At 48.6% G+C, this 52,871-nt stretch overlaps 1 protein-coding gene across 2 annotated transcripts; it reads right to left on the bottom strand.

The window, feature by feature from the left end:
• Positions 1 to 479: 479 nt before the first annotated feature.
• CRIP3 (cysteine rich protein 3) lies at positions 480 to 46,923 on the bottom strand. Of its 2 annotated transcripts, none has more exons than XM_068232588.1 (9): positions 46,816 to 46,923; positions 41,910 to 42,004; positions 15,682 to 15,739; positions 9,495 to 9,617; positions 8,876 to 8,947; positions 8,708 to 8,802; positions 8,527 to 8,584; positions 3,104 to 3,198; positions 480 to 737 (listed from the first exon to the last, which is right to left on the bottom strand). In XM_068232588.1, exons 1-8 carry the CDS (start codon positions 46,856 to 46,858, stop codon positions 3,125 to 3,127), a joined length of 618 nt encoding a protein of 205 aa, XP_068088689.1. In that variant the 5' UTR covers positions 46,859 to 46,923; the 3' UTR covers positions 480 to 737; positions 3,104 to 3,124. The 2 variants fall into 2 exon arrangements, with proteins under 2 accessions (XP_068088689.1, XP_068088690.1); XM_068232589.1 differs by having other exon boundaries at positions 8,708 to 8,799.
• Positions 46,924 to 52,871: the final 5,948 nt, after the last annotated feature.

The raw sequence follows: 52,871 nt of genomic DNA, 5'->3' as shown, positions 1-52,871 counted from the left end.
TACCTCATTGGACTTTCTGGTCTGAGCTTTTACCAGAAAAAACACTGCTTACATGAACGCTTATATTCTTGTAGTGAAATAACCAATGGAATGGCGAATGCTGCCACCAAGTGATCACTACAGGAAGCACAGCATAGAATGGCAAGTACATACTGAGCTCTCCTCCACGGTTCACTGACGCAATGATACATACTGCCCCCAACTAGTGATGCAATGATACATACTGCCCACTCTTCCCAGGCTCACTGACTGAATGATACATACTGCCCCTGACGCACATATATATCCACCCCCCCCGATGATGATTCATACTGTGCCCTTCCCTACTGGCGTAACGATACATACTGCCCCCTTACCACTGAAGCAATGATACATACTGCCCCCTTCCCCCTAGACCCACTAACACAGTAATACATACTGTCCCACCCCCCAGTGGTCACATCTTACAGTACAGCATAAATCACACTAAGCAACAGAGGTGTCACAAAAGTGAATTTATTATAACAAGTTTCTATGATGTGGACACACTTCCTGTGGTGCTATACAGAGACCACAATATAAGTCACAAGACTTTCAAGGCGCATAGTCTAACATGAGGGATGTGTTAAGGGCTGCATGACTCCTACAGTGATGGGAGTTAGGGAGAAGGTAAGCCATTCTCCCATAGTGCATTGCAGTCACACAGTGAAGGGTTAAACTAAGCAAAACAAACACTTCCAGGTCCTCCTCCTGGTCACCTGCAAAGGGCAAGAAGAGAAATATTATACCACGTAAAAACATGCCCCCCCTCCCCCATCACATCTCTTTTTTGGGGCCAGTAAGACTAATACATTCTCAAAGATTTCCAATCAATTCCTTGTTAACACTGGCCTGGAAACCACGATCTTTACAAACTAGACTAGCAGTGGTAATATTCGTAAGAAAATCTTGTGCTAATAAAGTGTGATTAATACCATAATTTTTTGTTCATACATCTCCGCATAAATCTTCCAGATAGCCATTGAAACCAGAAACACACACACACAAACAGAAAACAAACAGTAACGTTTATAAGTTACATTATTATCATTTGCAAAAAACTTTGCACTAAAGCAGGGGTCTCAAACTCCATTTACCCAGGGGCCGCAGGAGGCAAAGTCAGGATGAGGCTGGGGCATAAGGGAGTTCACGTGTCCACACAGCAAAAACGAGGGCTGCAGAGCCCCCAAATCGTCCCGGGGGGCAATCCGCCGGCATTTCCTGGAAGGGGCAGAGCTTTCAGCTTCAGCTCTGCCCCTCCTGACGTCAATCGCGGCGGATCGCCGCCTCTGCCCGCCCCTCTCACTCTTCCTTCACAGAGAGGGGCGGGGGAGAGGCGGCGATTCATTCGGCGATTGACGTCAGGAGGGGCAGAGCTACAGCTGGAAGCTCTGCCCCTCAGCGCAGTCGTGGATCTTTGCGCGGGGGATTTGGGGGTCTGCAGCCCTTGTTTAGCGGCGGGGATGCGGCGGATTACTTGGGAGCACTGAACCGAACTATAAGGTAAAATGGGCAAATATAGTTTGCTTCCGTGTCTCTTTTGCTTTTGCCGGCAGGCAGGGCCGGTTTAAGCAACAATGGGGCCCCAGAGCAATATAAACCCAGAGCTGTCAGAGTATTGCAATGCCTCATGGGACTTGTAGTTCCACCACAGCTGGAGTGCCAAGGTTAGCCATCACTGCTTAGTCTAATACTTACCAGGGTTGTGGATTTGGTACAAAAATCTGATTCAGACTCCTCAGTTTATGAAACCACTGACTCAGACTCAAACTCTGACTCCAGGTACCCACAATTACTCCAACTCCAAAGCCCTGACAAGAGTTTTATACTGGAGTGTTGCACAGAGAAGAATATTTCCTTCAACATGGTCTCTTGGTTAAGGAAAATTATCGCCGCAAGTGTGATAGTGTGAACACTGCTGCCTAGGAATCACACTATACTTGGTAGCGCACGCTGTAATATAGTAGAATAGTAAGAATCACCCTAGAGTAACATTGAAAACCTTCCAGCATGATTATCAGTACTGTCCAATGTGAAGACATTCTAGGAAGCTCCTCCCATAGTGAAGATAGACTGCCCATCCTCTACCTATATGAGGTCACCATGAGATGTGGACATGGTTGTACGTAACGAGTAAGCTAGAGAATACTACGCCTATATCCACCTACAATGTTGCATCTCCCAGCAGGGATCCTCAATACTGAGATCGGTTCCCACTTGAGCAGATGCAAAACAGGCACAGTCTGTCCATTTTGCATTCGCTCTGCACCGTCCAAACTTAGCGACCACAACTTCCAACAGTCGATCACCGCCGCTCAGCCCTGTACTCAGCCTATGGAGAGACATAGGCTGCATTACACAAATTCTCCCTAGCAACAGGGAGAATTTTCAATGGTCCACTATGAACCAATGAGAATTCTCACTGTTGCTGGGGATTCCTAGAGGGCTGTGGAGTCGATTAGTCGGAACAATTTTGGGTACCTGGAGCCTGAGTTGGTGGTTTCATAAACTGAGGAGTTGGAAGATTTTTTTTGTACCGACTCCACAGCCCTGGATTCCCATTAGTCTTTTGCAGCCCAATGGAGACCCCCATGTTTCTGCAGGCCGCCAGGCTTTGTACAGGGACCAAGCAGCAGCGGGACACTTAGATGCGTTACCTCTATAGGCTATAAGGGGAACGCATTTGCCTTTCTGGGATTATCGCGGACTGCACAGAAGTGCGGTCCGCTTACTTAATGGATCCTGCGGATCTGTTGCAGAGTGACAAGTATAAACGGCTCAAAAGGTTGGTTCACACATACATAGGTGTCCAATTCCGTCCGATTTTGAAAGTTGGCATCAGTTTTGCAGGTGTTTCTATGGATGTGTTCACACATAAATCTGTACATTTCCGTTCCACTCCATTTCTGTCAGTTTTCTATGGGTGTGTTCACGCATAAAAGGTGTACATTTCTGGTTCAGTAAGGTAAAACGGATATAAAAAAAAAAAAAAAAAAAAGGATGCTAAACTGACAGGACAGGACCAAAACTGCACAGATTTTGTGAAACAGCCCTAAATCTAGTATCCAACAGTTGCTGGTTATACCTGCTGAAGATAAGATCCTCTTCACATCTGGCCCAGTGTCTCCACGTCATCGATAGGATCGTACACGTAACATCCCACATCTCCAATATTCACCCCTGAGGGAAGAAGACGACAAGACTTACACTACAGGCTACATATTTAACCCCCATGTAAAGCTAAAATTGCAGTTATTGACAGGTAGGGCACACCCTGTGTGGCAAACAGGAACTACAGATGGTGGTAGGTAAGGTGTTATGTAGCTCTGAAACTACAACTGGTATAACAGCTGTACCAGATGGGCAGTCACACAAGTGTGTCCTTCCCGTATAACAGCACTGTAGTAGAGGGACAGTCCCAGATAAGGGTCACATGAAGGGTCTATAAATAGCCTGATATTTGCAGTAATCAGAGAGCAGATGGTTGGGTGACAGAGAACAGACCCCTGGAGGAGATAATGAAAAGAAGGTCATACTTCCTGGCTGGCCAAAGCAATCTAACCTGGAAATGAAGTCAACAGAGCTCTGTGGCCAAATCGCCTCCTGATCAGATTCCAGGGAACAAGGTGGAGGTCAGATTTGCCGACACAACCAAATCATCTATACGATATCAGCTAGCTTTTAAAGGGTTGTGTTTTAAGGTTGAAACAAATTTACCAGAATTCAATTTACGTCTCAACGCTTGCACCTGTACACTTTATGAATGTACACATTTCCTGATCATCTTCACGAGTTCCTCCTCACAGGTGTGTGATGATGTATCCCTAGCCATGAATCTGGCAACCAATCATTAAACTGCATCTGTCTGTATGTATGTAATGATCTATTCCATCTGATCTACACACAAATCTGCGACTTCTCTCTTAAAGGGGGACTTCAGCCTAAACAAACATATTGTCATTAAGTTACATTAGTTATGTTAATTCAAATAGATGGGTATTATAATCTCTTACCCACTCTGTTTTCAAGAGCAGGAAAATGTAAAAAATCATCATCAGGGGAAAATGCCCGGGCAGTTTTCTTCTGTGCAGCTAAAAATGAGGCTTGGGTAAGAAAAACAAAGTTCTGATGCTGTGAAACTTAAAACACCAAGCCTTTTCAGTGCTGCTGAGTAGATTTTTAGTCTGGAGGTTCACTTTAAGCTGCGTCCGCCTGCACATGTGATCTATTCCATCTATTCTAGGTGATCCACTTCTGCTGTCTTGATCTGCCTTTATGAATATCAGGGTAGAATAAACAGCTCTCCATTACTAAATTGCTATTTAAAGTGGAATGAAACCCAGCATTTCTTCTTTGCAGCAGATTATAAAATTTCATTCTGTGATTTTTCAGCTGTGGCGGAATACATTGTAAATGATAATGTGCACGACATGCGGAAAACAGCAGAATTGCAGGAAAACCACGAACGCCAGTGTGCGGTTTGCCAATTGTGGCAAAGCGCGCACGAGTCAAGCACGGGTGTTTCCTGCCTAAGCCTATGTCCCCCCACAAAATTGTTTCACACGTGTCAACACCCAGCCTCTTCCCCCCCCCCCCCACTACCCAGCCCCCCCCCCTCCCCCCCGCATCCCCACATATTTGGACGTTTGGGTGTTTGTTACTCGATCACGCAAAAATGGCTGAACGGATTTGAATGAAATTTGGCACAAACATAGTACATTACCTGGAATAACACACGGGATACTTTTTATTCCCTTTATAGTGGACGGAGACAAATACCAATTTCACTTGGAAAATGTAAACTGCAGCAATTCTTACACTGTTAATAGTAAGATTATTAAACTTTGCACAGTTGGTCACAGGATGACTGAGACGGAAATTTAGAAAAGTGGGTGGAGCCTACAAAAGCCAAACAAAATTCACCTATTGATTTTCAAGGGGAATATTTTATTGCTGCCATTCTTGCACTTTTAATGGTACAAGCCTTAATCCTGGTACAGTTGGTCATTGGGTGACTGAGGTTCAAATTCCAAAAAGGGAGTGGAGCCACAGCCAAATCAGATTTGTTTCATTTTAATGCAAATTATTAATGCCAAAGACTGCAAAGCTAACAAACTTGGTCATTGAGTAATTGTGTGTTAGGGTTAGAAAAAGTGGGTGCAGCCAACACCAAACAAATACATACCTGGGCAATGCTGGGGCCTCAGTGAGCGGAGACAAATACAAATTTTACTAGGAAAATGTAAACTGCAGCCATTTGTACACTGTTAATGGTAGGGTTCTCAAACTTTGCACAGTTGGTAACTGGGTGACTGGGATTAATATTCAGAAAAGTGGGTGGAGCCCACAAAAGCCAATCAATAAATGCACCTATTGATTTTCAAGGAGAATATTTCATTGCTGCCATTCTTGCATTGTTGATGGCAGAAGCCTCAAACCTGGTACAATTGGTCATTGAGTGACTGAGGTTCAAATTCAGAAAAGGGGGTGGACCAACAGCCAATCAGATTCGATTCATTTCAATGCAAAATATTGAGCTTACAAACTAGGTCATTGAGTAATTTTGTGTTAGAGTTAGAAAAAGCCAAATACATATCCGGGCAACGCCAGGCCATCAGCTAGTGAATAATAAAAAAAATATTACTATGGTTATATCCAATTGTGGCAGTGGTTTATTTGTTAAGGGCTAACTAGACTGTTGATATGTTCTGGAAAAGTTGGGAATAAAAGTATTTAATTTATCCATCACTGTTGTCTGTCACACAACAATATGACATTTTGGTGAGCAGAGGTGCGATAGGGGACACTGGTATAGCGACAGAATGGAGGCCCTACTTGAACTGCCACTGGGAATGCTTAGAAAATAATGCAGTAATTCATGACTGAACCACAAGGTAGAAAGAGAAGGAATTGGTAACACTTATTGGATTTGGTGCAGAACAATGATACTACAGATGTGATGGCTCTTCTGGCTTGGATCGAATACACAGGTGAACAGCAAGCAAGAATCCCTAATCCCTAAAGCTGGTCACTAACGGTCCAATTTCTACTGAAAAATCGTTCGAGCGATCAGAAATTCTGATCGGACGAAAAATCGTTCACTACACCATCAACTAACCAATCATTGCTTCCTATCTATCACGACCACCAAGAAAATCCAAATTTTCGTTCCACGAAAATTCATTTGGGCGACATTTTTTTCACTCGTTCATAATCGATTGTGTCCACCAATGGAGATTATTTACAACCAATCCGATCAGAATTTCTGATCGCTCTAACGATTTTTCGCTAGAAATTGGACCGTTAGTGGCCAGCTTAAGTCCCGATAGAGGGATCAAGTGATTACCTCTCATTGTTATGCCAAATATGTGCCAGATACTGCTGAGACTGATTTGTGTCATAGCATTAGGTCAGTCGAGTACAGCTAATCCATCAGAGTCTGCATTTAATGTGTTACATTATTATCCTAGGTTCCCCATTTGTGATGAAACTAAGGACATAGGGCCATATGCAATTCACTTTTTCACCTGACTTTTCCCCTAGGAGATAATTTTTCATCTTCAATTTAAAATAACTTTTCATCACCTTTCAACTAAAAAAGTACCAAAAAGTAGGCGAAAAGATACTATCAAAATTATTTTGAGTATTTTCTTGTTTTCTGGTGGCTTAAAAGGCATTTCATTGACAAGTTTAAAAATATCACCTAGGAGAAAACTCAGGTGAAAAAGTTAATTGCATATGGCCCATAGAGTCTTACCTCCAGACATTGGAATCATTCTGTGAGACCCATGCAGTGCCCTCTTTGGAATGGCACCGCATATTACTTGGAAAACTAACTGGCCGGGCTAGTGAAACATTCTGTGCACTGCCTTTATCCCAGAGGATTAACTATCCAGAGGTAAAACATGGCCTTCTCACTCGCCCTGCAGGACTTAACAAAAAATCCTTCCTCACTTTAAGGGTCAGGATTCCAATATAGAATTTGGTGTGACGGTTTCCCATGTCTTTAATCAGTGGATACAGGATAGCAAAGTGCAGTCCTTAAAGAGACTAACAAAAATTGCATCCTGTTTTTTATCATCCTACAAGTTCCAAAAGCTATTCTAATGTGTTCTGGCTTACTGCAGCACTTTGTACTATCACAGTCTCTGTAATAAATCAACTTATCTCTCTCTTGTCAGACTTGTCAGCCTGTGTCTGGAAGGCTGCCAAGTTCTTCAGTGTTGTGGTTCTGCTATGAACTCCCCCTTCCAGGCCCCTCTATGCACACTGCCTGTGTATTATTTAGATTAGAGCAGCTTCTCTTTTCTCTCTTATCTTTTACAAGCTGGATAAATCGTCCTCTGAGCTGGCTGGGCTTTCACATAGTGAGGAATTACAGACAAGGGCAAAGCTGTTTGCAGGAAGAAACGAGCAGCCTGAAACTTCAGTGCATGAGAGATGCAGGGGGAAAGAAACACACAAATGATCTCTTGAGATTCAAAAGGAAGGCTGTATACAGCCTGCTTGTGTATGGATGTATTTTCTATGTGTGGACATACTGTACATCAACCTACTTCCTGTTTTGGTGGCCATTTTGTTTGTTTATAAACAAACTTTTTAAAACTGTTTTTAACCACTTTTCATGCGGCGGGGAGCGGCGAAATTGTGACAGAGGGTAATAGGAGATGTCCCCTAACGCACTGGTATGTTTACTTTTGCGTGATTTTAACAATACAGATTCTCTTTAAGAACTGAAGGAATGGTGTCTAAAGGAAGTAATGGGTCTGTATGGTGTGTACCTAGCATTAGAACATAACCCTCAATCTATGGCCTAGTGCACACCAGAGCGTTTCGGCTGCGGTTTGCGATCCGCTTGCGGATCCGCTAGGGTAATGTATTTCAATGGGATGGTGCACACCAGAGCGGGAGGCGTTTTGCAGAAACGCATACTCCCAGGCTGCTGCAGATTTTGGATTGCGGATGCGTTTCTGCCTCAATGTTAAGTATAGGAAAAACGCAAACCGCTCTGAAAAACGGCACTTCAGAGCGGTTTGCCAGGCGGTTTTTGTTACAGTAGCTGTTCAGTAACAGTTTTACTGTAACAATACATGAAATCTACTACACCAAAAACGCTTCACAAAACCGCAAAATGCTAGCTGAAACGCTACAGAAAAAGAAGAAAAAGCGTTTCAAAATCTGCTAGCATTTTGCGGATCTGCTAGCGTTTTTTGGTATGCACCAGGCCTATGAGAGGACCAACTCAGCTGGCAGATGACCTGGTTTAAATCCAATCTCAAATCTGCCCATCTGTTTGAACTCCTGCGATACTTCAAGCCCACATGAGGACCAAACCAAGCTCTACAAACCCTAAGAGAAACCATATAAGTACTACACCTAGCATGAAGTCACGAGTAATGCGTTGTTACTTCTGTGGTTGCCTTGCACACCATATATCTGCATGTCCTCAAGGGGGGTCAAGGGGAATGGGCAGACTAGCCAGCACGGAGGAGGGACCATGCCACTAACCTTTTGGTCCAAAAAGATGTCCATAACAAGGAACGTGGCAGTACGGCAGGCCATCATGCTAGGAGTAGAGGAGAGAAGAACGGGATATATGTTACATAGATGAACATATTCTGCCATACCACTAAGTTATCACCGTCACCAGACTACAGCTAGCAGAGAGGTGTGGTCAGATTCCTCTTACCTCAGCATGCCCTCCGGCCGTCAAAGTCTTGTGGCATCGCTGGCAGCGGAGACATGGGCGGTGCCAGTTTCTACCCAGTGACATCACTTTCTCTGCTACATGAAGGAAAGCTCAGTTTAGTGATTTTCACCAGCGGTTGGAGTCAAGACTTAGCCAATAAACACTCACCAAAGTAGACCGCCTTCCCACAGCCAGGGCACAGTGCCGACTCCCCCGCAAAGGTCCGAGTAGGGGCAACAACTACGGAGAGGAACACAGAGAGACTGACATCATGGCCAAATGTCACATGCCACCCACCCTGTACTGGGAGCACACCCAAAGCACTGAAACTACACCAACCGCATTTACCATGCACTGCAACCACACCTATCTTTCTTACCCTTCACTGGAACCACATGCATCCTTCACTGGAACCACAATCGCCTACACCCACCCTGTACTGGAACTAAACCTAATAATAAATCCGAACATTTGTATAGCGCTTTTCTCCTGTTGGCCTCAAATCGCTCAAGAGCTAAAGCCACTGGGACGCTTCACTGGAAACCCCCACACCTCTCACTCATCCTACACTGGGCCTGTTATCTGTCCCCAACTTACACCGAATCAAACATTACACAACAGCTCTAAAGCTGCCTCTTACACAGCATGCACTGACACTGCACCACATTCACTCACCCACCCTGCACCTAGGCCACACCGCTAACCCGGCTGTGGCACACTCACCCCTCACCCACCCTGTACTGGGCCCATACAACCTTCAGTCACCCTGTAGTGAGTAGATACACACCTCGAGAGACTGGCTTGGGTGTGCTGGTATTTATTTGGGTCGTTGCTGCCGCCTGCACTTTGTTCTCAGTGGGACGAGGTGCCGTATCATAGATATAGGACCCCACTCCACCAATGTTCACACCTGGAAAAGAGGAGGAAGATTATTCAAAAGGGTGCCCATTACAGGAGTGTGAAAAGCAGAGAGCGATCGAGATCAGAGGAAGGTCCAGTTATCTGCAGCCCAGACATGAGAAGGGTCCAGCTAGGTGCTGTCCAGATCAGGGAGGCCCACCTACAGTGCTGCCCATAATTATTCATACCCATGGCAAATTTTGACTTAAAGTGAAAGTTACTTTCAAACAGCAAGTATTTTTTTTGACGGGGAATGACATAGGTGTCTCCCAAAAGATAATAAGACTATGTACAAGAGGCATTGTGGGGAAAAAATAAACCTAAAAAAAAAAATTCTCAGCTTTCATTTGAGGACAAAGTGTCCAGTCTAACATTATTCATACCCTTCACAAACTGTCACAACTGTGGGAAAATCCAAAGTTCTATACCATTCCAAATAGTCCAAGCTGTTCTAAGCATCCCAATTACCCTGATTAATTGGGAACAGCTGTTTTCATCAACTCAACAGGTGAAAAACAGCAGCTCTCTGCATTTGGTTTGTGGACAGTCATGGCTAAGACAAAGGATCTCTGCGAGGATCTGCGGCTGCACATTGTTGCTGTTCACAAGCCAGAAAAGGGCTACAAGGCCCTTAGGTTAAGAGAAGTAGTAGCAATAGGGTATTGTACCATGTTAGCCATCAGTAACAGCAAGAAGTTTTAAATCCAGATGATACCATTTATTGGCTAACTTAAAAACCAATAAATGGCATCATCCTGATTCAAAACGTCTTGCTTTTAGGTTAAAATAAGTTACTGAGTTAATGTACCCCATCAAATTACAGGTGAACTGTTGGAAACGTTAAATGCTTCTTCCGCTATGAAAACAAACCCAGAGTTGACAACCCATGGGAATTTATTAGCATGTGACAGAATGTGACAGGGGGTCTGGGCTTTGTGCATTGGAATTGCCGAGGGGCTCTGGGCTCCCAAACTTCACAATATCCAGAGCTGAGAGACTTTCTCAGCCATCAAGTGGTTAAATTTGTAGTTGGGATATATATCCCAAAACAGGTTATGTTTATTGTTTGAATATGCAGTCGGGAGATACCCATTTACAGTATATCTTTATGATTAGGCTTTTCGGGTATACCTATGACTCACCACTAGAGGGAGATGTAGCACAACTCTTACAGACAAAACCACAAGTTTGGGCATCTTCCAGCTTATAAAGGACAATGCAGAAAAAAGGTGAAGGTTTTGCATCTTTTAACGTGATGGGTTTTAATAGTCCTCAGAAGAGATCTTAGATTTTGTTTCACTTACAGTACATAAAATAAAAACGAAGCTAATTATGTTGCAAGAGACACACTTCAGAACAGACTCTGAAACCATGCGGTGTAAAAGTACAAAGCACAAATACTGATGCAAAATCTAAGGGAACAGCTTTTGGTATCCATAGGACTTGTCCGATGTCAGAAATTGAAACTTTACCGGACCCACTTGGACAATTAGTGTTCTTAAGAACAGGGCTGTGGAGTTAGTACAAAAATCATCCGACTCAGTTTATGAAACCATCAACTCCAACTCCAGGTACACGAAAAATCGCTCAGATTCTTCGACTCCACAGCCCTACTTAAGAGGTAAACTATGTGGCAATCTTATACGTTTGCATCAGTAAACGCACTTAACCAAAATCAGGGACAATGGCTGCTGTGCTGCCTGGACAAGTTAAAGAGGAGCTGTCATTAATACTAAACGAGGAGAAAAAAAACCCAAAAAAAACACACACATAAGTAGATAAACAAACGTTTGCTTTCCTAAAACAGAAAGAATTTGCGATAATTCAGGTTAGAGTGAGCTCGAGATGTCTCCCAGAGCATCACTGCTGAATATATGCAAATTAACCATTGTACCCTTAGAAGCTAAACACACCTCCAGAACCGCTGGAATGCAATGATGTGTCAGCTTGTTAATGTGTACAGAGCCATAATAATCCAACATGCATACAGACTGTTTCGGATTGTTTGATCCTCATCAGTGCATGGCATGGATTAATTTGGCTCTATGGAGTAGGGCTTGTAAATCCGAGAGGCACAGACTAACCAGCAAGCTCATGGTGACCCATAACTCATTGGGGTGTGTAAGGGACTACAATGGTCCTAAAAGCCCCCTTACTAAGATGTTAAGAAAAACAAAAGTTTGCTTTCCTAAAACAGAAAGAATTTGCACTTGCTCTACTTACATAACATATGTATTGCACTGTCCACGTTCTGATTTTAGTAATTCTTCCATAGTAAAGTAAAAAAACAAAGCAAAAAAATAAAATAAATAAATAAATCCTTAGGATTCTCCATCTTAACTGTGTCTATTTTGAAGCCAATCATGATGTAATATCAAGACAAGACAAATAACATTTATATTGCGCTTTTCTCCTTGCGGACTCAAAGCGCCAGAGCAGAGCAGCAGCCACTAGGGCGCGCTCTATTGGCAGTAGCAGTGTAAGGGAGACTTGCCAAAGGTCTCCTACTGAAGTAGTATAATGGAGTATCCTCCCTTACTCTCCTCTGCCTGATTGTGTAAGCATTGCACGCCTTGGTCCCAGTCTTCAGGCACTCCCACCCAGCTCTGCAGTCAAAGTGCATTGTCTCAGCATGAGAAATATTGGCCAATCAGAGAGGACCAGAGGTGTGGGAGGGGAAAACAGGAGGGAAAGTGGCTTCAGCCAATCAGGCTGCATTAGTCAAGTCTGAGGGGAAAGTTAAAAAACAAACAAAGAAAGAAAAAAAAACACATGCCCTGCAACTTCCTTTGTGTGCCAGATGTACCAAATAAGAGCCACGGAAACTGGGGAAGGTTGTTTTATGGATATGAAATGGAGTGATTTTTTTGCATTGCCTGGTTAGCATCCTTATTACTTGTTTACCAGATAAAAATAAAGAATTGATTTTTGATCTTATGCCCAACAGTTATACCGTACTTTCAACTTTTTTTAAGGGCTGCATTATCTGTGAGGGAGATCTCAATTTACATCTAGAACTGGAAAAAGACACCACCTTATGCTTGGTACACACGATACGTTTTTCCGCTCGATGTTCCACTACATCATTTTTTTTTCCACTCGATTCTGCGCTCCATTCCCTTATCTTCCGCTTGTTTTTCTTATCTTTTTTCCATTCACTTCTATGAGAAATCGAGAGCAGACTCGATCGGAAGGAATAACGAACATGACGGTAATTATCTATCGAATCCATCTATTGAGCAGAAAAACGTATTGTGTGTACAAGTTATCCACTGTAAGAAGGAAAGGGGGCGGGAGGGGGGTCTTGGAAGGTTAGGTGGGTGTTATGCTAGGTACACACGATACAATTTTCTATTAGATTTACCTGCCAGATCGATTTTTTTTCAACATGTCCGATCTTAATTTTGATCAATTTTAATAGAAGAGAACGGAAATCAATTGGGAAGTCGATCAAAATTAATATTGGACATGTTGGGGAGAAAATAAATAAATAAAAAACCTGGCAGGTAAATCTAACAAAATTGTATCATGTGTACCTAGCATAATAAGGAATAATGAGTGTAATGGCCCATACTCACGGGCAACTTTTTGTGCCTGTCGCCAGCACACGTGAGCATGTGGGAGACAGGCCGGCGACAGCTCCTCGCCAGGTTCCTCCGCGTACACACGCGGAAGAGGGACCAGCGGCGCGACGGAAGCTGTTGCCGACGTTCCTCCTCCCCCCGCTGGAAGCTCCGTATACCTCAATGGAGGTTGCTGTCGCTAGTCCGCGTACTCACGCGGACTAGCGACAGTTGCGGCGGCGACTGTCGCCAGGCAATTGACCGCGCCAATCGCCTGGCGACATCAGCGACGGGCGACAGTTCGGGGTGCGCGTCCGTGCGACGGCGCATACTCACGGGCGACAATTGTAGCCCGTGAGTATGGGCCATTAAGGTTATCACTTTATTATCAACTATTTCATAGTAAGTTTTGTGTGCAGTTGTTATATACTATTGAAAATTTGAATCATAGCATCTGCTGTCACACTACCCAACTTTATGATGGAGGCTTGTAAACATACGTAAGTAAATTTAAAAGGATCATCTCCAAGACGGAAGCACTAAATTTAAGGTCTTCCTTCCTTCCTTCCCAAGTTGTGAAGCTCAAAAGGCTCGTTTCCCTTCAAATGGCAGTCAGACAAGTTCAAAAATCCAGGAATAAAGATCCCCATATGTTTTGGTAGGCTGCGTGAGGTAAAATATCCCTATAATAACAAAATTAATAAGATAGATGCAGACCTGACTAAATGGAATGTTCGTAAAAACCTCCTGGTTGAGACGTGCCAAAGTCTTGAAGATGGACATACTACCACACCTCCTGTATATGTCTGCCAGGCAATCTCAATACCACTTCAACACATTTTCAGGGATTAAAATAAATAAATAAAATACACTTTTTTTTTAGGAGGGAACTTAAAGAGAAACTCCAACCAAGAATTGAACTTTTTCCCAATCAGTAGCTGATACCCCATTTTACATGAGAAAGACAATGATTTTCACAAACAGACCATCAGGGGGCGCTGTGTGACTGATTTTGTGCTGAAACCCCTCCCACAAGAGGCTCTGAATACCGCGGTACTGCTGGCAAACTGCCACAATGTAACAATGTTCAGAGACAGGAAATAGCTGTTATTAGCTGTCTGTAACAGACAGAGCAGCTAGAAACAGCTAAATAACCTGCCCACAGTAACAATGTCACCATGTAATACATGTCAGAATGTGAATCTGGGAGAGGAAAGATTTTACAATGAGCAAACACTGACTAAATCATTTATACATAATTATGGTAAAAAATGAAGCCCTTTTTTTACTACATTATTTTCACTGGAGTTCCTCTTTAAAATCTCCTCTATACTTAGCCCTTGTATATCCATTTTGGATAACCCAACCTTACAAAATGGGGTGAGAGTAAGCCAATTTTTAGGATGGTCCAAGGAAAAAGATACTTCTTAAGCCATAACCACTTTTACTGACCGGATAGTTGGGGAACCCCGGACACAGGGAAAATTCCCAACTGGTTAACTTAACTTGAATTTAAAGGGTTTTAAAAATCCTTAGAACCCAAAGGATACATAGGGCCTGATTCACAAAGCGGTGATAACTCAGTTATCACGCCTAAAAGACTTTAGGCGTGATAACCTTTGCACTAGCAAAGTTATCACCGCTTTGTGCTCTAACTCGCGCGAAGCTACCGCGCGTATGTGCGCGCGCAAAGTCCCATAGGGCTTAATGGGAGCTTCGCGCGAAGCGCCGGGTGCTGCGCGCGCGCCTGCAAAACTTTGCGCGCGGAAAATTCGCGCGAGTTTCTTCTTATCATGCCTAAACTGAGTTTAGGCGTGATAAAGGGGTTTTCACTCGCGTGCAAACACTTTGCACCGCTTTGTGAATCAGGCCCATACAGTACAATATTATCTAGCAAGCCATTGGTGGTTCTCTAAAGGAGTACATTTGAAATCGGCGCTGGTAGACTTGGGCGCAGGATACAGCGGTATATGGCTGATCTTGCTTCTGCACAAGTCCGGGACGTTTTAATTACTAGTCCCCCTTCCAGGCCGCCATGGATAGTGGGGGAATGAAATAATTCGGCTTCCAGCGATTGCTAGACCAGCATGTTGCATGTGTTTGCAAGGGTTTCCTCCCACATCCCAAAAACACACAATACTATAATAGGAATTTTGCCAAGGATTACACTGTAAGGCCCTCTCTGGCATCGTCAGTAACAGGACTATACATTAACTATAGGCTAAAATTATAAGGATCAAATTGTGAGCCCTGCTGAGGTCAGTCAGTGACATGACTATGTGCTGCAGAAGATTTCAGTGCTATATAAATACACAATAATAGGGTAGGACTATGGTAGGATTAGATTGTGAGCTCCTCTGAGGTCAGTCAGTGACAGGACTATATACTCTGTAAAGTTCTGCAGGATAGGTTAGTGCTAATGGCCGCTGAGCGATAGGAAATATTACCCTGCAGGTTGAGGCCTAACAGCAGGCTGCTCGGGTGGGAGGGCGCTTCTGAGTGGGCTCTTACCTTTTGGACCATACAGGACAGCATAGCAGGGCTTGTGGCAGTACGGCTTCCCATCATGCTGGAGAGAAAAAGACATCATGAGATTAAGACAAATAAGGGAAAGCACCCTCCAGGCAGTATAGTGTGATGATCCCACCTGCCCCCCATCAATGAAGCAATATTAGCTGGCGGTGAAAGAATGCGTGATGATTGCTGAGGGGTACTGCCCCCCCCCCCCCCCTCCCCGGGACTTCTAGCATGTACGCCATCTGCAGGAGGCTTGGAGAATAGCACTTGCTTATAAAGTGTACGTTAGCTGAAGCAACTGATGGGATGATAGAACTCCTGTCCTTACCAGGCCATAGGATTGCCTAAAGATTTATGTGCCTCGTTTTTACACTTCTGCGCAGAGCACACCACTGGATGGAAATTAAGAAACATATATAGAGGGCATCGCCCAGGTCACCAGAGCAAGATTTTTTCTCAATAGAAGGTTGGTGAGTCTGTCACCAAAGTGAAATCATCCACAAACTATCACTCATGTCTATGGAACGGACCAAGAACTGTATATTCTGGCGTATAAGGCTAGTTTTTAACCCTCGAAAATCTGAAAAAGAGTCATCTTATACGCCAGGTGTCATTGATGCTTGGCGATACGCCCTATCCTGTTACCGCCTCGCAGGTCTCGCTGCTGAGGACTGTAGTGAAGCGGCGCAGGCGCACATGTGCAAAATCTGAGAGGCAGAGAAGGAAGTAAATAGGATACAAGGGCGGGCCAGAAGGGTGAAAGAGACGTGTTTTATGGGCACAGCGCGATCTTCCATACTGCTCTGATAAACAGGTAGACAAGGAGAGCTGACCAGTCCACTTAGGGAGAGTTGACCAATTCAACCAGTCAATCCCCAGTACAATGTTATATACTGGGTACCACATATAGTACAGCAGCAGTATCTGTTCATACATAGTACCAGTACAGGTAGTCCCCGACTTACGAACGACCCGCCGATACGAACAGCATGGATTCTGTTTCCATGGAAACAAGCCAATGAAAAAAAAAAAATTAAGAAAATGGCTTTTAACCACTTAACAACCTCTGCCACGCTTATCTACGCCCCTTTAAAATTCACCTGAGTCACAGGGGCGTAGATAGGCAACTCCTGTTTATTTTCCTGCTGTGCGCGATCGCGTTCGCGTGCGCGATCGCGTTCGCGTGCACGCGGACGTGCATACGCGTCGGGCACCCGCTGGTCTGTGATTGGCTGATGTGAACATGTGTTCACAAAGCCAATGACAGTGCTTATTCATGCAGAATGTGTGTAAACATTGTATCAGTCACTATGCTGTTACAGTTACTGAGATCACTCGTGAGAGGATCTCAGATAACTAACACAGCATTAGTGACTGATCAGCATCAGTGAGTTTTTTTTTAAATAAATTATACCCCCATTAAGCCCATTAACCCTTGCCTCCCTTAAATGTGAAAATTGCTGTGGTTTTTAGGTGAAAAACCCCGTGGTAGAGAAGTGGTTAGACATGTATAAAACAGGTACTAAGGGCAGAGGTGACACAGAGTGGGCACTGGAGGCACAGGGGACAGAGATGGCACAATGTTCTGACTTAAAAAAAGATTCAGGTTAAGAACGAACCTACAGTCCCTATCTTGTTCGTTAACCGAGGACTGCCTGTATATGTTTTTTTTTTTTTATTTGGTATGCGTTGAAAGAGGGGTAGCTTTAAAATATAGAGTTTAGGATATACTCTCTGTATAACTGGAAAAGTTGGGGGGGTCGTCTTATACACCGGAATATACGGTAATAAATATGGAGGTAATATGCAGGAGTGTAGTGACACCAGGGCCGCAGCACATATCACAGTGTAACAGAGGCACCATGCTGGTCATACACTGTCCATAAGCCAGCCTACCCACCGAGGAGCTCCACCCAAGATCACTGCAGGTCTGCGCACCATACTGCAGTGCATCAGCTATTTAAGTGCAATGGCTGCGTGCAGAGTGATGATATTGCTGGGCTGGCTAGGGCCTGCATGCAGAGTGATGACATTGCTGGGCTGGCTGGGGGATGCATTCAGAGTGATGATATTGCTGGGCTGGCTGGGGGATGCATGCAGAGTGATGACATTGCTGGGCTGGCTGGGGGATGCATGCAGAGTGATGACATTGCTGGGCTGGCTGGGGCCTGCATGCAGAGTGATGACATTGCTGGGCTGGCTAGGGGATGCATGCAGAGTGATGACATTGCTGGGCTGGCTGGGGGACTGCATGCAGAGGGATGACACTGCTGGGGGCTGCATGCAGAGTGACGACATTGCTGTGGGCTGCATGCAGAGTGATGACATTGCTGGGCTGGCTGGGGGATGCATGCAGAGTGATGATATTGCTGGGCTGGCTGGGGGATGCATGCAGAGTGATGATATTGCTGGGCTGGCTGGGGCCTGCATGCAGAGTGATGACATTGCTGGGCTGGCTGGGGCCTGCATGCAGAGTGATGACATTGCTGGGCTGGCTGGGGGATGCATGCAGAGTGATGACATTGCTGGGCTGGCTGGGGGATGCATGCAGAGTGATGACATTGCTGGGCTGGCTAGGGGATGCATGCAGAGTGATGACATTGTTGGGCTGGCTGGGGGATGCATGCAGAGTGATGATATTGCTGGGCTGGCTGGGGCCTGCATGCAGAGTGATGACATTGCTGGGCTAGCTGGGGCCAGCATGCAGAGTGATGACATTGTTGGGCTGGCTGGGGGATGCATGCAGAGTGAGGACATTGCTGGGGCCTGCATGCAGAGTGATGACATTGCGGGGCTGGCTGGGGCCTGCATGCAGAGTGATGATATTGCTGGGCTGGCTGGGGCCTGCATGCAGAGTGATGACATTGCTGGGCTGGCTGGGGGACTGCATGCAGAGGGATGACACTGCTGGGGGCTGCATGCAGAGTGACGAAATTGCTGTGGGCTGCATGCAGAGTGATGACATTACTGGGCTGGGGGCTGCGTGCAGACTGATGACATTGCTGGGGCCTGCACGCAGAGTGATGACATTGCTGGGCTGGGGGCTGCGTGCAGAGTGATGACATTGCTGGGCTGGGGGCAGCGTGCAGAGTGATGACATTGCTGGGCTGGGGGCTGCGTGCAAAGTGATGACATTGCCGGGGGATGCGTGCAGTATGATGACATTGCTGGGCTGGGGGCTGCGTGCCGAGTGATGACATTGCTGGACTAGCTAGGAGCTGCATGCAGAGTGATGACATTGCTGGGGGACGCGTGCAGAATGAGGACATTGCTGAGCTGGGGGCTGTGTGCAGAGTGATGACATTGCTGGGCTGGGGAATGTGTGCAGAGTGATGAAATTGCTGGGGGCTGCGTGCAGAATGAGGACATTGCTGGGCAGGGGACTGCATGCAGAGGGATGACACTGCTGGGGGCCGCGTGCAGAGTGAGGGCATTGCTGGGGGCTGCGCGCAGAGTGAGGACATTGCTAGGCAGGGGACTGCATGCAGAGTGACAACATTGCTGGGGGCTGCATGCAGAGTGATGACATTGCTGGGCTGGGCACTGCGTGCAGAGTGATGACATTGCCGGGCTGGGGGCTGCGTGCAGACTGATGACATTGCTGGGGCCTGCCGAGTCCGGCGCCATCTTGAACACTGCAGGGAATCTGGAACTGCTGTGGAGCGAGCAAGCGCCGTCAGGAGTTGGCAGGATGCTCCCCTCACATAGCACTCCAGATTCCCCCACGCGTCCTTCACTACAGTTATAGGGATATGTATATATAGGTATATGCTTACTTGTACTATCTGTATCTGATTGTATGTGTTGATTGCTTGCATGTGTTTGTACCACCTCCGACCCTGTATGAGCCAAAAATAATTCCGGGTACAACCCCAGTTGTACTTGGCGAAATAAATATGAGTCTGATTCTGATGCAGAGTGATGACATTGCTAGGCTGGGGGCTGTGTGCAGAGTGAGGACATTGCTAGGCTGGGGGCTGCGTGCAGAGTGAGGACATTGCTGGGCCAGCTGCGTGCAGAGTGATGACATTGCTGGGCCAGCTGCGTGCAGAGTGATGACATTGCTGGGCCAGCTGCGTGCAGAGTGATGACATTGCTGGGCCAGCTGCGTGCAGAGTGATGACATTGCTGGGCCAGCTGCGTGCAGAGTGATGACATTGCTGGGCCAGCTGCGTGCAGAGTGATGACATTGCTGGGCCAGCTGCGTGCAGAGTGATGACATTGCTGGGCTGGGGGCTGCGTGCAGAGTGATGACATTGCTGGGCTGGGGGCTGCGTGCAGAGTGATGACATTGCTGGGCTGGGGGCTGCGTGCAGAGTGATGACATTGCTGGGCTGGGGGCTGCGTGCAGAGTGATGACATTGCTGGGCCGGCTGCGTGCAGAGTGATGACATTGCTGGGCCGGCTGCGTGCAGAGTGATGACATTGCTGGGCCGGCTGCGTGCAGAGTGATGACATTGCTGGGCCGGCTGCGTGCAGAGTGATGACATTGCTGGGCCGGCTGCGTGCAGAGTGATGACATTGCTGGGCCGGCTGCGTGCAGAGTGATGACATTGCTGGGGCGCCTGCGTGCAGAGTGATGACATTGCTGGGGCGCCTGCGTGCAGAGTGATGACATTGCTGGGGCGCCTGCGTGCAGAGTGATGACATTGCTGGGCTGGGGGCTGCGTGCAGAGTGATGACATTGCTGGGCTGGGGGCTGCGTGCAGAGTGATGACATTGCTGGGATGGCTGCGTGCAGAGTGAGGACATTGCTAGGCTGGGGGCTGCGTGCAGAGTGAGGACATTGCTGGAATGGCTGCGTGCAGAGTGAGGACATTGCTAGGCTGGGGACATTGCTGGGCCAGCTGCGTGCAGGGTGGGGACACTGCTGGGCCAGCTGCGTGCAGGGTGGGGACACTGCTGGGCCAGCTGCGTGCAGGGTGGGGACACTGCTGGGCCAGCTGCGTGCAGGGTGGGGACACTGCTGGGCCAGCTGCGTGCAGGGTGGGGACACTGCTGGGCCAGCTGCGTGCAGGGTGGGGACACTGCTGGGCCAGCTGCGTGCAGGGTGGGGACACTGCTGGGCCAGCTGCGTGCAGGGTGGGGACACTGCTGGGCCAGCTGCGTGCAGGGTGGGGACACTGCAGGGCCAGCTGCGTGCAGGGTGGGGACACTGCAGGGCCAGCTGCGTGCAGGGTGGGGACACTGCTGGGCCAGCTGCGTGCAGGGTGGGGACACTGCTGGGCCAGCTGCGTGCAGGGTGGGGACACTGCTGGGCCAGCTGCGTGCAGGGTGGGGACACTGCTGGGCCAGCTGCGTGCAGGGTGGGGACACTGCTGGGCCAGCTGCGTGCAGGGTGGGGACACTGCTGGGCCAGCTGCGTGCAGGGTGGGGACACTGCTGGGCCAGCTGCGTGCAGGGTGGGGACACTGCTGGGCCAGCTGCGTGCAGGGTGGGGACACTGCAGGGCCAGCTGCGTGCAGGGTGGGGACACTGCAGGGCCAGCTGCGTGCAGGGTGGGGACACTGCAGGGCCAGCTGCGTGCAGGGTGGGGACACTGCAGGGCCAGCTGCGTGCAGGGTGGGGACACTGCAGGGCCAGCTGCGTGCAGGGTGGGGACACTGCAGGGCCAGCTGCGTGCAGGGTGGGGACACTGCAGGGCCAGCTGCGTGCAGGGTGGGGACACTGCAGGGCCAGCTGCGTGCAGGGTGGGGACACTGCAGGGCCAGCTGCGTGCAGGGTGGGGACACTGCAGGGCCAGCTGCGTGCAGGGTGGGGACACTGCAGGGCCAGCTGCGTGCAGGGTGGTGACATTGCTGGGCCAGCTGCGTGCAGGGTGGTGACATTGCTGGGCCAGCTGCGTGCAGGGTGGTGACATTGCTGGGCCAGCTGCGTGCAGGGTGGTGACATTGCTGGGCCAGCTGCGTGCAGGGTGGTGACATTGCTGGGCCAGCTGCGTGCAGGGTGGTGACATTGCTGGGCCAGCTGCGTGCAGGGTGGTGACATTGCTGGGCCAGCTGCGTGCAGGGTGGTGACATTGCTGGGCCAGCTGCGTGCAGGGTGATGACATTGCTGGGCCAGCTGCGTGCAGAGTGATGACATTGCTGGGCCAGCTGCGTGCAGAGTGATGACATTGCTGGGCCAGCTGCGTGCAGAGTGATGACATTGCTGGGCCAGCTGCGTGCAGAGTGATGACATTGCTGGGCCAGCTGCGTGCAGAGTGATGACATTGCTGGGCTGGGGGCTGCGTGCAGAGTGATGACATTGCTGGGCTGGGGGCTGCGTGCAGAGTGATGACATTGCTGGGCTGGGGGCTGCGTGCAGAGTGATGACATTGCTGGGGGCTGCGTGCAGAGTGATGACATTGCTGGGGGCTGCGTGCAGAGTGATGACATTGCTGGGGGCTGCGTGCAGAGTGATGACATTGCTGGGATGGCTGCGTGCAGAGTGATGACATTGCTAGGCTGGGGGCTGCGTGCAGAGTGAGGACATTGCTGGGCCAGCTGCGTGCAGGGTGGGGACATTGCTGGGCCAGCTGCGTGCAGGGTGGGGACATTGCTGGGCCAGCTGCGTGCAGGGTGGGGACATTGCTGGGCCAGCTGCGTGCAGGGTGGGGACATTGCTGGGCCAGCTGCGTGCAGGGTGGGGACATTGCTGGGCCAGCTGCGTGCAGGGTGGGGACATTGCAGGGCCAGCTGCGTGCAGGGTGGGGACATTGCAGGGCCAGCTGCGTGCAGGGTGGGGACATTGCAGGGCCAGCTGCGTGCAGGGTGGGGACATTGCAGGGCCAGCTGCGTGCAGGGTGGGGACATTGCAGGGCCAGCTGCGTGCAGGGTGGGGACATTGCAGGGCCAGCTGCGTGCAGGGTGGGGACATTGCAGGGCCAGCTGCGTGCAGGGTGGGGACATTGCAGGGCCAGCTGCGTGCAGGGTGGTGACATTGCAGGGCCAGCTGCGTGCAGGGTGGTGACATTGCAGGGCCAGCTGCGTGCAGGGTGGGGACATTGCAGGGCCAGCTGCGTGCAGGGTGGGGACATTGCAGGGCCAGCTGCGTGCAGGGTGGGGACATTGCAGGGCCAGCTGCGTGCAGGGTGGGGACATTGCAGGGCCAGCTGCGTGCAGGGTGGGGACATTGCTGGGCCAGCTGCGTGCAGGGTGGGGACATTGCTGGGCCAGCTGCGTGCAGGGTGGGGACATTGCTGGGCCAGCTGCGTGCAGGGTGGGGACATTGCTGGGCCAGCTGCGTGCAGAGTGGGGACATTGCTGGGCCAGCTGCGTGCAGAGTGGGGACATTGCTGGGCCAGCTGCGTGCAGAGTGGGGACATTGCTGGGCCAGCTGCGTGCAGAGTGGGGACATTGCTGGGCCAGCTGCGTGCAGGGTGGGGACATTGCTGGGCCAGCTGCGTGCAGAGTGGGGACATTGCTGGGCCAGCTGCGTGCAGGGTGGGGACATTGCTGGGCCAGCTGCGTGCAGGGTGGGGACATTGCTGGGCCAGCTGCGTGCAGGGTGGGGACATTGCTGGGCCAGCTGCGTGCAGGGTGGGGACATTGCTGGGCCAGCTGCGTGCAGGGTGGGGACATTGCTGGGCCAGCTGCGTGCAGGGTGGGGACATTGCTGGGCCAGCTGCGTGCAGGGTGGGGACATTGCTGGGCCAGCTGCGTGCAGGGTGGGGACATTGCAGGGCCAGCTGCGTGCAGGGTGGGGACATTGCAGGGCCAGCTGCGTGCAGGGTGGGGACATTGCAGGGCCAGCTGCGTGCAGGGTGGGGACATTGCAGGGCCAGCTGCGTGCAGGGTGGGGACATTGCAGGGCCAGCTGCGTGCAGGGTGGGGACATTGCAGGGCCAGCTGCGTGCAGGGTGGGGACATTGCAGGGCCAGCTGCGTGCAGGGTGGGGACATTGCAGGGCCAGCTGCGTGCAGGGTGGTGACATTGCAGGGCCAGCTGCGTGCAGGGTGGTGACATTGCAGGGCCAGCTGCGTGCAGGGTGGTGACATTGCTGGGCCAGCTGCGTGCAGGGTGGGGACATTGCTGGGCCAGCTGCGTGCAGGGTGGGGACATTGCTGGGCCAGCTGCGTGCAGGGTGGGGACATTGCTGGGCCAGCTGCGTGCAGGGTGGGGACATTGCTGGGCCAGCTGCGTGCAGAGTGGGGACATTGCTGGGCCAGCTGCGTGCAGAGTGGGGACATTGCTGGGCCAGCTGCGTGCAGAGTGGGGACATTGCTGGGCCAGCTGCGTGCAGAGTGGGGACATTGCTGGGCCAGCTGCGTGCAGAGTGGGGACATTGCTGGGCCAGCTGCGTGCAGAGTGGGGACATTGCTGGGCCAGCTGCGTGCAGAGTGGGGACATTGCTGGGCCAGCTGCGTGCAGAGTGGGGACATTGCTGGGCCAGCTGCGTGCAGAGTGGGGACATTGCTGGGCCAGCTGCGTGCAGAGTGGGGACATTGCTGGGCCAGCTGCGTGCAGAGTGGGGACATTGCTGGGCCAGCTGCGTGCAGAGTGGGGACATTGCTGGGCCAGCTGCGTGCAGAGTGGGGACATTGCTGGGCCAGCTGCGTGCAGAGTGGGGACATTGCTGGGCCAGCTGCGTGCAGAGTGGGGGACATTGCTGGGCCAGCTGCGTGCAGAGTGGGGACATTGCTGGGCCAGCTGCGTGCAGAGTGGGGACATTGCTGGGCCAGCTGCGTGCAGAGTGGGGACATTGCTGGGCCAGCTGCGTGCAGAGTGGGGACATTGCTGGGCCAGCTGCGTGCAGAGTGGGGACATTGCTGGGCCAGCTGCGTGCAGAGTGGGGACATTGCTGGGCCAGCTGCGTGCAGAGTGGGGACATTGCTGGGCCAGCTGCGTGCAGAGTGGGGACATTGCTGGGCCAGCTGCGTGCAGAGTGGGGACATTGCTGGGCCAGCTGCGTGCAGAGTGGGGACATTGCTGGGCCAGCTGCGTGCAGAGTGGGGACATTGCTGGGCCAGCTGCGTGCAGAGTGGGGACATTGCTGGGCCAGCTGCGTGCAGAGTGGGGACATTGCTGGGCCAGCTGCGTGCAGAGTGGGGACATTGCTGGGCCAGCTGCGTGCAGAGTGGGGACATTGCTGGGCCAGCTGCGTGCAGAGTGAGGACATTGCTGGGCCAGCTGCGTGCAGAGTGAGGACATTGCTGGGCCAGCTGCGTGCAGAGTGAGGACATTGCTGGGCCAGCTGCGTGCAGGGTGATGACATTGCTGGGCCAGCTGCGTGCAGGGTGATGACATTGCTGGGCCAGCTGCGTGCAGGGTGATGACATTGCTGGGCCAGCTGCGTGCAGGGTGATGACATTGCTGGGCCAGCTGCATGCAGAGTGAGGACATTGCTGGGCTGGGGGCTGCGTGCAGAGTGATGACATTGCTGGGGGCTGCGTGCAGAGTAAAGGACATTGCTGGGATGGCTGTGGGCTGTGTGCAGAGTGATTACATTGCTGGGCTGGGGGCTGCGCACACGGTGACAGACATGGAAGCCCCGGGAGGAGAGACGGTGCAGACAATGTGACCAGGGGGTCTTGGAGGATGAGGCCCACTTCCTGCTACACTGCAGCAAATACGCACCTGTGAGGACCGCCCACTTCCAGAGACTTTCCGCCCACATCCAGGATTTTACCTCCACAGATGAGGAGAGGAAACTACATCCTACAGGGGGAGGAGGAAACAACCGTGCAAATAGCTGTCAGATATGTCACAGCCTGCCACCAACTGAGAGGAACATGATACCACATGGACTGTATTCCCCCAATACCCCCCTATGGACTGTATATCCCAGCCCCCCATATTGTCCCTTACATCCCCCACACCTGAAGGACTACATAAACCAACCCCCTATACCCTTCCCTTATCCCCCCCCCCCCCCACCATGTTAATGCTTTGTTTTGCTTTGGCAATGCTAAATGTATTTGGTCCTGCCAATAAAGCTTTTTTTGGATTGGATTATATTGCTGGGCTGGGGACTGTGAGCACAGTGATGACATTGCTGGGCTGGCTGGGTGCTCCATTCAGAATGACATTGCTGGGCTGGCTGGGGGCTGCGTGCAGAACGATGACATTGCTGGGGGCTGCCTGAAATGACATGTCCCCATCAGCAGGCTTGAGAACATAGCAGTAACACTGAAGCTAGCCAACACATTCCACACATTGCAGCTCCACGCTCCAATACCCACCAACAATCTCCTTCATTATCAACTCCCTCTGTAACTGCCTCCCCCATCCTGTGCCAACATCCCCCAACAAGACCTTAAAACTACTGCCTCACCACCACTGCATCTCCAGTACCCACTCATCCATCCAGTCCCAACACTGACCAGACCACCTAGTGACTGTCAAGTCCATGTAATGACAGCTAGGGACTGCATGCCTGCTAGGCAATGTGTGACATAAGTACACATTTACTAATGGAGTTTGACAGTGGTGAGGGAATTAGACTGTAAGGTCCTCTGGTGCAGAAACTGATGGAAATGGATCAGTGATCTCTGTACATTTACAGCTCTGTGGAATATGTCAGAGCTATATAAATTAATAATAGTGTGACTGTGGTGAGGACATTTCAGTGTAAGCTCCTCTGGTGCAGAGACTGACAGGAATGGATCAGTGATCTCTGTACCGGGTTGTAAAATATGTCAGAGCTATACACACACACACATATAGATAGTGGGTTGCAAAAGTATTCGGCCCCCTTGAAGTTTTCCACATTTTGTCACATTACTGCCACAAACCTGAATCAATTTTATTGGAATTGTACATGAAAGACCAACACAAAGTGGTGTACACATGAGAAGTGGAACGAAAATCATACAGGATTCCAAACATTTTTTTTTTACAAATAAATAACTGCAAAGTGGTGTGTGCATAATTATTCAGCCCCCTTTGATCTCAGTGCAGTCAGTTGCCTATAGACATTGCCTGATGAGTGCTAATGACCAAATAGAGTGCACCTGTGTGTAATCTAATGTCAGTACAAATACAGCTGCTCTGTGAGGGCCTCAGAGGTTGTCTAAGAGAATATTGGGAGCAACAACACAGTGAAGTCCAAAGAACACAAAATACAGGTCAGGGATCAAGTTATTGAGAAATTTAAAGCAGGCTTAGGCTACAAAAAGATTTCCAAAGCCTTGAACATCCCACAGAGCACTGTTCAAGCGATCATTCAGAAATGGAAGGAGTATGGCACAACTGTACACCTACCAAGACAAGGCCATCCACCTAAACTCACAGGCCGAACAAGGAGAGCGCTGATCAGAAATGCAGTCAAGAGGCCCATGGTGACTCTGGATGAGCTGCAGAGATCTACAGCGCAGGTGGGAGACTCTGTCCATAGGACAACTATTAGTCATGCACTGTACAAAGTTGGCCTTTATGGAAGAGTGGCAAGAAGAAAGGAATTGTTAACAGAAAGCATCAGAAGTCCCGTTTGCAGTTTGCCACAAGCCATGTGGGGGACACAGCAAACATGTGGAAGAAGGTGCTCTGGTCAGATGAGACCAAAATGGAACTTTTTGGCCAAATTACAAAACACTATGTGTGGCAGAAAACTAACACTGCACATCACTCTGAACACACCATCCCCAGAATCAGAAATCTTAATCGCCACGCACGACTGGGTCGTGCACGGAATTGGGTTTGGCACATACAATTGCTCAGAGAGAGATTGAGAGTAATAACATAAGAAATTAGCATAGTCAACATAAGATAAGAAAAAAAAAAGCGTAGTCATACAATCATACAGTATAAGGGCATAGTCATACAAAAACACACAGTATAAATTGGTAGTACATATTAATAGTTATATGTGCAGCGGTATAGCGGTAGTCTGCAGGGTGCAGTTTAAACAGTTTTACACTAGACAGTCCTTCAGTCGGCCAACTGTTGCATTTGGGGGGGGGGGGGAGATGAAGGGAGTTCAGAAGGTTGACGGCAGAGGGGAAAAAGGAGTCTCTATGCCTCGAAGTTCTGGTGTAAATGGCTCGAAACCTGCGGCCTGAATGGAGCCGGCTGAAAAAGCGGTGTCCCGGGTGTGAGGGATCACTGGCAATTCTCAGTGCTCTAGATCGTAATCTGGAGTTGTGGAGGAGGTCGAGCGGGGGGAGAGGTCTGCCGATGATTCTCTCCGCCGATCTAATGACCCTCTGCAGCTTGTATCTGTCGCTGTTGGAGGAGCCAGCGTACCAGACTAGGATGGATAAGCAGAGGAGGGACTCAATGGTAGCTGTGTAGAAGTTCATCAGCAGCTCCTGGGCCATGCCAAACTTCTTCAGTTGGCGGAGGAAAAACAGCCTCTGTTGTGCTTTCCTCTGGGTCAAGGTGGCGTTTGCCTTCCAGTTCAGGTCCTTAGAGATGGTAGTGCCCAGAAGGCGGAAGCTAGCCACTCTTTCGACCTCTGTGCCATCAATGTAGATTGGTGGTGGAGTGGGCGCCTTCTTCCTGAAGTCCACTATCAGCTCCACGGTCTTGGCCGTGTTGAGGACCAACCTGTTCTCCTTACACCACTGGCAAATTCTGTCGACCTCACAACGAGAGTCCTGTTCGTCATTGTTTGTTATAAGGCCAACAATGGTGGTATCATCAGCGAATTTGATGACTTTTACCGAGTCCACAGTGGATCTGCAATTGTTCGTATAGAGGGAGAACAGGATCGGTGACAGGACACAGCCTTGTGGAGCCCCTGTGTTCGTTGTCCTGGGATGAGACGAGATATCCCCCAGTTTGACAGCTTGGGACCTGTTGGTCAGGAAGTGTGTAATCCATAAGTGAGGGGTGGGGTGGACATTCAGTGCCATGAGATTGTTTTGGAGTATGCGGGGGCAGATGGTGTTAAATGCTGAGCTGAAGTCCAGCAGGAGGATTCTGACATATGAGTTCGGTTTGTCCAGGTGGTTGTTTGTAAGCTCCAGGCAGATGTTGATGGCATCATCAGTGGATCTGTTCGTTCTATACGCAAACTGTAGCGGGTCCAGTAGCGCCGAGGTAGAAATCTTAAGGTGGGACAGGACCACCCTCTCAAAGGTTTTCATGATGACCGATGTTAGTGCCATGGGCCTGTAGTTGTTCAGGTCAGAGATGCCCTGCTTCTTGGGGACAGGGATGATGGTGGACCTTTTGAACCAGAGAGAATGGGAGCGAGCTGCCGTGAACAGGTTTTTAGGCAGGCTGGTGACACGCCATCCAGGCCGTAGGCTTTCCTGGCGTTCAGAGTTGTTAGATGGTGTAAGACAACTGCCTCGCTCACAGCTGGAGGTGGTATGCTCAGCCCTCGGTCCTTATCATCCGCAGAGGAGGACTGAGCATCTGAAGGTGTTGCTAGTCCCCCCAGTACCTCCTGGTTCTCGAACCTGCAATAGAAATTGCTGAGGTTCTCGGCTAGCTCAGTGCTAGGCGTCACATGTTGTGGGGGAGGTTTGTAGCTTGTGGCAGCTTTTAGACCCTTCCAGACAGTGCGTAGGTCATTTGAGCGAAGGTTGTGCCGCATCTTCTCCGCATACTCCCTCTTGGCGGCTCTCAGCTCGCGCTTCAGGTTGTTTCTTGCCATCTTGAAGTCCTCCTGGTTGCCGGATTTGTGTGCGGCTTCCTTGCTTCTCCTAACTTGCCGTACTTTGTTGGAGAACCAGGGTTTGTTATTTGGGAAGACCTTCAAGGACTTGGATGGAATGCAGGAGTCTTCACAGAATCTGATGTATGAGGAGACATTGTCCGCCCACTTATCCAGGTCCGGTGCCTCCAGGGCTTTCCAGTCTGTCAAATATGGCGGTGGCAGCATCATGCTCGGGGGGTGCATCTCTTCAGCAGGGACAGGGAAGCTGGTCAGAGTTGATGGGAAGATGGATGGAGCCAAATATAGGGCATACTTGGAAGAAAACCTCTTGGAGACTTCAAAAGACTTGAGCCTGGGGCGGAGGTTCACCTTCCAGCAGGACAATGACCCTAAACATAAAGCCAGGGCAACAATGGAATAGTTTAAAACAAAACATATCTGTGTTAGAATGGCCTAGTCAAAGACCAGATCTAAATCCAATCGAGAATCTGTGGCAAGATCTGAAAACTGCTGTTCACAAACGCTGTCCATCTAATCTGACTGAGCTGGAGATGTTTTGCAAAGAAGAATGGGCAAGGATTTCAGTCTCTAGATGTGCAAAGCTGGTAGAGACATACCCTAAAAGACTGGCAGCTGTAATTGCAGCAAAAGGTGGCTCTACAAAGTATTGACTCAGGGGGCTGAATAATTACGCACACCCCACTTTGCAGTTATTTATTTGTAAAAAATGTTTGGAATGATGTAGGATTTTCGATCCAATTCACATGTACACCACTTTGTATTGGTCTTTCACGTGGAATTCCAATAAAATTAATGCATGTTTGTGGCAGTAATGTGACAAAATGTGGAAAACTTCAAGGGGGCCGAATACTTTTGCAACCCACTGTACATATACACACACACACACACACACACACACACACACACACACACACACACACACACACACACACACACACTTCAAACTCTGAGGACTTGTTCACATTGCATTCCGTTTAAGTGGCCGTTAGCATTGTACGTTTTTTGACGCGCTATTTTTTTCCGATTCCCGGCGCTTGGGTGGGCGATGTGTTTTTGTGTTAAGCGGTTTTCTATGAGTTTTTCACGAGCGTTTTTTTTTTTTATTTACTCCTGACGCAAGTCAAGAAGTGAACTCTTTGACCCGGAAAAGAATACAATGTATTTATTCTTAAAAACGCGAACGCAATCACTGCACAAAGCGATTTTGTGAGCTTTTTGAGTTTTTCTTATACCTTCCATTTGAGGCTGAATCGCCATGAAAATGGTCCACACACCGTTTTGCTAGCCGCACAGTGCATGACCCGCTCTGATATGAACCTTCTCATAGACCTTCTTGTCCATGTGGTGGGGGGCGTTTTTAAAAAGCGCACGCGGGTGAAAAAAAAGCTGAAAGTCTGCAGTGTGAACAAGCTCCTAACTCTAACTTACAAAGCTCCCCACAACCTCTCTCATTAGTTTCCAGATACTAACCCAACGGCAATCTCAGATCTGCACATGACCTTTTGTCCTCTTCTAGAAACACCTCCTTACATTCACTTATACAAGATTTTGCATGCGCTTCACCCCTCCTCTGGATTCCCCTGCCACATCACAACCGTCACTCTCCAACCTTTGACATCTTGGCTTCAAAACGTACCTTTTCCGTCAGGCATACAGTATGCTCTACCTTAGGCCAGCTCCGCTTTTGATCTCTGGCCAAGTTGCACTTCTACTGGATAGCCTAAACCACACTGCCTCTAGGTATGAATATTGTATAACCCCCCCCCCCCACACACACACTCTTCTTTTGGATTGTAAGCTCGCAAGGACAGGGCTTGTTCACCCTTTTGGGTCTTGGAATTTGTTAGATATTTATTCTTATTAATGTTGTCACTGTAATTACTAATTCTGTATTTTGTACCAGCTCTGTGCTTTGTATATTGGTGTATTCCATTTGTCTGTACTATTTTGTACCCCATGTTTGTTTCTTTTTTGTACAGTGACACAGAATAGGTTGGTGCTTTATAAATCAATAATGATATAAATGTATAATAGTGTGTGACTGTGGTGAGCTCCCCTCCCCCACTCCCTGCCTAACACATATAGTGTAATTACCTTTATAATTAATTAGTAGTTAAAATTAAATGTAATTATTGAGTGTAACACCCAGCTGCATAAATGCTTCCAACACAATAGCCCACACAGCACACCTGCAGAGTATGGCGAAGTCGCAAGGTACACCATACAGGTCTCAGCATGCATAGCAAGTTTACAAGGCGTCTAAGTATTATCTTTAGCCAGTTCTGACTCTGGGAAAGATTTGTGTCTAGTCAGAATCTAAATGCAACTCCTTATCCCACAATGTGATTATTCATAGCAAGCAAACTTGTAATGTAAGGCTGATAATGGCCCAGGAAGAATGCTTACACACACCAGAGTACCTGTTAAGAGCACCATACACTTCTGAATGATTGTCAGAGAGTGCAGAAGATGGGAGAGGCAGGATGGGAGGGCGGCTGAGGAACAGATGATGAAGGAGGAAGGATGTGAAAGTGACTGAGGGACAGTTTATGAAGAAAGAAGGAGGCATTACGGGAAGGTGGCTGAGGAACATATTGTGACAAACACCGGCCAATCCAGTCTTACAACAGTTGCCATTCAGGTCTCATGCACTAGAGACTTCTGGAGAATACACTGTAAACGTTTAATGCTGGGCAAACGCGGTCCGATCCGCCGGATCGACGCCTGCCAATTCCGGCTCGTCCCCGCGGGCGCTTCCTTGTCTTATGCTCGATCACCGCTATTGTCCGCCCGCGGGGATCGAGCGGGGAATTGATCCGCGCGGTGATCGGACATGTTGGAAATCATCAATCGAGCCATCAGCGGCTCGATTGAGAAGAAGAATCTGGGCCGTGTATGCCCAGCATAAGATTGGTTGGTGTGTCCATACATCATACAAGCTCAATTGTATGTACAGTTGGTAAAATAAAGTTATCAATTTCATGCTGGAAATGAAGGCAATTTGCGGCCACCACTCGCCAGACTGAAATGAGGTGACAAGACCTCGGCTAGCTACTCCTAAAAGGAAGAAACTTATTTGCAACCTAGCTAACATATCAACAATTTATAAAAATAATACAATGAGGTAGTGTGTCTCTTCTTGAGGACAGAGAGTTCTAGCATGGACTAGAATAATCAGGTAACGAGCAAAACTGTAATGAACAAATAGTTTGTTTTTATTATAAAAACTGTAAACAAAAAATATTTGACAGCTTCAAATTAGGGTTACCACGGTATACTTATATGACAGTATACTGTGGTTTGATTGTGCATGGTAATCATACCATGCACAATCTTGTTTTACCGGGTTTCAGGGGGCGGGGCAACGTAGCAGCAAGTGCACGAACAGGGGTCGGGATAAACAGATACTTGCCGGTGGGTCCTGCACGTGTGTACCAGCTTCTTCCTCCTTCCTGTTCTTGCATCCCATTTCCCTGAGGCAGGGAACACACTTGACTGTTTTCGTGCACTTTTCTGCACAGAAAAACTGAGAACTCATGTTAATCAATGAGCTAGTCCACACTTAAGATGTTGTTCGCGCGCAGAAAAAAAACTGACATTCTGCATCATGACTCTGCACATTTTGTCAGTTTTCTCTATCAATTACATCAGCTACTGTGAAAACAACGTGAGCGTTTTCCTGCATAGAAACACACTTGTTGTGCAGAAAAAGTATGCATGAAACCGCACGCAGAAAACTGAAAGACAAGTGTGTTTCCTTCCTGAAACAGCGCTCCCTGGGCAGGGTTACAAGAAGGAACGCAAAAACAAAGAATGAAGCCAGTACACGCGTGCAGGACCCTCCGGCGAGTGAGTATTTGTACCCCCCGCCCCTGGGCCTCCCCCCCACCTCTCTATGCTGCGGCCACCTACTACTGGCTACACCAATCCCTGGTTACCTATGCTACGACCACCTACTACTGGCTACTCCTATTCCTGGCTACCTATGCTGCGGCCACCTACTACTGGCTACGCCTATCCCTGGCTACCTATGCTGCGGCCACCTACTACTGGCTACTCCTATTCCTGGCTACCTATGCTGCGGCCACCTACTACTGGCTACGCCTATACCTCGCTCCCTTTGCTGCAGCCACCTACTACTGGCTACGCCTATCCCTGGCTACCTATGCTGCGGCCACCTACTACTGGCTACTCCTATTCCTGGCTACCTATGCTGCGGCCACCTACTACTGGCTACGCCTATACCTCGCTACCTATGCTGCAGCCACCTACTACTGGCTACGCCTATCCCTGGCTAGCTATGCTACGGCCACCTACTACTGGCAACGCCTATCCCTGGCTACCTATGCTGCGGCCGCCTACTACTGGCTATGCCTATCCCTGGCTACCTATGCTGCAGCCACCTACTTCTGGCTACGCCTATCCCTGGCTACCTATGCTGCAGCCACCTACTTCTGGCTACGCCTATCCCTGGCTACCTATGCTGCAGCCACCTACTACTGGCAACACCTATCCCTGGCTATCTATGCTCCAGCCACCTACTACTGGCTACGCCTATCCCTGGCTACCTATGCTGCAGCCACCTACTACTGGCTGCCCCTATCCATGGCTACCTATGCTGCAGCCACCTACAATTTGCTACACCCATCTCTGGCTACCTATGCTGTGGCCACCTACTACTGGCTACACCTATCTCTAACACCACCAGGAGCAGGATGAGCCTTTTTACAGTTTTACCCGGCACCCCAAATCTAAGACGACTTAATCATATGTATGCCGAGGGAGTGGGGCACCCCACACTGGGGTTGGGGGACATTATTTAATGTAAGGGGGGGGCTGTCCAAATAATTGTATAATACCATATACCTTTTTTTGTTTGTTTGTTTGTTTTTTAACACGGTTATCATACCATGGAATTTTATACCGTTGCAACCCTAGCTTCAATGTATATCTGGCAGATTGGTTGGATAGATTTAAAGTGGACCCAAATTAAAAATACAAGATTTCAGAAATAAAATCTATTTTCTAAATTATAATAATAAATAGCAGCCTTTTTTCAGCTGCATGATGACAAATATAAAATATTTTACATTTATTGGAGGAACCCCTCCCTTCCTTTCAAATTGCCGGGACAGGATCCGGCAAACTGGAGGAGTAGATTTTGTCCAGCAATGGAGGAATTGCTAATGGCTGCCCCCAGTATAACCCTAGTTATTGAAAGAGAAGGGTGAAAAGCACGCACTGAAATGCTCATAGGTTTGAGGGAGTGTTTATTTATCTTTGTATGTGTCAGAGTGGTGCAACTAAATATTTTTAATTAAAAAAATGTTTGGTTTGGGTCCGCTTTAAGAGATGAGAATGTCTTAAAGTTCAAAATACTGTGTTTGACTGTGTCCAATAAGCAGTAAAGTCTTTGGCCAAAATGCAATACTTTGGATTATTCAGCACAGAGTCCTGTGGCAGTAGATGGAATTCCACAACAGATGATAGACAAATGACCCAGAGATCTGAGGGGAACTCGACTCTTAGGGCCCGTTTCCACTTGTGCAGTGCAAATTAGTCGCGGAAACCGCAAAACGAATTCACACACGCTTGCGAATTATACCGCAAATTCACAGGCGTTTTCGTATAGGTTAATAAGTATGCGAATTTAACCATGTAAGTGCCTGTGTGCTTTTACATTGACTTTATGCGAAAACGCCCGCGAATTTGCGGTAAAATTCACATACGAAAAACACATGCAAATTTCCTATTAAATACATTGTATGTGAATTCTGCAGGGTCCACTGTGCAGATTTTTTCTGCACAGAAAAACGCTCAGAAGTCCTGAAAAGTGGAAACAGGCCCATCTACTTGTATTGTCTATGCGAATCTGCATGCAGGAAACGCATGCAGATTAGCTCTACTGGAAACGGGCCCTTAGGGCCCATTCAACAGCGCAAAACGTTTTGCGAGAGTGATTTTTCCACCATTTAACGCGGCGATTTTTCCACAATCGCGCTTAGCGCTTCTATAGCACTGAAACGCGATCACCGGGAAATTGCCCAAAAATGGCGCAGGCTACACGTTTGCATTTAGCGATTTGCGTTAATCGCCGGCGGGCGATTAGTGCAAATCGTCCAAGCGAGAACGGCCCATAGGGCATCATTGCACTAGCGCTTTAAAAAGCGATAGCGCTTTGCTGAAATCACTGGCAAAACGCTCTAGTGTGAATGGGCCCTTAGGCTGCATACCCACGGCGCGATATTTGCGGCAATGTTACCTGACATTGGGCAACATAGTTTAAAAAAAAGAAGGAAAAAAAAAAAAAGATGCATGTTCAACGATGTTGCCCCCGGCGGAGATCGCGTGTCGTTAGGTGTCAGACACGGTGGATCTGATCTTTAAGATCTGACAACTCCGTGCAAAGATCGCTTACTTCCCATTCATGCCAGTCATATAATGTCACGTGACGTTGCGAGCAGGTAGAGGCGTCATTTGACGACCATCGTCAAGGGGACGTCGCTGTACCGTCGAGCATGTCGTTTTTAAAGATCTCGTCCTGATGGCAGGGGGTGACACAAGAGCCGATGTCCTCCTTGCCACAGGGGAAACTCCAGCCCCCTTTCAGAAAGGACAACATCAGGCAGTGAATGATTGCTCTGCGCACACAAGTCTCATCAATAAATGGATTGCATATTTGCATTCAGTAAAGTGTTAAAAGTTCCCACATATCAAACATGAGTACAAAATTGTACAGTAAGGCTGAAAGCTTGTATTGCTCAGCTGGCGAAGGTCCAATCCACCTGGCAATTTCCAGGAACGATTGTCAGGTTGAGTTTAACTTCTGTAACAAATTGCATGATTAGCATTTTCCATAGTGTCTAAAAGCAACAAAATATGCAGAAATATTCATTTTCATTGGTACAGTGCTGTGTGGAGGTAAACAGATGCAGGGCCGGTTTAAGCAACAATTGGGCTTTAGGGCAAAATTAGCCTGGGGGCCCCCTGACACCCCGACCAAAAAGCGCCATTAGAGGCCCTTTGTTGCAGCCAAATTTCCCTCCTGGGCCCCTGAGCTGGCTGCTGACCTTCCCCCAATCACCTCCCAACTTAACAGACTCTGCAGAGTCCCTGGGGAGCAATAGCTAAAATGGGGGAGGGACACCTTGGGGGCCCCTACAGGCTCTGGGGCCCTGGGGCAATTGCCTATTTTTTCCTATGGTAGCTCCGGCCCTGAACAGATGTATGGTCCTTTGAACTGGGCAGAGGTGTACAGACACTCGGTCTAGAGAAGAGGTACTTTAGAAGAGGTGTCGGGGGTTACTGAGGAACAGATGATGGGAGGACGCAGAATGGGAAGGTGACTGAGGAATAGATGACAGAGGAGTCAGGACAGGCGGGTGGCTAAGGGTATAGATGGAGGCAGGACAGGAAGGTGGCTGAGGATCAGAGGATATAATATAGGTGCAAGACAGGCAAGTGGCTGAGAAAAGGATGATAATGGAGGAAGCAGAATGAGAAATTACAGAACAAAGGGAAGGCAACTTGATTCATTAACTGCTATTTGTCTGAGTTCAGTGCAAAACCTGTACTGGGAACTGCAGCGTTCCCCTCATAGGTGGTGAGTTTTTTCATGCTAAAATTGCAGACCACTTCCAGAAAAAGTGGAGGAGGAGGAGGAGGAGGAGGAGGAGGAGGAGGAGGAGGAGGAGGAGGAGGAGATTTATTGCTCAAAGCCTGGTTACTAGAAAGGCAATAAAGGTTCCCTTTCCTCCACAGGCTTGAAAAACAAAGTTTGCCTTCTTAAAACGGAAGGTATTTGCAATTATTAGGGGTGGAGTAACCACCAACCTGAACAATCACAAATACATTCTGTTTTGGATAGTACTTAGGTCAAAAAAAAAATAAAAAATATTGTTTTACTCACCTGGGGCTTCCCTCGGCCCCCTGCAGCTGTCCGGTGCCCTCGCAGCATTGCTCCGATCCTCCTGTCCCCGCTGGCGGCTCCTTCCGGTTTCGCCGACAGCCGCCGACAGGCTGGGAACGCGAGTGATTCTTCGCGTTCCCAGCCACAATAGCACCTTCTATGCTGTTATTACGGCAAGAAGGCCGCAATAACAGCATGGAGGGCGTTATTGTGGCTGGGAACGCGAAGAATCAATCGCGTTCCCAGCCTGTCGGCGGATGTCGCCGAAACCGGAAGGAGCCGCCAGCGGGGACAGGAGGATCAGAGCGATGCTGCGAGGGCACCGGACAGCTGCAGGGGGCCGAGGGAAGCCCCAGGTGAGTAAAACTATTTTTTTTTTATTTGACTTAAGTATCCCTTTAACATCAGCCTTATGCAAAGAAGAGGGACTGTTACTTAAAGAGAGCGACGCAAAAATAAATCCTGCTTTTTACCTGCTATTTAGCTTAAGCAGGATGAGGAGAGGTGAAACGTGGCATTCCCGCAGCAAAACGAGGGCGTTATACCCCCTAAATCCCCAGGGCAAAATGCAGGAAGTGCTTCCTGTAAGAGGCAGAGCTTTGCGCTGTAGCTCTGCCTCTACTGGAGCCAATCTCTGCTGATCGCTGCCTCTCCCCGCCCCTCTCAGTCTTATTTCACAGAGGGGGCGGGTAGAGGCGGAGATCGTCGCACAGATTGACTTCAGTAGAGGCAGAGCTACAGCGCCAAGCTCTGTCTCCCTGACAGTAAAATCCACGACTTTGAAAGTCGCAGAATTTTGCCCCAGGGATTTAGGGGTATAAAGCCCTGGTTCTGCTGCGGGAATGCGGCGTTTCACATCGCCTCATACTGCTTAAACTAAATAGCAGTATTTATATTCGCTTCAGACTCTCTAACAAAATATGAATACTTCAAGAAGTGATCCTAAGAGTAGGTTCACACTAGGTCCGGGAACGTATCCATGGCTCCGTTTTTAAAATCTGATCAAAACTGGAGCAATGGATAGCAGTATTAAAAATAGCAGTCCTCTTTACATAAACAAAAAACGGATCCGTCTGCGTTTGCTGGGACCAGTTTTCAAAACCTGAACGGAAGGTCCGGATCTGCTGCATTTTCCCGCACCGCACATGCATACAGATAGTGGACGCAGGGGTAGTGGAGGGCAGTGCAAAAACGGATCTCCCTCTATACAGGCTATTCTTGCACACAAAACGGAGGGAGATCCACATTGCCTACTGCCTGCTCCTCCCCTTCACGTCACCCTAATAGGTGTCCCCCAGGTAGCCTGAGGGAGTAGCAGCCAGGATGGGGGTGGGGGTTAGCTCCCCCTCCAGCTATTTGTGACAGAAGTGTAGCGAGCGAGTGAGCAAGGAAGCACCTTACTTCCTCTGCTCGCCGTGACTTGCCGAAAGTCAAGCAGGGAGCAGAGGAAGTGAGGTAAACTTCTCCTCTCGCTCGCTACACTTTTGCCACAAATAGCTGGAGGGGGGAGAGGGGACCCAGGTGAGGGGGGGTGGGTGCCCCCCCTCACCGCCGCTGTGCACGCCACCCCGCGTCCTGGCTGCTACCACCACAGGTTACCTGGAGGACACCTATTGGGGGCCTGGCAAACGTATCAAAAAGGTTTGCTGCAAAAGGGCAACACGGGACCCGTTTGTGTTCAGGTTTTACAGGATCCCTATGGACCTAGCCATAGCATCCTTTTCCAAATTGGAGTTATTTCTGAGATGCAAAATATAATAATAAATATAATAAATCATTCAGGTTTGGTGTCTATGAACACAACAGAGTATACTGAATCAGAAACAGTTATTGGATTTATTGAGAACATCACCAGGAAGATATGGCAGGATTCTATATGCCCTAATGAGGCAGATCTGGATCAGATTGCAGAGTCCTTAGCCCGTCTTTTGCCTGATCTGAATATCGCTAAAAAAACAGCATAGGCCACTGGTAATATTGCTGGATTAACTTACAAAAATTGCTGGACATTACAGCACTTTGGACTTCTAAAAGGTCAGTGGATACACTAATTTCACGGACTTAGGGCTGGGGCACACCGAGCGGGTTTTGTGGCGTTTTTGCAGCCGCTTGCGGCTGCGGATACGCTTGGTCAATGTATCTCAATGGGGTGGTTCACCCCAGGGCGGGAGGCGTTTTGCTGAAACGCATACTCCCGGTGTGAGGCATTTTTTGGATTGCGGAGGCGTTTCTGCCTCCAATGTAAAGTATAGGAAAACCGCAAACCACTCTGAAAAACGGCAGTTCAGAGCGGTTTTGCAGGCGTTTTTGTTACAGAAGCAGTTCAGTAACAGCTTCACTGTAACAATGTACGAAATCTACTACACCAAAAACACTTCACAAAACCGCAAAATGCTAGGTAAAACGCTACAGAAAACTAAGAAAAAGCGTTTCAAAATCTGCTAGCATTTTGCGGATCTGCTAGCGGGTTTTGGTGTGCACCAGGCCCATCTCAGCAACAGTTATTCTTATGATTCCTTTTAATTTGCTATTCAAATCTCAGTACAATTGTCAAAGGTTTTGTCAATTCTTATAATTTTAACACATGATTTCATTATGAAATAAACTTAAATCATTTTCGTCTTTCCTTGTTCGGAATGACCCAGAAAATAAACCTGCCTTCCGGAGAGACGTTGCCAGTCAGATTGTCTGAAATAACTTGTCTCTTACTTACAGGAACTGGTCAGGCATAAGAGTCTTCTTCCTCTCTGCAGAAGTGTTGGCAGTGTTAATATTGCAGATTGGATCCCTCATTTATACAATCACGATTGTACTGTGGAAGGACATTCCAACCAGTGATGGGCTCACAAGTAGTCACGAGTCCCTAAAGACTAATTCGTGATTTAAAGGAGGCTTAATTGCCTCAGCTGTGCAGCTGGACGACAAGGGGTTAGTTAACCATAAGTCTGTTGTCCTCCCTGTGCTCCAAACAGCTTGCACACGTCCTATTGGACGTGTTGCAAGCCTCACCACCGCACACTTCCTCCTTCAAGCCGGAAGGAGGAAGTGCACGGTGGTGAGGCTTTCAACGCATCTGATAGGACGTGTGCAAGCTGTTTGGAGCGCAGGGAGGACGACGGACTTATTAGTAACTAATCCCTTGTCATCCAGCCGCACAGCTGAGGCAATTAAGCCTCATTCCCAGGGCTGTGGAGTCGGTACAAAAATTCACCGACTGACTCCTCAGTTTAGGATTCCAACTCCTCTAATTTGCATATTACAATCTTGTTGATTGAAAGTATGTAACATGAAATTCATCTCTTAACTTCCAACGCTTAGGAATTTTAAAAGACAACTGAAGTGAGAAGGATATGTAGACTGCCATATTTATTCCCTTTAGTCATAGACTAGAACTAGTACTTGGTAAGAGTACTTGTAAAAGGTACAGACCATAACGAAGAACATCTATCAGGCCCTAGGCAATGTAACTGTGGGTACATGTAAGAGTGATGTGCAGGTACTCTGCAGGGGAATGAGGAGATTCTTCCTCTATTATACATTCTTCATGCACAATGTGAACCAGGTTTATGGGTGACAGACAACACCTCTGTGTTCAATGTGCACAACATTCTCAGTGGGTTCCCTGCAGCTCTGTGGGGAGTGCATATGTAGCGTATAGTACTAATGTGTAACAAAGTAAACCTGAGACAGATGAAATTAAAGTTTTATACATACCTGGGGCTTCCTCCAGCCCTATTCAGGCTAATCAGTACCTTGCTGTCCTCCTCCGCCACCTGGATTTCTGCTATGAGTCCAGGTACTTGAGGCAGTCTGGCGTAGTGCGCATGCACACACTCTGCCGCCAGGAGCTTACTACACCTGCGCAGCACTATTGCGTAGGTGCAGAATGCTCCTGGCTGTAGGAGCGGCACATGGCCGGACTGCGCTGACTGGCTGAATTACCGGGACTCATAGCAGAAGATCCAGGTAGTTTAGGAGGACAGTGAGGGACTGATTGGCCTGAAGGGGGCTGGAAGAAGCGCCAGGTATGTATAAAACTTCTCTTTTTATCAGTCTCAGGTACCCTTTAATTCGTAGTCACCAAACCAAATGTTAACATATGAAATTATTTGATTTCATGAGTGCATACATTTGCACAAATCCGCATCAACGCAGAATTATTTCCATCTCTATTAGTGACACGGCTACGCATCAGGCTTTATTCTTACAGCATAGATGTACAATCACAATCAGATATCTATATCTGACTTTAAAAATATGGGGACTGCTTTATTGAAGCAGCACCAGTAACTAAATTTGATTGGTTTATTTCATTTTTGTGGACCAAGCACATCTATTACTGTATATATATATATATATATATATATATATAAATTATTAATGATTATTATCTGAGAAATAGAACATTTTATCATATTTTCTATTTTAATTACAGTTTTAAATTCATTAGGAGTCTGCATTTTTTCCCAACTCTGACTCCAGGCACCCAAAATTGCTCCGACTCCACAGCCCTGCTGATTCCAACCAATCCAATTTGTTACATTGTACACAGTGAGGAAGGCACTCTGAGGACTCCCAGTGGCTGGGGCCAGAGTTGCATCTCTGCACAGAGGGAGCAAGGTTGGAGGAATTGTCACAGGGACTGAGTAGTATCAAGCGTATATGTACAGGCAGGGGAAACCGTGTTAGATGCAGCAATGAAGACAATGTGATGGACAGCAGGTTCACTTTCCTGATCTGATAACAGCCAGTATCACATTCTCACCTCAGCATGACTACCAGCAGACAGGACCTTGGCACAGAGCTCACATTTCAAGCAGAAGCGGTGCCAGTTCTTCCCCAGGGAGCTGACTTTCTCTGCTGCAAGGGACACATAAGATGCTCGATTAATTCTACAATCTAGTAAGCGCAGTCTAGAGAATCAGAGAAGAGAAGGACCACTGTACAGAGGCAAGAGAACCAGTCCCCAAGACCCATGGGAAAGTCAATAATAGTACACACACCACTCATTGTTTCCTGTGACTCGTGTATAAGTCGACCCTTCTACTTTTATTTAGTGAGTCAGACCTAAATTTCTAGACTTATACTCGAGTATATAGGGTATTTCATAGTGTGTTCATGTGTGTAATGCATACATATACATGTCGGTGCATGCATGAGTGTACAGCATTCATGGTTATGTCAGTGTGTTCACAAATGTACAGCGTACATGTTTATGCCAGTACTTGCATGGTTATGTCATAGTGTGTTCATGCGTGTACAGTGTACATGTTTATGTCATAGTGTGTGCAACTGTGCATGCATGTAAAAATATGCAAGTGCTGCACACAGATTTCCCACCTGTAAAGTCCCTTTTCTGCAATGGTCTAGTGTGACCCAGATAACGATTGAACATTTTTTGCCATGAAGTATCTTTCATTTATGAAGCATCAACACACCTCAGCAGTAATCCAATATCAAACTGCCACAGCTGCCTACTTTGTACTGCAATCGCTTCTCCCCACCCGCAGTATCCCCGGAATCAACCGTATAAAGCAGGGTGAACATCAAAGGCGTTCTCCTCCCTCCCACCTGTAGCACAGGGATTTCAAAGTCAGATCAGATTTGCAAGATCATGTTATTCTAGTCCCTCTCAGGCTCAATGTTAGAGAATAGGGACCCACATCTGAGACTTAAAGAAAACCTGAACTGAAAATTAAAAGTCAAAATAAGCATACAAGTCATACTTACCTTCCATGTAGTCTACTCCTCAGTGTCTATCTCCTGTCCTGCGTCCTATTTGTTCACTGTGATCAGGGGAATTTTCCGTCCTCCATTTTGAAAATGGCCATTACCCATAACAGCTTTCTGGTCAGCACACAGTTAAACTGTAACATCGCCCACTTGAGCCATAGGGAAACATGGACATTACCAGGTACATCAGTTTTCCTCTCAGCTATAACTGACAGCAACTGATATTTTACTGACAGCAACTGATATATTTCAGATCTGACAAAATATTGTCAGAACTGGAAGGGATTATTGTCAGAAGAAAATTATGAGCTTCTGAGAGGAACTGATGGCAAGGTAACTATGTAATGTTCATTTGAAGTTACCTCGTGTTTATTTTAAATATTTTTACTCAGTACAGGTTCTCTTTAAGGTGGCCACACACAATACAATAAAATTATCTGATTTTATGGCAATTCGATAAATATGATCGGATCTCCCTAAAAAAAAGAAAAAAAAATCAAGCCTTTTTCAATTCGACTGAAAAATCTGATTTCCCGTTTGCTTTTTCGATTTTTTGGGATCTGGAATGCTGGACATTTTTCTTTCAATTTTTCTAAAAATTGTATGGTGTTTGTTAGATTGTCAATGTATTAATATACACACACGCCCTAGCAATTTTCTCAGAGTTTCCAATCATTTTTATAATAATTGCAGAAAATATGAACATGTGTGTGGTACAGTGATCATATTTTTGAAATGTTACAATAAGTCAGAAAAATCTATTGCAATTCTTAAATTGAACAGATATTTTAAAAAATTGTATGGAGTGTGGCCACCCTAAAGAGATGTACTGGGCACATATGTTTCCTCCAAAATCCTTCTACCTTCTAGACTAGACAGTGCCCAAATTCTTTACCCATGTGTCACTGGGTGAGAACTATGGACAGAGCAGTTAGATAATAGGGTGGTGACAGGTACTCATTACAGTCACATCCCGTGGAATGTTAGCACTAAAGAATCCTGCAGAGGGACATAAATAACCTGCCTGGCATCTTTATACCCAAGTCAGAACTGAAAAGCCTCTAATACAGGGGTCTCAAACTCAATTTACCTGGGGGCCGCAGGAGGCAAAGTCAGGATGAGGCTGGGCCGCATAAGGAATTTCACAATCGCGGCGCATCGCCACCTCTACCTGCCCCTCTCACTCTTCCTTCACAGAGAGGGGCGGGGAGAGAAGGCGATCCGTGCGGCGATTGACGTCAGGAGGGGCAGAGCTGAAGCTGAAAGCTCTGCCCCTTCCAGGAAATGCCGGCAGATTCCCCCCCAGGCTCTGTAGCCCTCGTTTAGCGGCGAGGATGTGGCGGATTACTTTGGAGCACTGAAGCGAACTATAAGGAAGCTTTTGCCGGCGAGGGCCACAAAATATTGCATCGAGGGCCGCAAATGGCCCGCGAGTTTGAGACCCCTGCTCTAATATGAGTAACCAAATCAAAGCAGCACTGAATTGTCTCTGTGCAGTATAAAATAGAACCATGACATTGCTACATGGAGAAACATGCCAGAAATGGCAACACTGAAACACTGCTGTCACTGACCTATAAGGAGAGGAAGTCTGCCTATGTATGCAAGATTCACTATAAGCATCCAGGAAATCCAGATACACAACATGTGCAAACAAGCAGCCAGACTATTCCTACCAGTGCAGTCTATTGCCTAGCAGAGAATATTCCTGCCACTAACCAAGTCCATGCCCCACTGCCACCAGGGAATGTCCCTGCCACTAGCCAAGTCCATCCACCACTGGCACCAGGGAATGTCCCTGCCACTAACCAAGTCCATCCACCACAGCCACCAGGGAATGTCCCTGCCACTAACCAAGTCCATCCACCACAGCCACCAGGGAATGTCCCTGCCACTAACCAAGTCCATCCACCAGGGAATGTCCCTGTCACTAACCAAGTCCATCCACCACAGCCACCAGGGAATGTCCCTGTCACTAACCAAGTCCATCCACCACAGCCACCAGGGAATGTCCCTGTCACTAACCAAGTCCATCCACCACAGCCACCAGGGAATGTCCCTGTCACTAACCAAGTCCATCCACCACAGCCACCAGGGAATGTCCCTGTCACTAACCAAGTCCATCCACCACAGCCACCAGGGAATGTCCCTGTCACTAACCAAGTCCATCCACCACAGCCACCAGGGAATGTCCCTGTCACTAACCAAGTCCATCCACCACAGCCACCAGGGAATGTCCCTGTCACTAACCAAGTCCATCCACCACAGCCACCAGGGAATGTCCCTGTCACTAACCAAGTCCATCCACCACAGCCACCAGGGAATGTCCCTGTCACTAACCAAGTCCATCCACCACAGCCACCAGGGAATGTCCCTGTCACTAACCAAGTCCATCCACCACAGCCACCAGGGAATGTCCCTGTCACTAACCAAGTCCATCCACCACAGCCACCAGGGAATGTCCCTGTCACTAACCAAGTCCATCCACCACAGCCACCAGGGAATGTCCCTGTCACTAACCAAGTCCATCCACCACAGCCACCAGGGAATGTCCCTGTCACTAACCAAGTCCATCCACCACAGCCACCAGGGAATGTCCCTGTCACTAACCAAGTCCATCCACCACTGCCACCAGGGAATGTCCCTGTCACTAACCAAGTCCATCCACCACAGCCACCAGGGAATGTCCGTCACTAACCAAGTCCATCCACCACTGCCACCAGGGAATGTCCCTGTCACTAACCAAGTCCATCCACCACAGCCACCAGGCAATGTCCCTGTCACTAACCAAGTCCATCCACCACAGCCACCAGGGAATGTCCCTGTCACTAACCAAGTCCATCCACCACTGCCACCAGGGAATGTCCCTGTCACTAACCAAGTCCATCCACCACAGCCACCAGGGAATGTCCCTGTCACTAACCAAGTCCATCCACCACTGCCATCAGGGAATGTCTCTACCACTAGCCAAGTCTATCCTCCACTGACAACAAGGAATGTCCGTCACTAACCAAGTCCATCCACCACTGCCACCAGGGAATGTCCCTGTCACTAACCAAGTCCATCCACCACAGCCACCAGGGAATGTCCCTGTCACTAACCAAGTCCATCCACCACTGCCACCAGGGAATGTCCCTGTCACTAACCAAGTCCATCCACCACAGCCACCAGGGAATGTCCCTGTCACTAACCAAGTCCATCCACCACTGCCATCAGGGAATGTCTCTACCACTAGCCAAGTCTATCCTCCACTGACAACAAGGAATGTCCCTGCCAGTAGCCAAGTCCATCCACCACTGACACCAAGGAATGTTCCTGCCAATAGCTAGTCCTCTCACCACTGCCACCAGTGCTGTAGAGGGTGCTGTGGTTGGAGAACTCTTCCCTATGACTAGTAGGTTTCCTGCTGGGTGCCCATACTAGAGTTCCTGCCACTACACATGTCCATCCACCACAGTATATCATCTCTAGCAAGTTCATCAGCACTCTGTACTGGGGTACACCTCTGGATACGTATGCTGGGGGAGCTCTGGCTACCCAATCACACCGGAGGAGGCACAGCTAGGGGTACACCTCTGGATTCGTATTCTGGGGGAGCTCTGGCTACCCAATACCCGGAGACACAGCTATTGGAGGGCACAGCTAACATGTTTGTAGTAGAACTACATACCACACATTTAAAGATATGTGGAGTCTGTATAGTTATGTGTGGGTTCAATTGCGTACTACTCAGAATAAAGACATTTACCCCACTAGCAAATATCCCTGTTCTAACACCCAGTTTGGGCTGCACATCGGTGGGAAAAGCTCTAGAGAGAGTTCTCTATGTATAACACACGCAGCACACGGGATGCACCTCGCTGGTTACAGAGAGTAACTACAGCGAGATACAACACAATGGGTGTGTAGGGCTATACAGTACATACATACATACGCACCATAGTAGACAGGCTTGTAGCACTTCGGACACGGGGAGCTCATCTCTCTTCACTCTGACCACATCCCTCCCACTTACCGCCTCTAATATCAAACTAGCCTGGCCCCCAGACTAACCTCGCCCCCTTCCCTCATATTAATCATACCCCGCCTCTAATATGCCCCAGTCGCGCCCCATAACTTGGCTTTACCCCGCCCTTGCCCGCCTCACCACTCCTCCCTGTCTCTTCTATACGTCTCTGCCCCGCCCTCCCCCAAACCGCGCTCTATACTACAGACCCGCCCCCTGCATGACACGCCTACTCCAAGTTACCAGCTCAGACCCCAGCTCCAAAACACCGGCCACGCGTCACTCTAGCCCCGCCCCGTCCTACAGCTATGCCCTCTTACAAGCTACGCCGAATCGCCGATACCTTCACGCCTCTTCCTCCTCTCTTCCAATACGGCCGGTTATTCAGATGCAAATAAAGACTACTCCATGCAGAATTATGCTAATTTTTTTAAGTTTATTTACCTCGAAGATACACCAATCCCCGTATCACCTCACTATTATCCCATCATCGCACTACATATCTGCATTTTTATATAATTCTGCATAAACTCACACTTTTTCTGATCTCCACATCTCAGCGATGACGTCATAACTCACAGGATGAGGTTAGCCGAGAGGAGAGCTGCTGCGGGATATTTCCCAGAACCCCAAGATTTCATCACATGACCAGACTGATGACCTCACGGGAACATTACCTACAGCAGTGTTTTTCAACCGCTGTTCTGCGGCACACTAGTGTGCCGCGAGATGTTGCCTGGTGTGCCGTACGGCAGGGGTCCCCAACCACTGGGCTGCGGCAGGTCTGGCCTCTCGCTCCTCCCCTCCCCGCGGCCGCCGCTTCTGTTACCTTATCAAGAGCGGGCGGCGGCTTGTCCGATTAGATTCCCCTGTCGCCGCTCTCCTCAGAGGCATCTCCTATTACAGCAGCGCGCTCGGCGGCTGCTGTGATGGTATGGTAACGGCGATGCATATCGCCGCTACAGGAAGCCATTGTACCACTTCCTGCTCATCACAGCAGCCGCCGAGCGCGCTGCTGTAATAGGAGATGCCACTGAGGAGAGCGGCTATGGGGGAATCTAATCGGACAAGCGGCCGCCCGCTCATGATAAGGTAACAGGAGCGGCGACCGCGGAGGGACACTACCTACCCATACTAGGAAGCTATACTGGGCACTATACTGGGGCACTACCTACCTATACTGGGCACTATACTAGCTATACTGGGCACTATACTGGGGCACTACCTACCTATACTGGGCACTATGCTAGCTATACTGGGCACTATGCTAGCTATACTGGGCACTATGCTAGCTATACTGGGCACTATACTAGCTATACTGGGCACTTTACTGGCTATACTGGGGCACTACTTAACCATACTGGGCACTACCTATCCATACTGGGACTATACTAGCTATACTGGTCATTATACTAGCTATACTGGGGCACTATACTAGCTATACTGGGGTAACTATACTAGCCATACTGGGGCAACTAAACTCCCTATACTGGGGCAACTATGCTAGCTATGCAGCCGCACCCCAGCCCCCCCCCCATAACCTGCTGCGCACGACACTGTCCATTAGGTTGCGCAAACACCCGCGAGAAAGCCATTCCCTGGAGAAAAATTTGGTCAGAAAGTGGTCCCCGGGCCGGAAAAGGTTGGGGACCACTGACCTACAGCACCAATGTTATCTCATCCTATATAATAATTTGCAAGTGTCCCTGCGTCCTATTCGTGTGTCAGTGCTTTTGCGCTACTGCGCATGTCAAGTACTGACAGCCGTTGGGACAGGGCCAGGTGGCGGGCGGGCATGCACGCTGTGATGAGGGTTGACCTAGAGCCCGTTTTTAAATGGGCTTAAGTCGCCTAGTCCTATATAATAAATCATGTTCCTCTGCATCCTCCTATGTCCGCCAGGACAGTTTCTAGGCTAAATTGCGCCCAGGGCGAGGGTGTAAAAATTGTCCCCCCCCCCCCGTGCATGCGCAGTATGTCCGCTCCCCTGTGGATGTGCAGTGATGTCACAGGACCCCTGCGTCTCCAATCAGCATGTAATGCTCAATACAGTGGAGCGCGCACGCCAGGATGCAGGGGGAGCAAGCGCACTCCTTTCCTGTGACATAACTGCGCAGCCACAGAGGAGCAGAACGGACATACTGCACATGGGCAGCGCAGTATGTCCGGGTTTGGAGTCACCCAGGATAATGGGACTGAGTGTAGGAGAACAGCGAGTGGCAGAGGGGAACGGGAGGCGTGGTAAGTTTTTGCTTATATACCCCCCCCCCCCCCCTTCCCACTGCAGCTTCACTTGTTACCAAAGTCTTTTAGCTCTGGTATCCTTTAACCATTACACTAGCCAGTCACTAAGGCCTCTTTCAGATGGGAGGTTGAACTGCAGCAAGCAGTTCAACCTCGCTGCAATTCAACCTTCCATCTGAAAGAGGCCTTAGGGCCCGTTTCCACTATCGCGAATCCGCATGCGTTGCCCGCATGCGGATTCGCACAGTCAGTACAAGTGGATGGGACTGTTTCCACTTGTGCGTTTCCCCGCACGTTTTTCTGTGCAGAAAAAATCTGCAGGGTAGGGCCCTCAGAATTCGCCTGCGTGTGGAATGCAGACGAATCGCACGCAATGTATTTAATAGGGAAATCGCATGCGTTTTTTGCTGCGATTTCGCATAGGTATTAATGTTAATTTACACAGGCAGTGACATGGTTAAATTCGCATACAGCCTTACCTATGCGAAATCGCGGCAAAAAACGCATGCGGAATCGCACCCGCATGCGATTTGCCTGCGGTGAATCGCCGGCAATTCCGCAACGGTTTAGTGGAAACGGGCCCTAGTGACTGGATAGTGTAATGGTTCCTCCCCCCCCCCAGAGACCAGGCCTTAGATCGCAGCGCTGTACAGTGTAAATAGACGGTCACTGCTGGGAGACTGATTACGGAACAGAGCTCTGTCATTCAAGCGGAGATGCATGCGCATCAACGCGCGATCTCCTGCAAACCACACCCCCAGGACTGAACACCAATTGACATTAGGCGGTCCTGGGGATGCTACCATGCTCACGCCAATTGGCATGGGACGGTCTTCAGGTTGTTAAAGGATTGTATCTGGGAACTGTCTCTGTCAAGAGTGCTGCTTGCTTATTTCTGAAAACACATGGTATTATTACCGCTGCTGTTTGGCAGTAACTGCAGTGGTAGTAACACCATGGGTTGATTCACTAAAACAAACAGCGTGCCTTATCAGAGTTAAAGTGAACCTCCAGACTAAAAAACTACTCAGCAGCACTGAAAGGTCTTGGTGTTTCTTTAACAGTTTCACAGCATCAGAACTTTGTTTTTCTTATAGAAGTCTCATTTTTAGCTAAGCTCTGCCCCATCAAAGAAAACTGCAAGGGGCTTTTTCCCCTGATGCTGTGCAAAGCATGATGGGATTTCCTATGTTGTTATTCACGTTGCATAGCAACTGGGAGGGGTGATCAGGACACAGGACAGTTGGAACTGTGTCTCATGCTCCCTGTCACCTTCTTTCAACCAAAAAGATGGCTGCCCTCATGAAATCACAAACCTTTGCTGTTATTTTAAAACAGGGTGGGTAAGAGATTATATTACCTATTTTCATTAACATAACTAATGTAACTTAATGACAGTATGATTGTTTAGGCTGAAGTTCCTCTTTAACATGACTTATCAGTTAACGTGCCTTATCAGAGTAGCATAGCGATCGCTATAAACTCATGCCTGCTAATTGGCAATGACGAGAGCTCAACTCGTCCTGCCCTGCGAGTCCAATCACTTTAAAGGACATTATCCCCGCACTTTGATTGGCCAAATAGGCTGCCTGTTGGGCCTATTACCACAGCTTACATGAACTTCCAGGAGACATTACACATGCCATGCTTAGGTGATTTCCCCACTAGCTACTCTGCATCTTCAAACAGGAACTTAAAAAGGTTAAACGTCTGAACGTCTTTTCTCTTTGCTGGCTGCCTGAGGGGTAGAAAAACTGGACCCTCCTGAGAAGCCTTCGCAACCTATCAATGTCAGATCAGCAAGACTTGCAGTAGACAGAGACTGTTTCTATTGGCTTCTGCTCCTGTCAGTCATAGCTAATCAATCTCTGCTTGTGTGAGTCACGGCTCCTCAGCACTGTTTCCAACAGAAGAGAGCCTCCAACCTTATGTGATGTGCCTCTTTACACCATCTATCATATATGCATACTACTGCTTGTTTTTAGCGTTTATCTTAAAGGTTTTTTTCACACTTTTGGAGGTATCTATTGAGTTTTAGATATTGTTGCTTGTTTGATGCAGAGGCGTTTGGAGGGCTGTTACGCATATAAGAAAGAAGATATCTGGTAAATGTGACCCACAAGGGGGCAGGACTATCTTCCAATTTGTGGAGTGGGCACATCTACGTCCATTTGATTGTTGTGATCATAGTGGTGACCATGTTATCTCACAGTTTCAGGCACTATGTGCATCTATTTTTGTTTCTCTAGGGTGACTTCACAGTTCTAGAACAAGGAATAGATGGCTCTTTTGTATCTGGGAACTGTCTGTTGACAGTGCTGTTTGCTTATTTTGGGAAAGCTTAGAGATTGTGGACTAAGTGCAGCCAGCAACCCCCATTACAAGGCTAGTATATGTAAGATCTTCTACTCCTGTTAAGCTATCGTATGTATAGTAACACCATGCATGTCAAGTGCTGATACACAGAGGTGTTACAGGGCAGCAGAGGACTACCCTCATATCTGACCCCATCCCATGGAGCAGGGGCGCCTGTCTAGCACCAGTACAGAGCGCTAACAAGCATTCAACCATTGCAGGAGAGTAGTTGACAGTTGCCCATGTGAAATGGGCCTTATGCTGAAATTGCAAAAACAAGACCTTTACCCACCTCCGCTCTTCAGGCTAGGACTTTGCGGTCTGACCTGATCAAAGGACCAGGATTGCATGGCGTGATCAGAAGAGGAGCGAGCAGGGATCACATGGGTCCAGGCTGAGGCCAGCTCTGCTGCAGAGGATGGCATGGAGTGATCAGAAGAGAGGTGTAAGCAGTGTTCACGTGACCAGGATGATGGCAGCTCTGCTGCAGAAGCTGGAATGCATGACCAGAAGGAAGCAGTGACCAGGAATAGCTTGCAGCCACCTTCCTCCAATTTAGGGAAAAGTACAGCTGCGGGTGCCTTTCCGATGTTGGGGGACGTGCAGTTGCAAGGAACTTCCTCTGATGGGACATGTGCAGCTGCGGGGGCCTTCCTCTGATGGAGGGCACATGCAGCTGTGGGCACCTTCTTGTGATGGGGGACACGCGCATCTGAGAACATCTTCTTCTGATGGGGACACGCGCAGCTGCAAGCACATTCTTCTGATGGGGACACATGCAGCCGAGAGTACCTTCCTCTGATGGGCACAAGTGCAGCTGCAAGCACCTTCCTCTGATGGAGAACACATGCAGCTGCGAGGGCCTTCTTGTGATGAAGAAAACATGCAGCTGCGAGGGCCTTCTTGTGATGGGGACACGTACAGCTACAAGTACCTTACTCTGATGGGAGACACGTCCAGCTGCGAGTGCCTTCCTCTGATGGGAGACACATGTAGCTGCAGGGGGTCCATCCTCTTATAGGGAAGAATCCCTCTTCATTGAGGACAATATAGGAGCACCTGACATCTGATGTGGTCACACTATCAGAGCAGGGCTTGGGCGGAATAGTACCCACACCATATTAATGAAGAGGCAATGGCTAAAAAGATAAATCACACAAAAAAAACGCCTCTCCTGCTAATTCATGTAACATTCAAACACAGACACACAATTAGCGATGCCCAATGAGATGCTAATAACTGATTAGGTTCAAATTAATGGAGCTTTAAAATGGACCAATGCTTGCCAAGCTCCTAAACATCCTTTCACAGTGCATCAGTTGCGTTGCAGAGTAATTCTGCATGTCATCTCACCGCCCTTATAATTCTATGGGCCTGTTCACATTTCTG

The sequence above is a fragment of the Hyperolius riggenbachi genome, chromosome 4 (genome assembly GCF_040937935.1).
Source record: "Hyperolius riggenbachi isolate aHypRig1 chromosome 4, aHypRig1.pri, whole genome shotgun sequence".
Classification (NCBI taxonomy): domain Eukaryota; kingdom Metazoa; phylum Chordata; class Amphibia; order Anura; family Hyperoliidae; genus Hyperolius; species Hyperolius riggenbachi.
Note: the sequence above shows the minus strand (reverse complement) of the source record. Positions and strands in the feature narration are given on the sequence as shown.

Excerpts from the sequence above, each read along its gene's own strand:
- CRIP3 (XM_068232588.1), bottom strand. The coding sequence starts at position 46,858 with ATGAGCTCCCCGTGTCCGAAGTGCTACAAGCCTGTCTACTATG. Across the intron at positions 15,740-41,909 it reads CTGCTGGTAGTCATGCTGAG|CATGATGGGAAGCCGTACTG; the intron begins GTGAGAATGTGA and ends TTTTCTCTCCAG. Across the intron at positions 8,948-9,494 it reads ACCCAAGCCAGTCTCTCGAG|TTGTTGCCCCTACTCGGACC; the intron begins GTGTGTATCTAC and ends TCCTCTCCGTAG.